The sequence below is a fragment of the Eleginops maclovinus genome, chromosome 12, assembly GCF_036324505.1.
Source record: "Eleginops maclovinus isolate JMC-PN-2008 ecotype Puerto Natales chromosome 12, JC_Emac_rtc_rv5, whole genome shotgun sequence".
In the NCBI taxonomy this organism is placed as follows: Eukaryota; Metazoa; Chordata; class Actinopteri; order Perciformes; family Eleginopidae; genus Eleginops; species Eleginops maclovinus.
Window position 1 is genome coordinate 27,441,413 of NC_086360.1, and position 52,374 is coordinate 27,493,786.

At 42.6% G+C, this 52,374-nt stretch overlaps 4 protein-coding genes across 7 annotated transcripts; 3 read left to right on the forward strand and 1 right to left on the reverse strand.

The window, feature by feature from the left end:
- Positions 1–5,517: 5,517 nt before the first annotated feature.
- LOC134873697 (uncharacterized) lies at positions 5,518–10,429 on the forward strand. The gene is made up of 8 exons (XM_063897498.1): positions 5,518–5,621; positions 6,809–7,157; positions 7,275–7,377; positions 7,892–7,988; positions 9,007–9,355; positions 9,474–9,576; positions 9,748–9,844; positions 10,411–10,429. The coding sequence occupies exons 2-8, from the start codon at positions 6,813–6,815 to the stop codon at positions 10,427–10,429; spliced, it is 1,113 nt and encodes a 370-aa protein (XP_063753568.1). The 5' UTR covers positions 5,518–5,621; positions 6,809–6,812.
- A 397-nt stretch (positions 10,430–10,826) lies between these two features.
- Positions 10,827–32,095, forward strand: piwil2 (piwi-like RNA-mediated gene silencing 2). The gene is made up of 23 exons (XM_063896456.1): positions 10,827–11,171; positions 11,290–11,392; positions 11,564–11,660; positions 12,617–12,792; positions 12,862–12,967; positions 14,206–14,316; positions 24,136–24,253; positions 24,400–24,524; positions 24,614–24,694; positions 24,786–24,899; positions 25,915–26,103; positions 26,665–26,749; positions 27,649–27,741; positions 28,233–28,373; positions 28,584–28,697; positions 28,836–29,024; positions 29,307–29,408; positions 29,492–29,608; positions 29,807–29,895; positions 30,032–30,137; positions 30,475–30,728; positions 31,098–31,205; positions 31,477–32,095. The coding sequence occupies exons 1-23, from the start codon at positions 10,827–10,829 to the stop codon at positions 31,631–31,633; spliced, it is 3,120 nt and encodes a 1,039-aa protein (XP_063752526.1). The 3' UTR covers positions 31,634–32,095.
- A 1,086-nt stretch (positions 32,096–33,181) lies between these two features.
- Positions 33,182–38,138, forward strand: LOC134873047 (solute carrier family 22 member 7-like). The gene is made up of 10 exons (XM_063896432.1): positions 33,182–33,651; positions 33,963–34,066; positions 34,595–34,749; positions 34,827–34,995; positions 35,080–35,203; positions 35,500–35,609; positions 35,679–35,893; positions 36,369–36,477; positions 37,381–37,587; positions 37,800–38,138. The coding sequence occupies exons 1-10, from the start codon at positions 33,277–33,279 to the stop codon at positions 37,867–37,869; spliced, it is 1,638 nt and encodes a 545-aa protein (XP_063752502.1). The 5' UTR covers positions 33,182–33,276; the 3' UTR covers positions 37,870–38,138.
- Positions 38,139–41,149: 3,011 nt separating this feature from the next.
- On the reverse strand, positions 41,150–51,551 carry LOC134874049 (structural maintenance of chromosomes protein 4-like). 4 transcript variants are annotated; one of them, XM_063898035.1, is made up of 12 exons: positions 51,419–51,551; positions 51,159–51,241; positions 47,534–47,731; positions 47,141–47,332; positions 46,823–46,877; positions 44,446–44,639; positions 44,100–44,270; positions 43,111–43,197; positions 42,747–42,944; positions 42,514–42,579; positions 42,203–42,329; positions 41,150–41,850 (listed from the first exon to the last, which is right to left on the reverse strand). In XM_063898035.1, the coding sequence occupies exons 1-12, from the start codon at positions 51,459–51,461 to the stop codon at positions 41,831–41,833; spliced, it is 1,434 nt and encodes a 477-aa protein (XP_063754105.1). In that variant the 5' UTR covers positions 51,462–51,551; the 3' UTR covers positions 41,150–41,830. The 4 variants fall into 4 exon arrangements, with proteins under 4 accessions (XP_063754105.1, XP_063754108.1, XP_063754106.1 ...); XM_063898038.1 differs by lacking the exons at positions 51,159–51,241; positions 51,419–51,551 and adding an exon at positions 50,541–50,704; XM_063898036.1 differs by lacking the exons at positions 51,159–51,241; positions 51,419–51,551 and adding an exon at positions 50,477–50,704.
- Positions 51,552–52,374: the final 823 nt, after the last annotated feature.

Consider the following 52,374-nt stretch of genomic DNA (forward strand, 5'->3'; position numbering starts at 1 on the left):
CACAGTTTCTATTTTTTCCAATTTCTTTTAGTTTTATTCTCTTTTTTTTTCAATTATTTCTCATTTTAAACTTTAAATTGTATTTATTCTGAAACATATATGAGCATCATCCCTTTTCTAAACTAAAAAATGCTGTCATCAGCGTTAGACATATTAAAGTAATAATGCAGTCAATAAAATAAATAAACAGAAAACAAAATAGATAAATACAGTTTCATATTTCAGATGGAACATTTGTTCAATTCTACTAGTTTCGATTGCCTTCTAATCCATAATGTTTTTAATAGTGCGACTATATTCTTTTGATTCTTGGTCAAAAATGATTTATGAATATGAATTTTCCTCCAAAAATAAGATATACTGTTCAGAAAATACAGAATCTGCATCCATTCTATCTCGTTGAAGTCTGAAATTGTCTTTATCCTGGAGTTGTATGTTTGTTTGGTTAAATGGCGCACAGTTTCCTCAAAATGTACAGTGACATTCAATATCAAGTCTGAATCTTTCCAGGGTACTGTGTGTCCAATCCTCCTAACATTTATTTTTGAGCAAACATTTGTTTCCAATTAATCAAATTTCTGTCCAATTGATTTGTCCATGCAGAGTCGTCCTCTGGGGAGAGCTACACTGTGTATGCAATGATGTTACCCTGGCTCTGTGCTGTTTCCCACCATGCCCTTAAAGCCTGTCATCACTGCTCCTCCCCCACCCTCTGAAATGCTAGGCTGGCCTTTTAGTCACCACTACCTACTGCTCAGTCAGACAGACAGGTCAGTAATGATTGTCACATCGCATTAACGCCAGTGACCCTTCCGCTGTCCTACTTCCGCTGACGATGTTACCTCAGATTTCAGAGGAGATTTGAAGCAACTTCTCAGGGCTTATGCAAAGAGACCCATAAACGTGTGCGCGTCTCTCGGCCCCCCTGAGGGCTTTGTAATGAGAGGAGTTAAATAGGTATAAATTACACCTGCGTTTGGAGCAAGAGAGAGGTGCAGGGATGATGATTATTGGATCGTGACTGTTAAACAGAGGTGGAAGAAGTACTTCTTTTAAATTAGACCGTATAAGACAGACACAATACAGAATGAATATGATAATAAAGCCTTTGAGTCTCAAATCTTTGAATCTTGAATCATGCAGTTTTACATTTAACCCGTATTTGCATCTGCATGTCAATGACTTCTTGATGTTTAAATGTCAGAACACACCGCTTAGGTGTTATCTAAACATGCATTTGACTTGACAGGTAAAGCTGTTGACTTGGAGCCAATCTGCCCCCGTGACATGAGCTGGCATAATCGGAAGTGAAATGTCTTTAGATGTAGATTTAGCTGAAGGCAGACAGGTGGAAGGTGTCCCTGCTGAATGGCCAAGGGAGAAATAAACATTGTTTATTTCATTTTCCTGGCAGTAAATTGAGGATTTGCGAAATTAACCTTAATAAAGTGTCACCATCAGGCGTGCAGAAGCAAGCAGCTAATTTAATCAAAATGTAAGAGAGCAGCAGAATAGGAAAACACATTTATTTCAGAAGGACCAAATGACACTGGGAGTGTTTGTGGGTGTGTGGTTTGACTTCCAAATGACAGACCAACACGATTATAAAACAAAGAAGCCATAATCCTATAATTAATATGACCTAAATAGGTTTATAAAACATGTTTACTAAAGAATCCAAGCTGTCTCGTATCCATTTTAGTCCGTGTGCCAGGGGGTCAGTGGTGCTAGTTTGGAGGCAAAGTGCCTGATATGGTTTTTGTCCTGTGGTTCCTATTGGGTTGGTGGAGGTACACTTACAGGGGAAACTCTGCTTGAATCATTGTGGTTAAGTCAAGGTGGTAACAGACATGTTAGCTAGCTACTGTATCCGGATCTGCCCAGTAATTCATGCTTAATAAAGTTTAACAATAGTCAAATGCAGAGACTAGAATCTTCCTTAGAGTGCGAGTCGATCACCTTGAATGTCAATTATTTATTTTTTAATCGCTCAGGATTATAGCTGGCCTACAGCTCTCTTCCCGCCCTCAGTCGTGCTGGTCTAATCAATATAGCCTCTGAGAGGGCATCAAAGCCGGTCTGAATGGCCTCTGTTGAGTTATCCCAATAATATCTCAAAAACTTCATCTATCAAGTGTCTTTGACCAGCTGAGGGCTTTTATTTTGAAATTGCTTCCGAGAGATCTTTTGGCCATTTAGTCCTTTTTTCCCGCCACAGAAAACGGAATTCTAAAAGACAATTAGTAGGAATAACCCATCAAAGAACGAGGTCATATCTTTTGTATTTAAAAAAAATCCTAATGAACCCATTAGCAAAATGTTAGGTAATACAGTACATATTCATGTGGACGAACAAAAGTAAGAATCCCATTTGCTAATTCATAACGACAAAGGGCCTTATCAATAATTGTTTCAGGCTTTTCTTCTCAGGCTTTATACTCGCAGCTGTTATTCTATTGTGATTCATTTCCAAATCATAGTTAAAGGATAATTGAAGAAAGGGTCGTGAACTGTTGTTCATTCTTAGGATAAAAACCAGTCACATGTTTCTGTTCACTGATGCAAAACAGCTAATGTTGTTTTGCATCCTCTGGACAGACTCATACTGTTTTGCTGGCAGCTGACACTACAATGTTATCACCTCTTCACCGTGGTGCATTCTGGAGCGGTGCAGCCTTCTTTCACCCGTCATCTTTTAGCTGTTTTGCATCCAAAATGAATAAGGTCAGCGTCCTTACTGAGAGAAGCTTTTATCAGAGCCGGCCAGCTAAGAGCAGACTGGGCTCTGGTTTCAGACAGAGGGTGAAAAGAGGAGCTGCATCACAGGCAGTTTGAAAAAAAATAAAGAGCTTTTTGAACATTAAAGCATGGAGACCCAGTAGAGGCACAAAAAACCTGAAAATGGGCATGATAGGGACCCTATAACATCATATATATTTAGAAGCATGTGTCGATCATACAACAGTTCACCTTTGACTTCAATTTGAAACAAGCAATTCCTTAAATGCTTAACGATCACCGGATACATGATGCAGAAAAATACAAATACAGCGACCCGTTGGCATGCAGAACATTCCAGCTGCAGGGAGTCTTGAAACAAGCACTTCCCAGTACTCTGAGTTTATTCGCAACACGTTTGAATGCTCTACTTCTAATTCAAAAGACAGTTGGCTTCACTTTTTTACATGTGCATTGTCCCAGGGCATTATTCAGAGCCACATACATACATTCATTGATATATATATATTGACATCACACAAAATGTCAAGCTTTTATAGATTCTATGCTGTTTAGGATTATAAGTCATTTTGACATCATGTCGGTCTGCAGGGTATTGTTGGAGTTTGCAGCAAGGTGTACGGCAAAACCCAGAATGAAGATAAGATGACATCAGATATCCTTTAGTCGTCCATGAAACACACGACTAATCAAATTTCAAAGAACATTTACATGAGACTTGTGTCATTTAATGTGCATATGCGACAGGATGTTGCACAGGAAAGGACATTGCAAATAATATTGATTTTGCACAAGAGTGAATCGATAAACTGTGAGTTTTTTTGGAGGTTTACTAAGGAAGCAGCTGTAGGAACAACATGCAGGACCAGTAGCGTTATCTTTAATCTTTGTATTGTATGTGTTGTTAATTGTTTGTATGATGCGATTGTGGTTACTACTTGTTGAAAACCTAATTGCCCCGCGGGTATAATGGACATATATCCTTATTGTTAATATGTGGCAGTTACCTCCATGTGTCAATAGATGGCATTACATCCTTTAAGATTAAGATTAAGATTCAACTTTATTGTCATTGCACAAGTACTAGGACAACGAAATGCGGTCTCTGCATTTGACCCATCCTAGTGTTAGGAGCAGTGGGCTGCCATTATGTACGGCGCCCGGGGAGCAGTGTAGGGAACCAGTGTCTTGCTCAGGGACACCACGGTGGCACTTGGTCTTTCGGGGACTTGAACTGGTGACCTTCCAGTTCCTAGGCCAAGCCCCTATGGACTTTGCCACCACCGCTTTAAACCCAAAACCAGTTCTTACTAATGATGCTGTCCTCAGTCACTCCATGTTATGTAACCAGGTGAAAAAGCATGTGTATTCATCTAAAAAGGAACAATATAAATATTGAAATGTCATTTAAAAAACAATAGGACAAAAGAAGTGGTTATTTTCTGGAACAATGATTAATTTATTTCCTGCAGAAACCAGGTAAAGGCACAAAGTCACCTTAATCACCTTAATACACCCCTGGGAGCATTTCTGTGATTATTTCCTAAGAGTCTAAGGCTAATTGCCAATGTGCCTGACCGGTGACCTGAAAAACCAAAGCTCTGAGGGCGTTTGGGACTTTTAAGAGGTCTTCAGCATTATCATTTCGACTTTTCCTCGTCTAGGTGCATGCCAGCAGCTGACTTGAGTGTAGAAGGAACACTTTTTATTTGAATTCCTCTTTTAGGTTGTGTCTTTCCGTATCCAAAATGACTGCTATATTTGCGAAAGCCAATATTTGTAGGACTTGCCATTATAACTAATTCCTCTTGAATGCCATATATGTGACGCATGCAATTACAGAGTTTTGTGTAATTGCCCAAAAGACAATAATTACTTAGAATGACTCACCATCACCAAGCTGCACCAAGATAATTAGGCCCCAGTGACTTTAGTTGGGTTAAATTGGCCACCAGTAGGAAGTTGTGTATCTCCCGTGTGTATTAAATGTGTGACGAATTTCGTGCTGAATCACAGCCCAGGAAAACTCTTAAACTTTAGAAGATCCAAATGCAATTCAAGAGTTTGAAATTCCACCATCTAGCAGATTTGATTTTGTAAATGTCTTTATTCTAATTGCATTACTGGGTTTATATTCAAATATTATGGTCATTATTATAACATATGAGCCTAACTGTAATAAGTCTGCATTAAAAGTGCAAAACATGAAGATCACTGATTTGAAGACTTAAGAGATAGCTTCAAGGTTGCTGAGTGAACACATTCATTCTTGCACTACTGCATTAATTGTGTCCTATTGTACTTCACTGTAGTACTTGATGAAGTAATGCATTCATCCTTTTAGACCTCTATTTGTTGTACCCTGTGCAGGGACTGTAAATGGAAGTAGCTCTTCCATATAACTCTGGAAACGGAAACAGACAACAGGATGGACAAAGTGGATTTATTCATCCTAAATTGGGAAATTGTTGCTAACATTAGCAGCATGTTATGAAGGCATTGATGTGCACATTGCAAATATGTGCACATCAAAGCTAGAAAGATATATCTATAGAGTATACGAAGCAAAAACTTAGTACACATGAATAAGTTAGAATACACTAAAATATGCCAATCTACTTCTGTATGTATTTATTGTGCACTGCCCTTGGAGGGACACTAGTGTGCCTGTACACCTGAGATGACAGCTGGTCACCACCAGAGGACAACACAGCTCTCCAGTGTAATTTGAATGTAGAATAAAAGATTGACAGTTGTTGCCTTGGGAGGAGTTGCTACTGATCATCCAATTATCGAAAATTATGGGCGGCAACGAAACCATCAGCGGACCAGATGAATCTACCGAAAGTTTGATGAAGTGCAGACTTGAGACCTTGCGGCGGGTAAGAGTTATACACCTCTGTAGTTATAGTTTTTAACATTATTATAACTCGACAGTGTTTTCTTGTCTGCTGTATGTATTGTTGTGGCGTTTTATTTGAAGCCGTTGTCACGTCCCCAGTGCGATTTACTTCCACTTCAGTTAGCTAAGCATGCTAATGGTAGTTGAAGCTGACGTTAGCTTCTACTGCATTAAGCTAACCGTGGTGCTATGCTAAGACTTTGCGTTTCTATAACGTTAATAAAAGTTAAATTTGGATAACTGAGACATTGTGTATATGTAACGCTGGTGTACGACTGCTAAATGATCTGACTTTGGTAATGCATGAAAATAAAATGACTTTATGCCGCTTAATCTTGCTAGCTAACTGGCTAATATTAGCATTAGCTCCACGTGTTGAAGTCATGATGCCTCGATGAGTTCACTTCATTTTACAGCTAACCATATTTAATTAAAACAATAACTTAGAACTATTAAAAACGATTATGAATAAATGAAATCAAAGCTAATTGTTTCTTTGTTTATTTTAATATTTGCAATGTTTAATGTTATATTTTAAAGTCGAGAGAAGTGACATCATTTTACATTTACTACTTAAGGAAGCTAACGGTAGCTAATTTGCCACGTGGACCAGAAGTAGTAGAAGTACTCAGATAGTGTAGTTGAGTTAAAGTAGAAGTACTCAGATGTTGTTCTTGAGTAGAAGTACTCAGATCTTGTACTTGAGTAAAAGTATAAATACTCAGATCTTGAGTAAAAGTAGAAGTACTCAGATCTTGTTCTTGAGTAAACGTAGAAGTACTCAGATCGTGTACTTGAGTAAAAGTAGAAGTACTCAGATCTTGTACTTGAGTTAAAGTAGAAGTATCCAGACCTTGTACTTGAGTAAAAGTAGAAGTACTCAGATGTTGTACTTGAGTAAAAGTAGAAGTACTCAGATCTTGTTCTTGAGTAAAAGTAGAAGTACTCAGATCGTGTACTTGAGTAAAATTAGAAGTACTCAGATCTTGTTCTTGAGTAAAAGTAGAAGTACTCAGGTCTTGTACTTGATTAAAGTAGAAGTACACAGATCGTGTTCTTGAGTACAAGTACCAGAGTGTAGGAATACTGTCAGAGTAAAAGTGGTGCATTCAAAATGTTCCTCAGGTTTTGCTTTAACAGGTTTTTATGTTATTCTTAATATTTAAGTGAAATGGATCCAAAGAGACCTCCAGATGTCAGCAGTAGTGCAAGTGTCCCCGGGATGGGCCGCAGAGGAGGGCTGCAGCCTCAGGAGCAGGCTGTAGGAGGAAGTAGAGGGCTGCTGCTCTCCTTAGAAGGGTTTGGTATAGGACGAGCCAGAGGTTTCCCCACTCTCGGCGATCATCACAGACAAAGAATAACTCCCCCCGCTGTGAATCCTGCATTCGGCAGATGCCTGCCCTTCCCAGCAGCTGAGCCAAAAGTTGGGTTTGCAAGAGGCGATATCCGGCCTCCTCTGGAGCACAAACCTCCAGGGGGACCCAAGATGCAAGACCTGGCTTTGACAACAAAAGAGGTTAGAAAGGTTTAGTGTTCCTTCATGTTGAATAAACTTATTGTGAGCTAAATTAAATGTAGTGTACAATCTTATTCCTAACCGTAAAAAGCTGCTCAGTTATTCATCTGCTTGCAGGATGATGTGGCTGCCTTCGGTCAAAGATCCTCCCTGGTCTCAATGTTTAGAGGAATGGGCATCAATCACTCCATTGCCTCATTGGGGAGAGCTCCACCTCCGGGTCTGTATTAAAAAAGCTCTTTCATTGTGTTGATATTAAATTAAGACATCTGTATTTCATAAAGTACAACAAACTAGGGCACTAAAGTAAATATATTACCCCATAATATCATCACAGTCACTTTGTGTAGTCCACAGGCTCAAATGTGTGGCTTCAATAGTTTTGCGCGTTGTGTTCAAAAGGGTGGTCCAGTCTTCTAGAAATCATGTGTGCATGTGATGGAGGAATGCACAGTGCCTGTAGGGGGTGTGGTGTCAATAGCCATGCAGTGTGCTCTGTGATTGAGGAATGGCATCTGTTCGTTTTAGTCAAGATGATGCTAAAATATACTTTCCCCAACTATATTGAAGTTCCCTATGAAGAGCCAACCTTCGATTTAGAAAATTCCCAGTTTATTCCCTTGGAAAGTTTCCATCTTTGAGAATTCCCAGAATTTTGCAACGCTAGTCATAATATGTCTTGTATGTTTATTTTTCACTTCAATAAAGACGGTATTGTTTGTACTGAGTTGCAGGAAAAGGAGCAGGTGGAGATATGGGTGAGCCGTGCCCAGTGGGTGTCATCAGCAGCCCAGAAGGCCAACCTGAATGGGTGATGGGCGGAGTCGTCAGGTAGGAAACTAGGGGGTGGGCATTCCATTCCATTTCCTTAATCGACGGTCGGTAGAATTAACGATCAATTCTCGATTATTAATCACTACTTTTATATTAAAATTCATTCTTTATTAAACTTTTTATATATTCAAAATGCAATGAAAATACAGCGTGTTTTTCCTCTGAGATCTTGATTACAAGAAGAACAGCTCCAGTTAAACTGGACGTTCAATGGTTAAACTTGAAGATATGCGCTGCGGTGCTGTCAAGCAGCGGAGCCTGCAGCTGCGAGCCGGTGCTCTTACACACAATGTCTTTATCCTAATTGCATTACTGGGTTTATATTCAAATGTTATGGTCATTTATTTATAACATATGAGCCTAACTGTAATGAGTCTGCATTAAAAGTGCAAAACATGAAGATCACTGATTTGAAGACTTAAGTGATAGATTCAAGGTTGCTGAGTGAACACATTCATTCTTGCACTACTGCATTAATTGTGTCCTATTGTACTTCACTGTAGTACTTGATGAAGTAATGCATTCATCCTTTTAGACCTCTATTTGTTGTACCCTGTGCAGGGACTGTAAATGGAAGTAGCCCTTCCATATAACTCTGGAAACGGAAACAGACAACAGGATGGACAAAGTGGATTTATTCATCCTAAATTGGGAAATTGTTGCTAACATTAGCAGCATGTTATGAAGGCATTGCATGGTAAAAAAATAAATACACAGCAAATATGTGCACATCAAAGCTAGAAAGATATACCTATAGAGTATACGAAGCAAAAACCTAGTACACATGAATAAGTTAGAATACACTAAAATATGCCAATCTACTTTTGTATGTATTTATTCTGCACTGCCCTTGAAGTAACTTCAGTAAACTTGAGTAAAAGTAGAAGTACTCAGATCTTGTTCTTGAGTACAAGTACCAGAGTGTAGGAATACTCGGTCAGAGTAAAAGTCGTGCATTCAAAATGTTCCTCAGGTTTTGCTTTAACGGGTTTTTATGTTATTCTTAATATTTAAGTGAAATGGATCCAAAGAGACCTCCAGATGTCAGCAGTAGTGCAAGTGTCCCCGGGATGGGCCGCAGAGGAGGGCTGCAGCCTCAGGAGCAGGCTATAGGAGGAAGTAGAGGGCTGCTGCTCTCTTCAGAAGGGTTTGGTATAGGACGAGCCAGAGGTTTCCCCACTCTCGGCGATCATCACAGACAAAGAATAACTCCCCCCGCTGTGAATCCTGCATTCGGCAGATGCCTGCCCTTCCCAGCAGCTGAGCCAAAAGTTGGGTTTGCAAGAGGCGATATCCGGCCTCCTCTGGAGCACAAACCTCCAGGGGGACCCAAGATGCAAGACCTGGCTTTGACAACAAAAGAGGTTAGAAAGGTTTAGTGTTCCTTCATGGTTGAATAAACTTATTGTGAGCTAAATTAAATGTAGTGTACCATCGTATTCCTAACCGTAAAAAGCTGCTCAGTTATTCATCTGCTTGCAGGATGATGTGGCTGCCCTTGGTCAAAGATCCTCCCTGGTCTCAATGTTTAGAGGAATGGGCATCAGTCACTCCATTACCTCATTGGGGAGAGCTCCACCTCCGGGTCTGTATTAAAAAAGCTCTTTCATTTTGTTGATATTAAATTAAGACATCTGTATTTCATAAAGTACAACAAACTAGGGCTCGGCGATATGGCCTATAAAAAAAAAACATGGTGTCTTGTGTGTTTATTTTTCACTTCAATAAAGACGGTATTGTTTGTACTGAGTTGCAGGAAAAGGAGCAGGTGGAGATATGGGTGAGCCGTGCCCAGTGGGTGTCATCAGCAGCCCAGAAGGCCAACTTGAACCGGTGATGGACGGAGTCGTCAGGTAGGAAACTAGGGGGTGGGCATTCCATTCCATTTCCTTAATCGATGGTCGGTAGAATTAACGATCAATTCTCGATGATTAATCAATACTTTTATATTAAAATTCATTCTTTATTAAACTTTTTATATATTCAAAATGCAATGAAAATACAGCGTGTTTTTCCTCTGAGATCTTGATTACAAGAAGATCAGCTCCAGTTAAACTGGACGTTCAATGGTTAAACTTCAAGATATGCGCTGCGGTGCTGTAAAGCAGCGGAGCCTGCAGCTGCGAGCCGGTGCTCTTAAACACAATGTCTTTATCCTAATTGCATTACTGGGTTTATATTCAAATGTTATGGTCATTTATTTATAACATATGAGCCTAACTGTAATGAGTCTGCATTAAAAGTGAAATACATGAAGATCACTGATTTGAAGAGACTTAAGAGATAGCTTCAAGGTTGCTGAGTGAACACATTCATTCTTGCACTACTGCATTAATTGTGTCCTATTGTACTTCACTGTAGTACTTGATGAAGTAATGCATTCATCCTTTTAGACCTCTATTTGTTGTACCCTGTGCAGGGACTGTAAATGGAAGTAGCCCTTCCATATAACTCTGGAAACGGTTGTTGCTAACATTGCTAACATTAGCAGCATGTTATGAAGGCATTGCATGGTAAAAAAATAAATACACAGCAAATATGTGCACATCAAAGCTAGATAGATATACCTATAGAGTATACGAAGCAAAAACCTAATACACATGAATAAGTTAGAATACACTAAAATATGCCAATCTACTTCTGTATGTATTTATTCTGCACTGCCCTTGAAGTAACTTCAGTAAACTTGAGTAAAAGTAGAAGTACTCAGATCTTGTTCTTGAGTACAAGTACCAGAGTGTAGGAATACTCGGTCAGAGTAAAAGTGGTGCATTCAAAAGGTTCCTCAGGTGTTGCTTTAACAGGTTTTTATGTTATTCTTAATATTTAAGTGAAATGGATCCAAAGAGACCTCCAGATGTCAGCAGTAGTGCAAGTGTCCCCGGGATGGGCCGCAGAGGAGGGCTGCAGCCTCAGGAGCAGGCTATAGGAGGAAGTAGAGGGCTGCTGCTCTCTTCAGAAGGGTTTGGTATAGGACGAGCCAGAGGTTTCCCCACTCTCGGCGATCATCACAGACAAAGAATAACTCCCCCCGCTGTGAATCCTGCATTCGGCAGATGCCTGCCCTTCCCAGCAGCTGAGCCAAAAGTTGGGTTTGCAAGAGGCGATATCCGGCCTCCTCTGGAGCACAAACCTCCAGGGGGACCCAAGATGCAAGACCTGGCTTTGACAACAAAAGAGGTTAGAAAGGTTTAGTGTTCCTTCATGGTTGAATAAACTTATTGTGAGCTAAATTAAATGTAGTGTACAATCTTATTCCTAACCGTAAAAAGCTGCTCAGTTATTCATCTGCTTGCAGGATGATGTGGCTGCCTTCGGTCAAAGATCCTCCCTGGTCTCAATGTTTAGAGGAATGGGCATCAGTCACTCCATTACCTCATTGGGGAGAGCTCCACCTCCGGGTCTGTATTAAAAAAGCTCTTTCATTTTGTTGTTATTAAATTAAGACATCTGTATTTCATAAAGTACAACAAACTAGGGCTCGGCGATATGGCCTATAAAAAAAAAACATGGTGTCTTGTGTGTTTATTTTTCACTTCAATAAAGACGGTATTGTTTGTACTGAGTTGCAGGAAAAGGAGCAGGTGGAGATATGGGTGAGCCGTGCCCAGTGGGTGTCATCAGCAGCCCAGAAGGCCAACTTGAACCGGTGATGGACGGAGTCGTCAGGTAGGAAACTAGGGGGTGGGCATTCCATTCCATTTCCTTAATCGACGGTCGGTAGAATTAACGATCAATTCTCGATTATTAATCAATACTTTTATATTAAAATTCATTGTTTATTAAACTTTTTATATATTCAAAATGCAATGAAAATACAGCGTGTTTTTCCTCGATGAGATCTTGATTACAAGAAGAACAGCTCCAGTTAAACTGGACGTTCAATGGTTAAACTTGAAGATATGCGCTGCGGTGCTGTAAAGCAGCGGAGCCTGCAGCTGCGAGCCGGTGCTCTTAAACACAATTGACCCAAAACAATCATGTTAAACAATAACTTAACCAGAAACATAAGAATACTTAGGTCTGACAGGTTTGTCAAAATGTAACTCAAAACTATCCAAACGGCACCGAGTCGAGAAAGAGGGTGAGAGAGATTAGCCTACCTAACAGTTAATTAGGCTACTTAACAAAGCCTCGTTAAAAATACCCAGTAACTCGCATACAATTTCAGCAGCACTTTTTTGTCGATAAAGATGAGCATGTTCACAAGCTCTGGGGTCAGGAGCGACCGCAGCCTGGCGACCGTCAGTCCAGCCACTGAAAACCCCCGCTCTGAGAAGACTGACGTTGCCGGGATGCACCGGTACCTCGGCGCTAACTTGGCCAGCCTGGGGAACCTTATTCCATTCACTATCCGTCAGTCTGTAGCGGTGCAATCCAGGGGTGGGGGGAGTCTCCCTCAGAAAGTTCTGCTTCGGTGTAGTTTTATCGCTAAAAAATGAACGTGATCGACGAAATTCTTAACGATCAATTATCGATCGTCGATTAGTCATGCCCATCCCCATAAGAAACCCAGCAGTGTTAACTAACATACACTGAAAGAAGACAAGAAAACAACAGCACCACAAACTGCATCCTCCAAAGAAATGACCGTGAAGCAACATTATTAGTTTGATGTCTTCCAGTTTCCATGGCCGAGGTCAGCCCCCTCAGACGGTGGTCGGGCTTGGTAGAGCAGCGGTGCCTTTCCTCGGAGCTGGAAGAAGACAAGCTCTTCCTCCTGTGACTCCAGGTCACATCGAGCCATTTCCTCCGGCCTTTAAGGCACAAGCAGCCCCACACTGTCACACTCCACCCACAGGTAGGGAAGGATCAAATGTTTCCTGGAAAAAGTACAAAATATACTTCAAAATGTCATTGTTTTGTGCAGGAGCCGCGCCCCCGATGCCCACTACTCGAGAGGAGCTGGTGCCGGGAAAGTCGGGGTTTTCTTCTGCTGCAGCACCCAAGGAGTTGATGAAAATAGAGGCAGTCCGGTGAGTACCTCTCCTTGCATATCAGAAGTGTATTGTTGCTAATCATTACATTACTCACTTGTTCTTTTAAACCCTGGACTGTGTGTGTTGGGCTTAGAATAGCTTAAGTGGGAGCAGCACGGACTGAGCCTTCTGTATTTGCGTCACCAATGCAACCTTTATTGATTTTAAACACAGAGCGCTCAGTATGTGCATGTTGGACGTCAGCAGGCTGCGGTGTGTTCAAGTGCAAGGTGACATGATGCACTTGATGAGTCAGACCTAATCAATGGTAGCTCTTAGAGAGTTGCCTACAGTAGAGGAACTACGGCCTTAACATACCGCTACCTGATGTAGAAAAAAAGCACAACCTAGTTTTTGGAATAGATTTTATACCAAATATTCTCCTGGAAATGAGTGAAAATGAAGGCTACTCCTTCAAAGGGGTTTGTGTTAACGCTTGTATCTCTGGAAATAACTTTCAGAACGTCATCCAATTTCGACTCCATTCTCACAGAAAGGCAAACCATACAACAAACCAAATAATATATCAATACCGTTTACCATCCTTTTAATATATACACCTAAACACACGTGGATTTTAGGCGGGAATGTACTAGGAAATTCCAAATCCAAAAGAGGTGTTTATACTTTTCTAGTCCAATCATCCAAAAATGTAATCTTTATGAACCAGATACTGGTATCCCTGTTAGGGCATGTTGTCAGGGCCACTATGCACCCAGTCTTCACATGTACACAATATAAGAACTCACAATGACTGTGTGTTGTGCTGAAATCATGTGAGCGTTGCATGTTAGAAGTTATTTATTTAGGTCCTCATGGCAGTACTCCTTCACCTGTTCTTCCAAACCAAAGGCGTAAGAGTGCAACCTTTTATTGATGATTAATAAAAATGCATACAGTTTGATCAAGTGCAACATTTTACAGAACAGGCAACACACATTAGTGTTGCATAATGTGGAAAAGAATAGCTTATCAAGGTTATTTTGTACTTCTGTTGCAGATATGACCCAACAGAGGTCAGCTTGTTGGGTCACACACACAGCTTTACAGAATCAGAGTAGCGTTATTAGCCCTACAGAGGGGGGGGGGGTTACATTGTTACAGCACAAGTATAGAGTAAAAAATAGCTAAGAGGTATGCACAAAATACTAGTGATAGGAATTGGACAAATAACAAACGTACACATCCAGGTGGACAACAGTATGACTGCATTGTGCGTCTTGTCTCCGGCTCAGTGAGGCTCCATATAAGGCTGGAACAAAAGGAACTCCGATCAAGATCGGCTCCAACCACATCATGATCCGGTGCAAAAACGAGGCCGTGTATCAGTACCATGTGACCTTCATGTAAGTACTGCCTTTTTATATTTAGGAACTATCCACTTTTCAGATGTAATGACTGAAGGAAATGTATGTTTTCTTTAAATGTGCGTGACCTTTTTGCAACATTTCCAAGTGTAAGCATCCAAAGCCAGACTCACCCTGAAGTAGGGCTGGGCGATATGGACCAAAAGTCATATCCCGATATACTTCGGTTGAATATCGATACACGATATATATCCCGATATTTTTCCCGCAAAGTGAGAGCTGTGAAATGAAATGCTCAGTCAAAGTCAAATACGAGTGGTTTCATTGAAAACTCACTATAAAATGTAAACATACACACTGTATAACAACGCTCCGTAAGGTGCACATTTTTAAAGTACCTTAAATAAAATATCTTGTTTGGAGACCAGCTGTTTTCATCTCCCAGTCTTGCATGAAGTGAACTGTCCCGCTCATATAAGGCTCACACGTCCTGCTTGACCACATATCGCTGGTCAACGCAAAATGGGTGACGTTAGCAAGCCGGCCTGCAGCGTTCTGTCTGACTTCACTATGCGTTTGCGGCAGTGCTTCTCGTGCAAAATAGTTTCGACTGGGAAGCTCGTATCCCGGGTCCAGCTTTTTAATTAGCTCTTTGACCCCGACCTGTTCCACTGTTGCAACGGGGACCATGTCTTTGGCAATGTGAAAGGACACCGCCTTTGTTATTGCACGCCACTTGTCGCTGTTCTTCTCATACGGCACACAGCGGGGAAATGGAGCTTGCAGTGAGCTTTGTTTTGGGGCTGGAGCTTTGTCGGGTTGGGGACGGCTTGTGCCTGTGGCTTCTGCAGCGCGCAGTTTCACACACTCTTCATATTGCACTTTGTGCCACGTTTTTAGGTGATGAAAAAGATTCGTAGTGCTTCCACCACTGGCTGCAATGTGCTTATGGCACTCCCTACATATAGCTTGGTTTTGTTGCTCGTCTGACAATTTGTATCCGAACCATCTCCAAATGATTGAGCTACTGCTTTTTCTTTGACCAACCGAGGGGCTCTCCACCGTACGCTCCGCAGACGTTGTTGCCTTCTCCATGTTTGTTGAAGAGTGCCGGAGTGTCCCTCCCCCTCCCCCCTCTGTGCATGAAAGAGGAGGGGCGGAGCCGGGGCGCGGGAAGCAGTGCAGAGAGTTCCGATCAACGGCTTGCCTGAAGCAAGTATTACAGCGCAATGTTGAACTATATCGATGTATGCGATATGGTCTAATTCCATATCTTAGTTAAAAATATATGGCCCAGCCCTACCCTGAAGCAATACTGGTAATTAAATAATTAGTTGATACTTAAATTTAGGATTAATTTAGTGCTTTCACTATGACCAGAGGAGTACAACACAGCTCTCAGATCTCTGCACTGGCCACCAACAACTCACAGAGTCGGTTCTAAGATGTTGTTACTGACTTACAAAGCACTCAACGCTTTGGGACCCTGATGTACGTCGGACGTGCTGCTCCGTTACAAGTGTAACCGGTGTCGACTAGCCAAGACCCGAGTCTGCATGTCATTGGAGCTAATAGTCTAGATGGATTTCAGAAAAAAGGCCTTTTATAAGAAGTAAGGAGCATTTATGGGTACAAGTCGGGAACCGGCCTACCTTACATATTTCAAGGGTGCTGAGTCCAAAAAAACCGGTACCCGGGTGAAATTTTGAGGTTTTGACCTTCTAATTTGCATATTAAAATGGCCGCCAAATTGCCCATCTTGCACAGTTATTGGACCATTTCCTCCTAGTTTTTTTTGTAAGTAGGCAATCAAGATGAGGAAATTAAGTTTCTAGATCGATAGTCAAGGGTCAAACAAGGATATAGTGGAGGCTCAGTGCCTTTTTTATGTATATATATATGCAAAATACCAACTTTTAAGGTGAAATTAAGCATTATTTGTGTCATTTTTTAAGGCCGACATAAATATTAAATAAAAGTTACTCTGAAATTTTCCCTGTTGATATGACATATGATGTACACCATATTATATGATAACAAAGAAAAAAATCCATTGCAAGTTGTCTGAGATTTCATGTTTTTTTTTTTGTTTTTTTTTGCAAATTAAGCATTTGTTCTCTAAATTCTAAGACGGGAAAAACCCAGGTGAATAGGGAAAAATATTCAAAAAGAGACCACCATGAAACGTACCAAGTTGAATATTTAGATACAGTGAGTGTGTGAAACAAGCACAAGCAACAGACATGGCTTTCTTCCTGCGACGTCAGGATTCTGAACCCAAACCTTCTTGGACCGTTTTCAATCAGTCAGTCTCGTCAAAGGAACCAGAGCAGACAGCAGTAGGATATTTGCCAATAGTCCTTGCTCCAGCTCATGAGTATGATACGCTCAATACAGTTGTGAAGAGGTGCATGGCAATATCATCACATTTTGGCCAGGAGCATACAGTCATAACAGTGGACCAAGCTCTTTACTGCAAGCTCATGGAACTGAAGTGGTGTGTTGAGGAATATCAGGGCAAGTTAATCCCTCGGCTTGGTGGACTTCATATTGCAATGAACTTCCTAAAGACTATCGGAGATCACATGGCTGGGTCTGGTCTAGCTGAAGTGTGGCTGGAGAGTGGATTGCTGGGGGAGGGTGCTGTCATGCTTGTCATGTCAGGGAAAGCATACAACAAGGGTATGAGAGCTCACAAACTGACCTTGCAGGCCCTATGGCAGCTTTTGTTGCCAACATTCCTCGCGTTTGCTGCAGAATCAAACAAGGAATGCCATGATGAGATCTCTGCTATGGCTGCTGATGAAAATCCTGAAATGATTCCTCAGTTGATAACATATCTGAAGCAGGAACAGTTTGACAGTCTCCTCAAAGATTTCATCGCAAGTAAATCTGAAGATGTCAACTTTGTCTTCTGGTGGAACTACATGGATATGGTCTCAACACTGTTGCAGTTTACACGAGCTCAGCGTGATGGACTCTGGGAGCTTCATCTTCACTCCTTCAGCTGGATGTTGCCGTACTTCATGCGATATGACCACCTGAACTATGCAAGATGGGGGCCAGTGTATATTGCTGAGATGCACCAACTCCCAGAACCTGTACTATCTGAGTTCCAAAGAGGCAACTTTGTTGTGAAGCGGTCCGATCAACGATTCAACCAGGTCGATCCAGACCAAGCAATGGAGTGGATCAACGGAACAGGGAAAAAAGGAGGGGGGATCATTGGCATTACTAAGACACCTTCAGCCCTTTCCAGATCAAGGTTTCAAGGTTTCAAGGTTTTATTTGTCATATGCACAGCAGATACAGCGTATATGTTGGCAATGAAAATCTTATGTCGCGTGCTCCTCCAACAACTCAACATACAAGGTGCAAAAGATAAATAAAATAGTGAAAAAGAGAGAAGAATATTTACAATAACAACAATACAGATTTGAGGATGTGAAATATATACATATGTGGAATACATTGAAAGTATTTAAATACTTTACACTGTTGAATGAGGAGGTATGGACAGATGCATATATTATGTATAACAGATGTGTATGGCAGATATGTATAATATATAGATATGTGTACTATAAACAGATATGTATGGCAGATGTGTATAATATATATGTATGTGTGTACTATAAACAGATGTGAGTAGACATTCACACAGCTCAGGAGTTCAGTAGTCTTATAGCCTGTGGTATAAAACTGTCTCTAAGTCTGGTGGTCTTGGTCCGGATGCTGCGGTACCGTCTGCCAGACGGCAGCAGACAGAACAGATTGTTGCTGGGGTGATGGGGGTCCTTTAATATCCTACCGGCCTTCTTCCTACACCGCTGGGTGTAGAGGTCCTCCATGGATGGCAACTCCGTCCTGGTGATGTGCTGAGCAGTTTTCACCACCCTCTGTAGAGTCTTACGGTTGAGGGCGGTGCAACTGCCATACCAGGCGGTGATGCAGCCAGTCAGGATACTCTCGATGGTGCACCTGTAGAAGTTGCAGAGTATCCTGGAGTCCATGTTGAACTTCCGCAGCCTGCGGAGGAAGAAGAGCCGCTGTCGAGCCGTCTTGGATATGACCCTGGTGTGATGTGTCCATGTCAGGTCCTCACTGATGTTAACCCCGAGGAACCTGAAGCTGCTGACTCTCTCCACAGGAGTCCCGTCGATGGTGATGGGTGTGTGTGCTTCTCTCTGCCTCTTCCTGTAGTCCACAATCAGCTCCTTTGTTTTGCTGACGTTGAGATGGAGGTTGTTGTCCTGGCACCAAGATGTCAGGGCTCTGACCTCCTCTCTGTACGCCGTCTCGTCGCCGTCTGTGATCAGGCCGATGACGGTCGTGTCGTCAGCAAACTTGATGATGGTGTTGGAGCTGTGTGTGGCCACGCAGTCGTGCGTGAACAGGGAGTAGAGGAGAGGGCTGAGCACACAACCCTGAGGGGCTCCGGTGTTGAGGGTCAAGGTGGAGGATGTGATGTTCCCCATCCGCACTGCCTGGGATCTGCCCGTCAGGAAGCTCATGATCCAGTCACAGAGGGCGCTGTTGAGCCCAAGGTCCCTGAGCTTAATGATGAGCTTGGAGGGCACAATGGTGTTGAATGCTGAACTGTAGTCAATGAACAGCATTCTCACATAAGTGTTCCTCTGGTCCAGGTGGGAGAGGGCAGTGTGGAGGGTGAGGGAGATGGCATCATCCGTGGACCTGTTTGCTCTGTAGGCAAACTGCAGGGGGTCCAGTGAGTCAGGGAGGGAGGAGGTGATAAAAGTTTTGACTAACCGCTCAAAGCACTTCATGATGATGGAGGTGAGTGCAACTGGGCGGTAGTCATTGAGGCAGATGGGTTTTGTCTTTTTGGGGACAGGGACAATGATGGACTCTTTAAAGCATGTGGGGACTACAGACTGGAGCAGTGACCTATTGAAAATGTCTGTGAACACATCTGCCAGCTGAACTGCACACACCTTGAGAGCACGGCCAGGGATGCCATCAGGTCCTGGAGCCCTGTGTGCGTTGATCCTTTTCAGAGATCTACACACATCTGCACTGGTTAAAACCAGTGAGCAGGGATCCTGGGCCTTTGGTGCCTCCACAGCCGGGGGCTTCTCAAAGCGTGCATAAAATGTGTTCAGTTCATCTGGGAGAGATGCAGACACTTCCTCAGCACCACTCGTTGTCCTTTTGTAGTCTGTTATTGTTTTTAGTCCAGACCACAGATGGACACTCTCCTACAACATGAGGTCCCATGTAGCAGAAGAGACACATTTGATGTTCAGCAACACACCTGAGAAAACCTACGTCCACAATGAAGCTACCAAATCCCGTGAAAAGAGAGACAACAGAGACGAAATGGCATTGGTTTTAGTCTTCAAAGGGTTCAAGGTGTTTGATTCAGTCTCCTCAGGCTCATTGCAAAATCTCGCCACGAAAGACGTTGCCACAGAGGCTATCCAAAGCTCATTACTTTCTGCCAAAGACCTAGGACAAGAAAAAGTGAATTCATTCATTGAGAAAAGGATGATTGTTCCTGAGGACAAAGATAAACCAGAGGTCCCAATCCATGCAACCCTACATAAGAGCAAAGCTAAAACATTTGCATCTCTGTATGAAGTGGCCAAAAATCCTAAAATCAAAGACAACAGAACTGTCATAAAGGCTGACCGAAACATTCTCAAACGCCTTGTTACGGCCTATGAGGCAGGTCGTCCAGTTGACTTACCAGCTGTCCTAAAACACGAGCTTCTGCCAGTTCCCATATCCCTTGCTGAAATGAATGGGACACTTCGCACTGGAAACAAGTCTGTATTAGTAAATAAGTTAACTGAAGACATAGTCTGTCCTGAGGCTATTGAACTTCCCGACATGTCATCTTGTCTCATCATAGATGGACAGGCACTTGTGGTTGCCCTTGGAAAGCCAGACAAAGCAGTAACATTTGGGGATCTGGCCGACACATTTGTCAGAGCAGTGTTGAAAGCAGGATGTTACTATAAAAGGATAGACGTTGTGTTTGACAGATACAGAGAAGAGACCATCAAGGGTGCTACCAGGACACGACGCACAAAAGCAGCTCAACCAATCAGACGACTTGTTGAGGGTCGTGATGTGCCTCTTCCAAAAAACTGGACCAATTTCCTGTCCCTCCCTGACAACAAAGCTGATCTTGCCAATCTACTCTCTGAAGAACTATGTGCTCAGGCACCGGATGATAAAGAGATAGTAGTTGCTGGTGGGTTCAGAGACGAAGAGACGGAGGTTAGGTCATCAAAAGCAACAACCAACCTGACTCATCTGAGAGCCACACACGAAGAGGCAGATACCCGATTGGTATTACATGCAGTGCACTGCCAGTCAGACACAGTAGTCGTGTCATCTAGAGACACTGATGTACTTGTGATTCTCGTTTCCCATTTCCCACACGTAGCATGTAAAAAACTCTGGCTGTTGTCTGGTACCACAAGGAAGCCACAATATATACCAATTGATGCTGTTTTTAACAAACTGCCAAAGGATTCAGCACCAAGCCTTGTAGCATTTCATGCACTAACTGGTTGTGATACCACATCATACATTGCAAGTCACACCAAAAGTACATCATGGAAAGTCTGGAAAATGCACCATCAATTGCTCAGCAACCTCGGAATTGGTGATCTCACGGAGGAGACTCAAAGATCTTCAGAGGCTTTTGTCTGCAGAATATATGATGTGCATAAAACAGACTCTGTTGATGCAGCAAGGCATATACTTTTCTCCAGGACAGGTAAACCAGAAGCAATGCCGCCTACAAGCGATGCGCTCCACTTCCATCTGCTGAGAGTACACTACCAGGCAATGGTTTGGAGAAATGCTCACTATGCCACACCTGAGCTTCCTTCACCCTTGGACATGGGATGGAAAGATGGTGATTCAGGACTACAGCCCATTCTTATGTCACAGAACCCAATACCTGAAAGTTGCCTGGAAATGATCAGGTGTGCCTGTAAAAAACAATGCACAACACGCCAGTGCAAATGCCGAAAATCGGGGCTGTTATGCACTGCAATGTGTACATGTCAGAGTGATGACCAATGTCCTTGTTTAAATGTGGAGTTGTAGTCCTCAAGCATACCAAGGCAATGGGTAACCAAAGAACTTGGAAAAGGACTGCAGAAAGAAATACTAATCAAAATGAAATTCCAAAGACAAATGGCACACAAGCAAACTAGAAAGGTATAAAAACAATTTACCAAGTGTTCCAAGTGACCTATGGAACTTACAGAAGACAGATGAAAGCAAAGCAATTCAGCTAGAAACATGAAAGAAAATATACAGAAACAAGATGTGATCTGTAGAACTGTTCAAGGGAAGTTTCATGTTTTTTTTTTCCCTATTCACTTGGGTTTTTCGATGTTTGAATTAAGAGCATTATGCTTTGTTTGCATAAAAAAATGAATTCTCAGACAACTTGCAATGGTGTTTTTCTTAGTTATTATGTAATATGGAATACATCACATATCATATATACACTGGGAACATTTAAGAGTGATATTGACTGAATATTTATGTCGGCCTTAAAAAATGACACAAATAATGCTTAATTTCACCTTAAAAGTTGGTATTTTGCATATATATATACATAAAAAAGGCACTGAGCCTCCACTATATCCTTGCTCTGACCCCAGACTATAGATCTAGACACTTAATTCATCATCTTTGATTGCCTACTTACAAAAAAACTTGGGGAAAATGGTCCAACGACTGAGCAAGATAGGGAGTTTGGCGGCCATTTTGATATGCAAATTAGAAGGTCAAAAACTCAAAATTTCGCTCGGGTACCGGTTTTTTTGGATTCAGCACCCTTGAAATATGTAAAGTAGGCCGGTTCCCAACTTGTACCCATAAATGCTCCTTACATTCACTTTTTGGGTACATCCCGTCTAGTCTATAATGCTGATCTCCGTTTATTCTGACAACAGATGAACAACAAATCAGTCGTTACTTCAGTCTGTAATACGCCCTCACACTCCGTCTCCTGCACGGATTAAATGAGAGATAATTCCGCACACATGTTCATATCTGAGTGCAGAAACGTCTGAAAACAGTGGAGTTTACATCTCCCGTGAAACACATTTACAAAAAGGGAAGAGGAGAACACGAGGGACTGAAATTCAGATGTTCTGCCCCCTACCGGTCTGCCTACTTCAACCTACGAAACACCAACCGCCTCCGCCCCTCCCTTACCACCCGCACTGCCGCCGTCCTTGTCCACAGCCTCGTCACCTCCCGTCTGGATTACTGCAACTCTCTCCTCTTCGGCCTCCCTCAAAAAACTCTCCATAAACTTCAATTGGTCCAGAATTCAGCTGCCCGCATCATAACTCGGACCGCCTCCATCCACCACATCACTCCTGCCCTCCAACAGCTCCACTGGCTCCCGCTTCAGTTCCATATTCAACTCATAGTCCTCCTGTGTTGTCATTCAAAGCCATCCACAACCTCGCCCCCCCCATATCTGTTCGACCTCCTCCATGTTCCCACTCCCTCCCGCTCCCTCAGATCTTCTTCCTCCATACACCTGTCTGTCCCCTCCGCCCGTCTCATCACCACGGGGAGCAGAGCGTTCAGCCACTCTGCTCCCCGTCTCTGGAACTCATTCCCACTCCAACTCAGAAACATGGATTCATTCCCCCATTTCAAAACACATCTGTTCAAAACTGCTTATTCCACTTGAAGCCAATTCCTCCGTCACCGTCTGTTGTTTTTATTTTATTTGCATTGTTGATTCCTTTTATTGTCTTTGTGTGTGTATCATGTACGGTGTCCTTGAGTGCCGAGAAAGGCGCCTTCAAATAAAATGTATTATTATTTTGAGGCCTAACAAGTCAGGTATTCACTTTTGGTAGATACAGAACACAGAATGTGTGTGATTATAGTAGAATAAATTACAAAGAAATATTAGACTCTGTAACACCAGACACTACTGCAGGTTTACAATTGTTACACAAGCCACACGGAGCTCTCAGATCTGGGTGAGGTCCTCGTCAAGGTTAAACACACTTTACTGCTGCTTCCCCAGAAGTCCTTTAACTTTGAATATCATTTCACTTCTTGCAGCATCATCTGTATTGACTAGGGTTGCAAAATTCCAGGAATTTTCAAAGGTGGAAACTTTCCAAGGGAATGAACTGGGAATGTTCTAAATTGAAGGTTGGCTCTTCATAGGGAACTTCAATATAGTTGGGGAAAGTATATTTTAGCATCATCTTGACTAAAACAAACACGCCATTCAAGTATATCCATGCCATTCCTCCATCACATGCACATAGCACACTGCTTACTACATGGCTATTGAGACCACACCCCCTACAAGGCACTGTGCATTCCTCCATCACATGCACACATGATTTCTAGAAGACTGGACCACACTTTTGAGCCCAAAGCACAAGAGTTTTGAAGCCACACATTGTAACCTGTGGACTACACAAAGTGAAGAAAGGTTTGATGGTAATTTGGGGTTATATATTTATGTGATGTTTAAATTGCAAATATCACAGACAGAGGCATTCATCTAGCAGATAGATCGCTGATCACTTGCTAAATAAGCCATAGCTAGCATCACTTGTGTTCATCACATCTGTTCATGCCATTGAATCAATTCCCAGTTAGTTCCCATTATTCCCATGGAAAGTTTCCAATATGGAATATTTCCAAAGTTCCCCAGCTTATCTTCCCATGAAAATCTACCGGAAATGTTCCACCCCTTTGCAACACTAGTATTTACAATGTTGATTTTAAACTACTTTGCGTCCCTTGTTTTCTCTCCTGATGTTGATGTAAAGCACTTGCCGTGTGTCATGTGACCTTAACCGTTTCAATATTACATTTCAGTCCAAATGTGGAATCGATGGCGATGCGTTTCAGCATGATGAAAGACCACCGCTCCGTCACGGGAGAAGTCCTCGCTTTCGATGGCTCCATTCTCTTTCTGCCTGTCAAAATGGAAGACGTAAGTATCCCAGCTGCTGTACGAGTCGTGTGGACAATGGGATTTTATATTGAATGCACTGAAATGAAACTACACTGTGCAAAACCTGTGACGTTGCTGAACACGACACTGGACTTCTTTCTTGCACCGCGTGTGGCGACGTGCAGGTGGTTCATCTGAAGAGTGTGAGGCGAACGGATAACGAGGACATACAAATCAAAGTCCTGATGACGAAGATCTTGCCTCCAAACTCTACAATGTGCCTCCCGTTCTACAATGTGGTGCTCAGGAGGTATTTCCATAACAATCCTACACTGTTCTTGTCGGAGAATGACCACTTTAGACAGCTCATGACTCAGCGATGTTTCTTTGTTTTCCAAGGTCAATGAAAATCATCGGGATGAAGCTGGTGGGTCGAAATCATTACAAACCAGAGGGCGCCATCATCCTTGGAAAACACCGGTTAGTATGGAGATGAACATTAAAGGGTACACTCACTATTTCAAATCAGGTCCATTCATTACCCTAAACGTGTGTGTCTGTGTGTGTCTAGGCTGCAAATTTGGCCCGGTTATTCAACCAGTGTGAAGCACTCGGACGGAGGCCTGTACCTGAACGTGGACGTGTCGCACAAAGTCCTGAGGACCGACTCGGTGCTGAACATCATGTGAGTTTATATGCAGCTTAAAATCTACGGAATCAGAAATCTTTTATCTGTCCTGCAGCAGGAAAGGGTGCGGCTTTACAGCAGCAGCCGAGGTCCCGTGCAGATCAAAGGGAAAAGAGTAGCATTGCATATTGAAAACAATTAAGTCACAATTAAGGTCGACATTAAGCCCCGCCCACTTTCCGGTGAAAACCCTGCATCAGAGCGAAGCAGAAAGTAACAGTGTCTTCATGTCTTGAAGCTGCTGAGTCATATATCGCACCTCAAATAACAAATAAATCCAGAGCTCCGGTTCCTTTACTTCCTCTCCAGAAAAAAGGAGAGTGAAAGAAAGGATCAGAAATCTCAGTCTCAGTGTCAGCCTGCTGCCTGCCACTCGTCCCCCGGCAGACCCACCGGACATCCATCCCTTATTTATCCTCCGTAAGCTGTCTCTGCCGTCTGACCAGACACCTGACCCCACCTCCAATGTGTTTTTACTGTAGACTGATTGGAGCGGTTTTGATTTTCACGCGGTGGACAAACACTTGACGTGTAATCACAGATGTTTGAAAGCTACAGCACAATAAGTCTCCTCCCCGTTAAGGAGCCAAGGCGACGGAGGGAACGGTCGTATGCTACACTTGCTTTGTCTTGAATAAATAAAATATGAGTACGTCTTTTATTATATTTTCTTTGTATGACCTCTAGACTGTTCATACAAATGTAAACATTGGATAGGCCGGGCCGCGCAGAGCTATATACATGTCATATTCTGGGGTGTAGTCGTGCATATTTCAACACCAGGTTTTAAGATGAGACGTTCTTAGTGCATCTGTCCTCCGAGACCAAACCGTAAACCCTCCCGACCGCTATAACCCCCTTCCCGTGGGACCGTGGGTGGGAATGAAAGGTGAGCTGGAGGGCAGTGATTTTTACATCTGTGGATTATTTATAAAAGATCTGCCCTTTCCTGCAGAAGACAGTATGTCGCTGTTTCTATTTGAAGTAAAACAAAAATGCTGCTGTGTTCCAGGAACATGCTGTACCAACAGAGCAAGGAGAACTTCCAGGACGAGTGCACCAAAGAGTTCGTCGGCAAAATCGTCATCACGCGCTACAACAACCGCACGTACCGCGTCGACCGCATCGAGTGGGACAAGTCGCCCAAAGACACCTTCACCCTGATGGACGGCACTGAGACCACCTTTGTGGAATACTACAGGTGAGGCTCGGCTAGTGTTTGAAGCGGCGGAAATACAACCCTAAAATAGATCTGCAGCTGAGGCACCCGGTAGTGGATCTTACCCAGGGACTGATGTCTAAGCAAGAACGTTGTTTGGTACATTTATTCCCAATAAGCCCTGGTTTCCCATAGGTTCTTCCCCTGTGCCTTTCCTATAGCATGCATGTTCACCCTGGTAAAAAACATATGCCTATACTGGTTTGCTACTCCCACCACCACCGCCTGTCTCCAATTAATACCCAGTGCCCAAAGCTGCCTTCAAAATAAAAGCATAAACAATTACTTCTCCAAGCCTCCCGAATAAAGTCCCGGATCCAGTACAACACTCCATGCATGAAAGGCGCTATACAAATGAGATCTACTATTATTCATATACAAAAATAAGAGCCTTAAGAAATGAAAATGACTAAATGTCTCCACCGGTGTTGAGGCGGTATCTGTGCATTGAACATGTGGACGTTTATTTAATTAATAGCAGCAATCAAAGCCTCAACTGTTACTAAAACACGTATTTATTGCAACTTCTTGGGCTTTTTACAGCAAGAACTACGGGATCACGATCAAAGAGATGGACCAACCTCTGCTCCTCAATCGGCCGAAGGAGAGGGCCAAGCCGGGAGGAAAGGTAGGACTTCACCAGGGCGTCTTCACCATGTCTGCATGCCTAAATGCATTGACTTGCTGCCATGTGATTGGCTGATTAGATACGTGCGTTAACGAGCAGTTGAACAGCTGTACCGAATAACCAGTGAGTGTATATTTACATGAGATGTGTTAAAAATAATGAGACCTTTGTTGGTCCTCATAGGGAAGGTCAGAAATACAGGACAGAGGAGATTCAACAATAAATAGAACAGTAAACATGAAAGCAGCAGTATGAAACCATGGGTCACATGGTCCCACGGTGCTTTGTGATTTAAACATTGTACTAAATGCTGAAGAAATGCAGTCATGTGTAACTTTTCTAAACAGTGAGTCTCTACAGGAGATCTCTCGGCTGACATGAGAGGAATTCTTGCAACAGAACGCCATCTTGTGGCTCCAATAAGTCATAACATTGAAGATGTTTTAAGACATACCATTGCTTTACAACAGCTTCATTATGTTGGTCCTATCCAGCTGTTATGTTTTCCGGTGTGAGAAGCACTCTGCTTTGGTTTCATCCCTCAGAGGTTAAACCTTCATTCATGTTTGGCTTTTTTGGGTTTAGAACAGATTACAAATCGCCTGAAAATGGTACAAACAAGCAGCGACATGTGTGATGGAGGTGTGGCGCTGGGCTATGTTGTGCATTTGAAAGTGCATTTTAACCTTGCCCCGTGCCGGAGATATTCCCAGAGTCGAACTCGAGAGAGTTAACAACCTATTCGGGCGTCAGTTAGACTTCCTTCTTGATGTTCTTTGTCCAAATGTAAACTGTAGGTAGTCTATCAGAAGCACAGTGGTACAAAGGGCAATGCATTTAAACATTAACGCTATCAGAAGAACACTTAACTGTCAGTCATCGTATAATGTTTATCGCAGCAAATCATCACCGGAGAGGTTCTGCTCGTGCCGGAGCTTTGCTTCATGACAGGAATCCCTGAGAAAATGAAGAAGGACTTCAGAGCCATGAAGGTACATTTGATGCGTCAGCAAAATGTTCTTTTATAATATATTATGTTAGACAGGACGTAAAGCTCTCATAAGTATTTGTTTTATTGTATTTAAAAGAAGCAGCCAAAATCCGGAGATGTATGACAGGAAAAAAGTGGTGCGTTTCCCCCGTAAAATGTTGGAGACGCCAGGAAACAATATCTCTGTGGGTCAGAAAGGGTAGAATGAGTCCAGAAATATGGAGATGGGGTCAGATGTCTGGTCAGACGGCAGAGACAGCTTACGGAGGATAAATAGGGGATGGGTGTCCGGTGGGTCTGCCGGGGGACGAGTGGCAGGCAGCAGGCTGACACTGAGACTGAGATTTCTGATCCTTTCTTTCACTCTCCTTTTTTCTGGAGAGGAAGTAAAGAAACCGGAGCTCTGGATCTATTTGTTGTTGGAGGTGCAATATATGACTCGGCAGCTTTAAAATAATGTAATGTATGGTCATATTTGTTCTCGTTTCTCAGGACCTGACCATGCACATCAATGTGAGCGCAGAGCAGCACACACACGCCATCAAACAGCTCCTGAAGAGCCTCACCAGCAACCCCGAGAGTGAGAAGGAGCTGAGCCGCTGGGGCCTGAACCTCGACTCCAACATCTTCATGGTCTGTTTACATCAACCTTTCATAGCAATGCAGCTCGACTCCATGACTGGGAGCTTATTCTGACTGAATTTAAGCTTCAGTTCGCCTTTTCTAAGATAAAATACTCATCACTCACTTCAGTCAGACAACTCGCTCGTCCTTTGCCACTTTGATCTTTCACTTTTTATTATTTAATGACATTAACTTGAGCATTTGTTCTCTCTCTTTCAGGCTCAAGGAAGAGTCCTTCCTATGGAAACCATCTGTCTGCAGTCTTCCTCCTTCACCTGTGGCTCTGATGTTTCCTGGTCCAGAGAGATAGGCAGGGATCCTTCCATCAGCTCAGTGAGTGGAAACAAATATCCCGTGTTGTCTAGTTTGTGATTAATATGATTTAGTGTAAAAACTGGGGGAAATGGATTCATAAAGGGGTGTTTTCCTCCAATTAAGAGCTCCCATATGTCTGTGTTGCTTCCCTCTCAGATCCCGATGAACATCTGGGGCATCTTCTACCCTTGCCGCTGTGCAGAGAAGGCAGAGGAGCTCGTCTCTACCTTCAACAAGGTGGCCGGGCCCATCGGGCTGAGGCTGGCGCGACCCATCCACGTGGCGCTGAGGGACGACCGCACCGAGTCTTACGTCAAGGCCATCCACTCTCAGATCACCAGCGAGGTATGACGTGCAAGAAAGGATTAGCAGCTTAAAAACGTATCATGTCTCTTGTCCTCTTAGAGTGCCATTGTGTTTATTTTAACCAATCATCTCTCAGAGGGGCGCGGCCAGCAGCTACAGACAGAATCAGCCCTTCTGAACCTTTGCAAATATTTTTCCATAAAAATGAAAAAAGGCTTCGTTGTCTTCGGATGTAAACCTGAAATAAGAATAAATATAATAAACTCATGCAAGGGAAATCCAGTTGATTGATTGGTTCTTTTCCCCATTTCCTGTCCACAGCCCAACATGCAGCTGGTCGTGTGCATCATAGTGGGAAACAGAGAGGATCTGTACAGCGCCATCAAGAAGCTCTGCTGTGTCAGAAGCCCCATCCCATCCCAGGTTTGTGATATGTTTACCTAGTATATCTGCGAAGCGGGTCTCGATTTAAAGAAAAACAAAACATGTTCTCCGTTTTGTCGCAGGCCATCAACGTACGGACCATTTCCCAGCCGCTGAGGTTGAAGAGTGTGGCCCAAAAGATTCTCCTGCAGATGAACAGCAAGTTAGGAGGAGAGCTGTGGACGGTCAATATCCCTCTGGTGAGTATTTAAGTATAAAATATCTACGGAGAGCAGGAAGAGAACACCTTGGACTCGATAGTTTGGGGAAAACAGCTTAATTGTGATCAAGAGAAGAGAAGGAACCTTGAGTACCGTTGGAACAGCATCCTCTAGATGTCGCTCGTCACCGTGAGCATTAAATGGGGAAATCATGAACCTTTTCTTTCACTTTTATAGAAAAACCTGATGGTGGTCGGTGTGGACGTCCACCATGACACCTGCAGAGCCCGTCAGTCAGTCATGGGCTTTGTCGCAAGTGTGAACAGGTAAAGCGTCTAAAGTTGTATCTGCAGAAAATCTTTACCAACATGCACTCTATATCTGCAGGTTAGTGATTAAAAGCTATGATTGATAATTAACATCTATTTGACTCATTTTGTCATTTTGCTGCATTTTTTCCAGCTCATTCACCCGCTGGTACTCCAGAGTCACTTTCCAGAGCCCGACTGAAGAACTGATCAGTGGCTTTAGGGTTTGCTTACTGGCTGCATTACAGAAGTACTACGAAGTATGTATTGCAATCATACATATTACATAAACCCTTTAGCTTAGCGGTGGTGAGGTGAAGTCATGTGACCGTGCTGTAGTTCTTCTATAGCCCATCGTTTGCTTTTTCGTGGTGTTAATATGTGGAGATTATCCTGCTGAACAAAACTTGTAAGAATGATAAACATTGAGAATGTTTTCTGCAATAATCCAAAAATCACATGGAGAAATCCCACTGGCTTTTTGTGGAGCGATCCAGGGAAATGCTGCCTTCAGGGTCCACTCATTGTACCACTGGGATTTGTGTGTTAAATCACCACCCGTTACACATAGCACCTGTCCATGTTCTTTTGATACAGGTGAACCACAACCTGCCGGAGAAGATCGTGGTGTATCGGGACGGCGTGTCGGACAGTCAGCTGAAGATGGTGGAGCAGTACGAGATCCCGCAGCTGATCAAATGCTTTGCGACTTTCCCCCACTACGAGCCCAAGCTGGTCTTCATTGTGGTCCAGAAGCGCATCAGCACCACCCTCTACTCCTTGTCTGGGAGCAGCGTGGGCACCCCTCCACCTGGAACCGTCCTGGATCACACCCTCACTCAGAAAGACTGGTCAGTGTTTTACAGGAAGCGAAAACTCTAGAAACACGATATGGACAAAGTAATAGTGTCTTCAGGTCTTAAAGCTGCTGAGTCATATATCACACCTCAAATAGATCCAGAGCTCCAGTTTCTTTACTTCCTCTCCAGAAAAAAGGAGAGTAAAAGAAAGGATCAGAAATCTCAGTGTCAGCCTGCTGCCTCGTCCCCCGCAGACCCACCGGACACCCATCCCCTATTTACTCTCCATAAGCTGTCTCTGCCGGCCTTGTTTTCTGGCATCCCTTTAACATCTTATGGGGGAAATCTGCAGTTTGGTTTGTGGCCGCACGCCGACAGTATGTTTAATAATACTTACACCCCTCATTTGTTTTTACTCAGGATGGATTTCTTTCTGATGGCACATTCCATCCGTCAAGGCTGTGCAATCCCGACTCGCTACATCACTCTGCACAACACGGCAAACCTCTCATCGGATCATCTGCAAAGGTGCTGATAACTTTCATTTTCTGTACACTTAATATTCTGGTACGGAGGGATGTAAAATATGTTTTTAACTGCTTCATATTTATATGTAGTGTCTCTGCTGGGACATGTCTCCATGCTTTGATGTTCAGAAAGCTCTTTATGTTTCTCATACTGCCTGTGCTGCAGCACCTCTTTTCACCCTCTGTCTGAAACCAGAGCCCAGTCTGCTCTGATTGTGATTGGTCCACTCTTGGTCCGCGTCTTTTAACATGTTTCTGTGTTACCGTGCCAGGTTGACTTTCAAGATGTGCCATATGTACTGGAACTGGCCCGGCACCGTCCGAGTTCCCGCTCCCTGCATGTACGCTCACAAGCTGGCCTTCCTGTCGGGCGACGTCCTGCACTCAGAGCCGGCCATCCAGCTCTCTGACAAGCTCTTCTTCCTTTGAGTTCCACCTCCTCACAGAAAGACCACAATCATTAGAGCGATTCATATACAATTTAAAAGCCCGTGTTTTGAGTTTTAAAATATCTTTTAAGACATTGTTCCTGTAGCTAATTGCAAGAAATTCACTTCACTATTGCAGACAGTGTTATTGCATAAAAGTGGTGTCTTAGTGTTCACGTCATTGCATAGCAGGGGGGTCCTAGTCACTATTGTGATGTGTGTACCAGTGGCTGTAAAGTCTGACCGCTGCAGGAAGGAAGGACCTGTGGTATCTGTCCGTTGAGACGGGGTGTCCTGGAGGCGGGACACGTCCAGCAAAAGATGACGGCCTGTTTGCCATTCTCCTGTCCCACACCCCGCCCCTGGTCTCCCCAGGACAGAGCTGGCCTTAACCCTTCTCTTGCAGTTCGGGTCAAATCTGACTTTGTTTATTATAAATATAATAAAAACATTTTTCATCCAATTGCCTCAAGACCTCATGTATTCCTACACAAACACACACGGGTGCATTTCTAGTGCTTATGTCCCCCCCCACACCTTCCAGACAAAACAATTGACTCTTAGGTTACGGGACTGTGATCAGGATCGCTCAGGTTGAAGGCAAGAGACGGAAGGGTTCGGGGTTGGGCAAAAATAATAGCGTTTATTTCGTGAGAAACGAGCAAACCAAAGACAGCTTCCAGGACGGGGTGTGTCGGCTTCCCAGGACCCAGCCTACTGCAAGACAGACCAGAACCCGGGTACCAACATGCTTTATATTAACTGCCTGGTTACCTGATTCTGATCAGCTGTCTGGTCCCCTCACCCCAGCAGCCGGCGCTCTAACCACACCCGGCCGCCACAGGGACCCTCTCACTTTCTCGCGCTGTAGGACACTAAGCATCCCCCGAGGGGTCACGGAGGCGAAGAGAAGAGCACGACTCCAAAAGGTATTCAAGATAGAGATATTTGTTATTGTTGCTTCCCCACGACACGGTTGCATCCACCACACACCCCACAACAACACGGAATGACTGCCTTTTATAGAAAGCTTCGACCTTAATTGACTGGGTCGTACCATCCCAGGGTTACCCTTACAACATTACATATTTACCCCACCATTGAATATATAAATACCCAGTAGATACATCCCCACAATAAACACATAATTATTAATAAACATTAAATATATAATATGTGCAAAGTCTGCGTTGTGTTGTATGCATGTTGGTGACAGTACAAGGAAAAAAGTGACTCACTGAAAAATGAAGACAAATGCAAAAGGTAAGATACTTTATTTTGAACTGTATGAAAATATGCAGCATCACCCAAGGAAAACAACGTTGAGTCACTAAATGTAAGGATAAGAGGCCCAAGGAGATAATGATTAACTGAACAGCAGCTAACGTGTGTTTGAATGAAACTGGGGGTTATATTTGGGACGCTGCTTAACTTGTGCATGTTATTCAGTCTTGCAGATTATTGTCATTCCACCATCCCAGAGAGACGGAGTGACTGCATTTTGGTTATTTTGTGCAATGAAATGCTAAAGATTACTGATTAACGTGCAGCTGGTGACCGTCTCTTCCAGCAGGCGTCTTCTTTCACCTCTCTTCGGGAACATTGAGCTTCATGTCGGAAGGTTGAATCCACTGCAGCAGCAAAATGAAGTTTGACAGCCTACTCTCAGAAATCAATGGGTTTGGAAAATTTCAAATCCAGCTGATGTTCATTCAGGCGCTGTCTCGAGTATCGCTGCCCTGTCACTTTCTGCTGAATAACTTCATGGCAGCGGTTCCCGATCACCACTGCGACGTCCTGCACGATGGAGGCTTCTTCGGGAATTTAACGCAGGAGCAGAAGCTGGCTGTGGGGGTTCCAGTGGGGCAGGACGGGGCCCCCAGCTCCTGCCTGATGTTCACAGAACCCCAATACCAACATCTGGAGGGCTTCAACAGCAGCGAGGAGGCGTTCACTGTCCCGTGTCAGAACGGATGGGTGTACGATAACAGCACATTTAGATCCACTTTGGCCACTGAGGTAAGTGTAATGACAGTGCTCCTTCATGTCGTGCATATTGTCTTAAAATACCCCAAACACAAAGAAGCTGGAACAATAATCCAATAGGACATGTTCAAGTGAGTCATTGATTCATGTAACATATCACATTTCACTTACTTAACCAAGGAACCAGAAACACATCAAGAGACGAGACGAGGGAAGCAGTCGAAGAAAACACAAAACAAATAGTTAAATGAAAAGAATTAAAGGGGAAAACATAAAAGCACTTTTACTGCCTGCTACACAAACACCAGAAGACCTTACTGATGCTCTTCATGGTGTCGTTGCAGTGGGATCTGGTGTGCAGCAGCAAGGGGATGAATAAGGCTACAGCCACCATGTTCTTCATCGGTGTGATGCTCGGAGCCCCTTTGTTTGGGTTCCTGAGTGACAGGTAGGCAGGGGTGGGAAGTACATTTACCCGAGTACAATTTAGAGGTACTTGTACTTAAGTATTTCCATTTCTTGCTACTTTGTACTTTTACTCCTCTACATGTATTGAATACCTTCTGTTGCTAGGCAGATTTGGATTAATGATGTGAAATATAGTCACCCCTTAAATCAGACTTGAGTTTAGGCAAAGAAGATCCCTTTAAGTCTTATTTTTCTCAAATGATTTATACACAGCTATCGCTCCTGATTCCAAGAGAAAAATCTGCATTGTCACTTTCTGCTGGAAGGCCAAAGGGGGGGGACGGGGCTCTTTGGCTGTTTTTGCTGGAACAAATGAAAATGTCCCGTCTGTGGGACGAATAAAGGGATTCTGATTCTGAAAAAGCCCTAAAACAATTGAAAGGGGTCTCACAATGTCTTAGTAACCGGGGGTTGCTCCCACTCAGGCCCTAATGAGATGCAATTCTCCTTAGGGCTGAAGAAAATCAACAGATGTATCTCATTTTGAACACAATTATTTGATGAGCAGGTTTGGCCGCCGCCCGCTGCTGCTGGTCTCTTATTTGGGGACCATGATGTTTGCCGTCCTGAGTGCGTTCTCCTCATCCTATGTGATGTTTACCATCATGAGGTTCTTTACTGGGATGGCCATCTCAGGAATAAGTATCATCTCCATCGCGTTGAGTAAGTAGGCTCAAACTACGCAAACAAGCAATCAAAACATCTCAATTTGACTTTCCCTTACCTTGTCCTTCCTGCAGATGTTGAATGGTTTGGCATTGAACACAGGACTTTCTCTGGAGTAATGATAAGCTTGGATTGGACGATTGGAAATTTTATTCTGGTTGGCATCGCCTACTTTGTAAATGGGTGGAGGCTGCTCATTGTGGCAGTGACCTCACCCTTGATATTCGCCGTGATTGCTTGGAGGTATCAGAGCTTCATATCTTACTGACACTGGATCCTATCGGCAGTCCTTTGAGACATTGAACGCACCACGTTTGTCGTCTACAGGTGGCTTCCAGAGTCTGCGAGGTGGCTGCTGGCAAACGGGAAGGCGGACGCCGCTCATTATTACTTGACGCAATGTGCCAAGACAAACAACAGAACCAAGGTCATGGCCAACGTCACCCCTGAGGTACATTGTTTTTCTTTATGGTGAATGCATGTGTGTTTGTTGTCGTGTTGTCTCTTTAGCGTCATTTTGAGTCAACTTGGATCATTTTGTTTCTCTTTGTGGTCTCTTTTTGTCATTTTGTCTGTCTTTATATCATATTTTGGTCCTTTTGTGTCTCTTCGGAGTAATTATACAGACATTATGTGTGTCTTCGTATCATTTTGTGTCTCTGTGTCCGTCTGGAATCTTGAAAATGAAAATATCAGACAGAGAAAGCACTGTAAATGAACAGCTTGTGTTTGTTTGCTTCCTCATAGGATTTATTGCAGTCTGCAAAAGTTGAAACCAGAGAAAATAAATACACTGTTTTGGATCTTTTCAAGACCCCAAATATCAGGAGGCTCTCCATATGCTTGGGAGTAGTTTGGTAAGTTTCAAGATTCATGAGATGGATGAAGCCATTTGGGAAATATGATTATTTGCTTTTGTCCTGTAGGTATGGAGTTGCATTCACATACTATGGGATAAGTCTGAATATCACGGGGTTCGGACTCAACACGTACCTCACACAATTCATATTTGCATCCATCGAAATGCCGATGAAGATTGGTGTCTATTTCTACCTGGACAGAATTGGCCGAAGGTCCGGTGAGGTGGGAGCCTTGCTGTCAACGGGTCTCTGCCTCCTCATCAACTTGTTTCTTTCTAAAGGTGGTCCTTCTTCAATTTAAGAATTCTTTGTCAAAGCATCGGAGGATTATCTTGGTCAGATGTCTGAACTAGGGCTGTTAAAGCATTAGAAAAAAGGAGTGCTTCGCGTTACCAAGTTTAACCAAAAGCGGCTTCTGTAATTCCAGTGTGGAGAAGTTCAGCATGAATTGTTTGGTAGTGAAATGGAAAGGAAAGCAGAGGAATTAGCTAAAGCTACATGTGTTGCATTGACCGTTGACCAATCACTTCCTCGGTTAACGGCGCAACCGATCCGGGATGAACGTCCTGCACTGTTGAAGCTGCTAATGCTGGGTTTTACTGTCTGAAGCCACAGGAGGTTAGGTGACGGTGTCCGACACAGATTTCCACAAAGCACGCACAGAATCATGACCTAGTGAAGAATAACCTCCAGTTGACTTCCCAGATTTGTGATTAACCGTATTCACGTTTTTTATCGCCTGACTTTTCCCCTCAGATAAGTGGGTCGTTCGTACGGTCGTGGCCGTCCTTGGAAAATCCTTGTCAGAAGCCTCGTTCACCATCGTGTTCCTCTACACAACTGAGCTCTTTCCTACAGTCGTCCGGTTAGTACAAACCTCTATTTATTCTACTAATTCAATATTAATTCAGACGATTAATGAAACAGACAAACTAGACGTGACGAAGCGGGACGGCAGAACGCTTAGAAAGATAATAGCGACCCAAATATCACGACATTTCAACTGCAAACTTAGGAGGTATGTTTCCATGCGTGTATATAAATACAGTCATTAATAAAGAAAATGCTATATATATATATATAGACACATGTACAAATATATGGAACCAATAACCAACCAAGGTAACACACGCCCACCTCCTCACCTGGATCTCCTCCTAGAGCACCATTGTGGGTTTTTTTTTTTTAACCAATCCTCTCTCAGAGGGGCGTGGCCAGCAGCAGCTCATTAGCATTTAAAGCTACAGACACAGAATCAGCTTTTAGAAACGGGGCCGAAACAGAGGGGTTCATGGGATGCTACAATGATCTGTTTCAGCCAATCAGAGACAGGTTCTGTATACATCTGAGACCTGTACAGGGGACCTTTAATGTGTTACTGATGTCCCTCTTTTTTATTTCTGCTATTCACTTTTAGTGGTTGTGTAAATATGTTCAAACTAGTGTGTGATGGCAGTCGTATAGCTCAGTGGGTAGAGCAGGTGGCCATGTACTGGGGTTTGATCCCCATGCGGTGGACCCAGGTTCGAATCCGGCCTGAGTCCCATCGCCGCGCATCTTCTCCTCTGTCTCCCCGTCTCTGACCTGCACTGTCACTGTATTAAAGGCACTGGTTGCCCAAAAATTCTTTAAAAAAAAACAACTAACGTGGGATTTCTTCTCTGTGATAAATAAGCTTACTGTTTATTATTGCATGCCTTTTGTTTTGTATCTGTAAACATTGTACATTTCCCCGGGACTGATAAAGAATTTCTGATTCTGATTCCAGACAGAACGGTTTAGGCTTCACCTCCTTTATAGCACGTCTGGGCGTTTCCGTATCTCCGCTCTTCATGCTGTTGGAGGATGTGTGGCATCTCCTCCCTGCGGTCATTTATTGTGCGGTGGCGGTCGGATCTGGTTTAGTGGCGTCTCTCCTTCCTGAAACACTGAACACACGTCTGCCAGAGTGCATCGAGGACATTGAGAGACCGGGGTAAAGTGAATGAGAAGATAATAATTAATATGTAAGCTACTGTAAAACATTTGAAACCTCACTGAACTTCAGCGCTAAAGGGTAATCCAGTCTAGGCAGCTGTTCTGCAAAGTGAAGGGGGTTTCATTTCAAAATGTTGTTATTCATGTCACTCATGAAATCTGTAATCCATTATCAAGGTGTAACTTATTTAAGTGTTATATATATTGCAGTAAACGATCAAGAGACAAGCCTGCAGGAACCTGCACGTCTGAAGGTGAAGCAAACACGGATCTGCTTTAAACCTGCATTCCTTCAAACAGCTCTAAAGAAGTCATTATGTAAGAGTCTCTGAGAAAACAGGCCAGGCTTCTCACTTGATTAATTGACTCAATTAGGTTATGGTGCCAAGTGCTAGGTTGTAGTCTTCTTTTTTAATACAATGTCAATTCTGTAAATCAAGCTTCAATTTAGCGTTTAATAGAGAATAAAACAGTATGTGCTTTAAGTGATGAGAAAAAAAGAAGTGTAAATGTACTTGGCAATAAAATTGTACCGAATGAGAACACGAATATTGGTGTATTGGTGTGTGTGTGATGATTGTGTACAAGATCCAGCTTCTTCCTTGAAAACGATATAGTACTGCAGTGATTAGTACAGAGATAAAAGGTCCTCAACAACCTTAAAGTGTTCCTACCTTTTTCCACTGATAAGAATAGCAATTATTAAACAAATGACCAGGAATTGGCTCAAAGATTGTAACTTAATCAAATGGTAATGGAACCTATAGTATGGAGAAAATAACCACGAGATATCTTAAAATCTTCATTCATTTATACTTTATTTCAACAGATTCAGAGATTATGGCAAACAGGGTTAAGTGACAGCTGTGCCAAAGACTTGAAAAGCATATATAGGGAGAATAGTCATATCAATGACACGTGTGAATATTATACTGATGATCAATTTAATGACAATGTTGAACTGGATAATACATTTTCGTGAATGCATGTCAATTGTAGAAGTCTCTATGCAAACTTTACTAAGATCAATGAATATTTGAACACATTTTAAAGTAAATTCAAACTGATAGCCTTATCTGAGACGAGGTTCAATCAAGAGAAAGGTATTGATTTTCATATTGAGGGTTATGAGTTACATTATATCAACAGAACCAACAACAAGGGAGAGGGTGTGGCCCTTTTTGTGGACAGCGACTTGAAATGTAAACCTGTTGAACACATGACAATAGTAATTGAAGATTTAATGGAATGCATAACTGTGTATTAATGAACAGGCTAAATGAAAGTAAAGCATTTATAATCTGTGGTGATTTTAATAGTGACCTCTTAAATGTGTCTCAACATAAAACAACTTCAGACTTCATGGATGCATTATACAGCAGAGGGCTATACCCATTGATCACCAAGCCCAGTAGAATGACCTCCACTTGTTCAACATTAAATGACAATATTTGTATAAGTGTCATGGATCAAAGTGGGCTGTTAATAAATGACATCAGCGACCATTTAATTGTATTTGTAATCTATGATTGTGAAATAACGACAAAGAAGGAGGAAAATTGCAATTGATATGTAAGAGTAAGAAACTGATGAAACAATAAACAAGTTCAGGAATGACCTCTGAAAAGAAGAGTGGAAAGGAGTTTATGTAAATCCTGCTTATGAGGCACTTAAGCGTGTTTGAGTACCATAAAAAGCGCTATATAAATGTGATGTATCATTATTGTTGTTAATATTATTATTGTGTTTAGTTTTGTTATATCATTATTATTAGTTTTATTATTATTATTGTTATTATTATTATTATTATTATTATTAGTTTTGTTGTTATTATTGTTGTTATTGTTGTTATTATTAGTATTTCTAAAGACCTACCTTTCACTGTATGACAAACACTGTCCATTAATGCGATGTAACATCAAAAAATCTAGTTTCAATAAAAAGCCTTGGATGACAAAAGGCTTGCAAACAGAAAAATAAACTTTATAGAGACTTCATTACATTTAAAAGAAAGACTGCTGAAAAACTATACAAGGTTGATATGTATATTGAGACAAGCCAAAAAAAGAGTATTATAACAAGAAGTTAAAAGAAATGACAAATGATATCAAAGGAACTTTCTAAACAGTGTAATAGGGAATAAACCCGTGCACAGGGCTGCCCAATTATTTCATTAACGACAATAATAAGGAAGGAAGTGAAGGAATTAGGAAGTGGCAAATGAATTCAACTCTTTTTTTGTAAATGTTGGGCCTAATCTCGCAGATTCTAAAAAAACCATGAGGATAAGCAAACAGAGAGCGGCCTGACTGTGAGACATAAAGTGTTGAAGTCCATGTTTCTCGGAGAAGAACAACAGGCGTATTTATTGATTTAAAAAAAGCATTTGGTATTATAAATCCAACCCTCTTAATTTCTAAATGACATTCATATGGTGTGCGAGGAATAGTTCTAAACTGGTGAAGTAGCTATTCAGATAACAGACAGCAATGCAGAGGAGCGGTCAAACATGACTTCAAACCAGAAGTAGTGAAGGAGTAGATGATGTTCCTCTTTAGTAAATTAAAGTATGAAACAAATCACCGTTTCAATTGTATTCTACTTTCTACTTCCACTATATTTATTAAACCCCTTTAGTGACTTTACAGATCTGGATTAATGAAGGTAAATATAATCTCCCTTAAATCAGACTGTAGTTCACCTGCAGTAAATCCAGCAGCTACCCTGCAGTATACAAAGCCATTAGAACTAGCTGCACCTTTACCAGCTCTGAGAACACTTTAATGATCAATCATTATAAAACATATCAGAGATATTATTCTGAAATGGACCAATCAGACAATGACTACTTTTACTGTCGCTACTTTAAGTACATTTAGAGGAGAGTACTTTCTACTTTCACTGGAGGAACATTTAGAATACTTTTACTGTGACAGAGTATTCCTACACTCTGGTACTTCTACTTTACTCAAGTACAAGACCTGAGTACTTCTACTTTACTCAAGTACAAGACCTGAGTACTTCTACTTTACTCAAGAACAAGATCTGAGTACTTCTACTTTACTCAAGTACAACACCTGAGTACTTCTACTTTACTCAAGAACAAGATCTGAGTACTTCTACTTTACTCAAGTACAACACCTGAGTACTTCTACTTTACTCAAGTACAAGATCTGAGTACTTCTACTTTACTCAAGTACAACATCTGAGTACTTCTACTTTACTCAAGTACAAGAACTGAGTACTTCTACTTTACTCAAGTACAAGACCTGAGTACTTCTACTTTACTCAAGTACAAGACCTGAGTACTTCTACTTTACTCAAGAACAAGATCTGAGTACTTCTACTTTACTCATGTGGTCAGGGGGGGTATGCCGGTGTGCAGAGACCTGTTTTGAACGGGGAGAGTGTGGGGGGGTGTTGATGTGCAGGAGGTAGAGCAGTACAGAGGAGTGAGGGTGTGGATATGACTTCTTACCTACTGTACAAAACCCTCAACAACCTCGCCCCCCCTTACCTCTCATACCCCCCTGACCTCATCCACCTCTACCCTACCCTCAGGTCTGCTGATGCTAGCCCACTACAGTCCATCAGAACCAAGCTCCGGACCCGGGGTTACAGGGCCATGGCTGCAGCCCCCTCCCATTTGGAAAAGCGCTATATAAATAGTATGTCCTACTAAGGGCAGGACTTTGATTCATTAACACCGACAATAGTTTTATGGAGAATTCAAGTTTTCTTTAATGAATGATATTATTCTGAAAGTCCGTTGCTCACTGGCTCTGAACACACATACAAACAAACCATGGGTCACATTATACATCCATGGGTCACAGGAGGGGTGGGATTTTGATCAGTATTGGCTTTGGATGGGCGACATCACGCTTTTCAACCAATGAGAGCATTTGGGGCGGGACTAAGACTGCTGCAGAGTAATGAGTAACCACTGCAGAGTTGAACTTTCTGCTTCTTCTATAAGGAGATCAAACATCAATGTCCTGCCTGAGGCAAACAGCTTTGGTTTTAAATTTGATTTGATTACGTAATTAATGTCTAAGTTGAGATGTCAGTGTGCACAAAACATTGACCGGGTACAGATCTACATGAATTCAATCTAAATATTTCTCTGCGTTTCTCAGCTCTATCTGATTACTGTTCTGATTCAAAAATATGTGGTCAAATACACCTTTTTTAAGAATGTGCAAAAGGGAAGGACAAGTCTCATGCAGCACATCTACCCTCTAAGGCCACGCAGTCGCTCCTGGAAAACACAGACATGGAAACATGTGTTCATGATCAGTTTGAGCTCCAAATACAGGGGTTAATATAATCTACATTTTGCTTTAATGAAACAATTTCGCTGTGCTCCCTCATCTCAACAGCTGCTAAAGATGGCATTAGACCACTTTATTGTTCGTTACATTACATGAAACAGAAGTGTGTGTGTGTGTGTGTGTGTGTGTGTGTGTGTGTGTGTGTGTGTGTGTGTGTGTGTGTGTGTGTGTGTGTGTGTGTGTGTGTGTGTGTAAAATGTGCTTGTTTTCAAATGATCAGGAATTGAATGAGAGAGAGTTGGGAAATCAAGCAGATAATTCAGATGAGTTTGGGCGAACCTGAAAGCCTCAGGAGTTCATCAAGTGGCCCGGCGCTGACAGAGTTCTGTCTGACGGCGTCTCTTTGGACCGGGTTGTTGCCAGAGATGGACAAAGTCCCCAGATTCTGCCTCAAGCTCTCAACGCCCTGCCGTTCACAGTAACACATATTTCATCAAAACAGCAGCAACTGAGCGGGAAAATAAAGAGCTGTTTGAACATTGAAGCACGTAAACTTGTCACAGTAGAGACACAAAATGAGCTGAAAATGAGCAGAATTTGTCCTCTTTACAGAAATGCATGGAAAACCGTTGGGATGACCGATATCTGACCTTTGACTCTACAAGAATCTCTTCTTTCAAGGATGCAATGGTGGCCTCCTTGGACTGAAATAGTTCCTACAGGTGAAAACAAACTGGCGTGTTACATTACTCTCAGTATTATTTTTGTGAACACATAGGTAATCGGAGTGTAAAAGTAAAACCACCTTCTAAAGATGCACATAGTGTTTGAAATGTACAGATTACACACAGCTTATTATCTAGGTGCAGACACAACAGCGTACCTTAATGTTTTTCAGAGCCGTTTGGTCTTTCTGCACCACAGATTGCGCCACCATCAGTCGAAGCTCCATCCTCTCCTGGGTCTCGGTCAGGGCCTGGATCTTCCTCTCCTGCAGCATGTGCTTCATCTGACCTTTCTTCTGCATGTCCAGAAGGGCGTAGGTGTGACTCCTCTGCAGCTGGTCGTTCTCATTCTCAGCCTGCGGGACACAAGTTATGTATTAAAGAGGCCCTGTCATGCTTTTTGGAGTTTTCCCTTTCCTGTAGTGTGCTCTTTAGGTTTTCTGTGCAGGTAAATGGTCTGCAAAGGCTAAAATCCCTGAGTTTCGAATGAAGACAAACTTGTGACAGGACAGATCTGATTACCTGTTCGACTTTCAGCTCCAACTGGATTGCCTTCACATTCAGCTCGCGGGTCTCACTGATTATGCGTTTCCCTCTTGCTTTGCTTCTCTGTTGGAGAAACATCATCAGAAGATAAAATTACTTTCATAGGTTGAGCAACATCTACGTCAGTTTTTAACTCGTGACTCGTAGAATCAATGCAATGACTTTTAATGAGCGAAGATGCATGAATGGGTTCCCGGGAATAAGTTACTATTTTACCAGTCCCTCGTCTCAAAGTACACGTCTTCTGAATGTGCTTCTGGGTTTTGGGCCTGAAATAAGGGCTGTGGTTGACACAAGCTGAACAGATTTTTGTTCTACAACATAAAACACAGAGTAACTACCCCACAGGTGAGTTAAAAAAACAGGCCGTTGTTAACAAGTATCTGAATAAGATGAAAAAAACATCATTGCGCCCAACATTGGTCGCCTTTAGCTTAGCGGTGGTGACGTGAAGTCATGTGACCGTGCTGTAGTTCCTTTATAGCCCAACATTAGCCACCTTTAGCTTAGCGGTGGTGACGTGAAGTCATGTGACCGTGCTTTAGTTCCTTTATAGCCCAACATGAGCCGCCTTTAGCTTAGCGGTGGTGACGTGAAGTCATGTGACCGTGCTTTAGTTCCTTTATAGCCCAACATTAGCCGCCTTTAGCTTAGCGGTGGTGACGTGAAGTCATGTGACCGTGCTGTAGTTCCTTTATAGCCCAACATGAGCCGCCTTTAGCTTAGCGGTGGTGACGTGAAGTCATGTGACCGTGCTTTAGTTCCTTTATACCTATAACATTATAAAGTGGTGTTAATATGTGGAGATTATCTTGCTGAACCAAATGTGTAAGTATTAAACTATTGTTTGACATGGAAGTTATTTTCCGAAATCCAATTGAAAAATCCCATAGCTTTGTGGGAGGGAGCCCTTGCAATGGATGCTAACTTATGTATGTTTAGAAAAGAGAAGATGATGAACAAGCCTTAAATCTCTCAGCCATGGCTTTTCTCTCCTGGTTCTCGACTTTGCAGGTCTCTGACAATTTGAGCTCCTGCTCCTGCAGACTCTCTTCCAACACTTTTTTCTTCCTCGATGCTTTCTCTATCGCCTTGTCCAATGCCATCTCCTTTTCCTTCAAGTCGTAAAGTTGACGCTGACAACATAAAGCAAACATTTGCATATCAAGCAATCACAACACGCAGCTCATTTAGTTCTAGAGTTTATCTCTTTCAGTAACCATGAACATTGTGGATTTTTGCATGAAATCGACCTCTTTCGATTTAAACTGTGTTTGCTTTTGCAGGACTGTGGTGAGCAGTCTCTCTTACCCTCAAAAGGAGATCCACTTCGGCTCTATCATCAACCTCTTTGTTGAGTCTTGCCAAGTCGGAACGTTGCTGTTTCAGGACACGGTCACGTTTCACAGTCATTGTTTTGTCGATCACATCCAGCTCCTTTTGAATTTCCACTCTGTTGTCCTCTCTCTTGATTCTGGCCCAACTTTCATAGCCTTCCTCCACAGCTTCAATTTAAACGGAGGAAAAATAAAACGTTTTAAAATTGACTTTAAAGAGATTCTATCATGCTTTTTTTGACACACTCCAACACATTGTACAACATAGACCAATCAGAGCAGACTGGGCTCTGGTTTCAGACGGAGGGTGAAAAGAGGTTCTGGAGCACAGGCAGTCTGAGAAAAATAAAGAGCCTTTTGAACATCAAAGCATGGAGACATGTCCCAGGAGAGACACTACATACTGATATACACCTGAACATCAGCAGGAGAGGACTCTTTAAAGTAGAGACACTACATACTGATACACACCTGAACATCAGCAGGAGAGGACTCTTTAAAGTAGAGACACTACATACTGATACACACCTGAACATCAGCAGGAGAGGACTCTTTAAAGTAGAAACACTACATACTGATATACACCTGAACATCAGCAGGAGAGGACTCTTTAAAGTAGAGACAGTACATACTGATACACACCTGAACATCAGCAGGAGAGGACTCTTTAAAGTAGAAACACTACATACTGATATACACCTGAACATCAGCAGGAGAGGACTCTTTAAAGTAGAGACAGTACATACTGATACACACCTGAACATCAGCAGGAGAGGACTCTTTAAAGTAGAGACACTACATACTGATACACACCTGAACATCAGCAGGAGAGGACTCTTTAAAGTAGAGACACTACATACTGATACACACCTGAACATCAGCAGGAGAGGACTCTTTAAAGTAGAGACACTACATACTGATATACACCTGAACATCAGCAGGAGAGGACTCTTTAAAGTAGAGACTCTACATACTGATATACACCTGAACATCAGCAGGAGAGGACTCTTTAAAGTAGAGACGCTACATACTGATACACACCTGAACATCAGCAGGAGAGGACTCTTTAAAGTAGAGACTCTACATACTGATACACACCTGAACATCAGCAGGAGAGGACTCTTTAAAGTAGAAACACTACATACTGATATACACCTGAACATCAGCAGGAGAGGACTCTTTAAAGTAGAGACACTACATACTGATACACACCTGAACATCAGCAGGAGAGGACTCTTTAAAGTAGAAACACTACATACTGATATACACCTGAACATCAGCAGGAGAGGACTCTTTAAAGTAGAGACAGTACATACTGATACACACCTGAACATCAGCAGGAGAGGACTCTTTAAAGTAGAGACACTACATACTGATACACACCTGAACATCAGCAGGAGAGGACTCTTTAAAGTAGAGACACTACATACTGATACACACCTGAACATCAGCAGGAGAGGACTCTTTAAAGTAGAGACACTACATACTGATATACACCTGAACATCAGCAGGAGAGGACTCTTTAAAGTAGAGACTCTACATACTGATATACACCTGAACATCAGCAGGAGAGGACTCTTTAAAGTAGAGACGCTACATACTGATACACACCTGAACATCAGCAGGAGAGGACTCTTTAAAGTAGAGACTCTACATACTGATATACACCTGAACATCAGCAGGAGAGGACTCTTTAAAGTAGAGACACTACATACTGATATACACCTGAACATCAGCAGGAGAGGACTCTTTAAAGTAGAGACACTACATACTGATACACACCTGAACATCAGCAGGAGAGGACTCTTTAAAGTAGAGACACTACATACTGATACACACCTGAACATCAGCAGGAGAGGACTCTTTAAAGTAGAGACACTACATACTGATACACACCTGAACATCAGCAGGAGAGGACTCTTTAAAGTAGAGACACTACATACTGATACACACCTGAACATCAGCAGGAGAGGACTCTTTAAAGTAGAGACACTACATACTGATATACACCTGAACGTCAGCAGGAGAGGACTCTTTAAAGTAGAGACACTACATACTGATACACACCTGAACATCAGCAGGAGAGGACTCTTTAAAGTAGAGACACTACATACTGATATACACCTGAACGTCAGCAGGAGAGGACTCTTTAAAGTAGAGACACTACATACTGATATACACCTGAACGTCAGCAGGAGAGGACTCTTTAAAGTAGAGACACTACATACTGATACACACCTGAACATCAGCAGGAGAGGACTCTTTAAAGTAGAGACACTACATACTGATACACACCTGAACATCAGCAGAATTAGTTGTCGTTTATAAAAAAAGAACACATGTTTATTTACCTCTCACTTGCTCACGCTGTGTGTCATGTAGTTCCTTTATTTTATCCAGATGTTCCTGTTGGGAATAAAATATATAAAACAGTGTTTAAAAATGTTCTTTTGAAAACGCCTACTGCCTGAATCTGCTTTATGATATCTTCATTTTTTTTTCATGTGGCCAAAATCATCCTGTTTAATTTGCTGAGGGCCAATTCAATATGGCCTGCAGGCCGCATTTGGACCCCGGGCCGTAGTTTGGACACCCCTGTTCTACAGGTAACCAGTAGTTTAAAGTGTGAAAATCAAAGAGTACTCCTGCTGGAGGGTGTGATTTCTTACCTGCTTTTTCTTCTCTATCAAGCTGCTGATGCTGACAGCCTGCTCTGCTTGCTCCACCTGCAGGGAGCCTTTTTTCTCCTGAAGCTCCATCTCTGACCGCCTGTTCTGTCTCTGAGTCGTTGTGGCCATCTTCAGCTCACAGACCTCTTCTTGATGTGCGATCTTTATGTGTTCCATGTTCTGCTGTAGCTCCTGGAATCAATAATCAAATGTTGTGATTGGGGGTTGAAAAAAGGCTTACACCTATTAGATAGGATTAACTGCAAACACATTACAAGCACCTCATTTGCTTCTGTTTGAAAGGCCCTTTTGTGCTCTATGAACCTGAAAGTGGGCAAAATAAGGCCCCTTAGAAGTGACTTCCTGTGGCCCCAGGGTGTGTGTGACGCTTACTTCAACTTGTCCCTGGCGCTGCTTCTTGGCCTCTTGATTTACCAGGAGCTTTGCCCTCATCCTCTCCTTGGTGGCCTCCAGTCTTTCCTTGCTGGTGTTCCAGGACTTTGTGAGGCTGCTACACTCCATCTTAAAGCCCCTTTTCACTTTGGCCACTCGGTTCACTTGCTCTTGGAGTCTCACACATGTCTCCCACAACTGCAGGGAGAAGGTGGTTGTTTCAATGCAGATCAAACACATGTTTCTTTTAATAATCACTGGAAACTACACCCTGATGCTGTTGTGTCACATCTTGTCAAAGACTTGCCCTGCTTGTGCCTGTTTGATTTATTCTAAAATGCAGCAGGATCAGGAGATTTGGATAAGTAATCCATCATAATACTGCAATTACAACCTTTGTCCCAGTGAAAAACATATATGCTCGCCTTCAATGGGTTTTAAATCACACATATTCTGATGACATGTACATGATCATGATGAAAACAACTGTTGACCAATACCAGTGCTTTAGCAATGTTGTCGATGTTATTACTAGCTCCTGCAATACTTAAACATGTCCTTTTTAACCACAAGATGTATTTTGGCAATGAATTGTTCACAGTGGAGGTAATCATTTCCATATTGTGCTCTCTACATCCAATGGTTGCAACACTGGCCATGCAGTCCAAATCCTCCCACTGAGAGTACAAACATGGACAAAATATATGACGTTTTTATCCTGAAAGTGCAGACTCAGCATGCTCAATATCCCCAAAAGCACTCTACTACCATTCACACAAACAGGCCAAGCCATTTTGTAACATAGGCTATAATCCCATACATTTAACAAGTTATGATAATTGTGCAAATTGCCCAACATAGGCAAATTAGCATCCGGCAGTTTCTATGTGCTGGGCATTCGTACTATACATTTCTATCATAACACTTTGGGGTACTGTGACGGGGTCAGTTTTTAAGGGATCTTATGTGTGTTTTTATTATGTATTGCTGTGTTTTTATCGTGGTAGTAGCACATGTCTTTTAAATTCCCTACTGCCCCTGAACTACCCACCACTAAATGGCAGCAATTGGCGGAATGCGCAACAGGTGTGAGGAGCGCACCACATCCAGTGCCGGCGCTAAGGGGGGGCATTCGAGGGCCCTGCCCCCCCTAGCGGTCATTGATGCCCCTCCTACCAGCTGTGAAGCATATTCTCGATCTGTCACAATCGACTATAATTGACGCTGAGTTCGAAGTTGCTAAAGAGTTTTTAATGTCACAAAAGCAAGCAAGGAAGCCCCCCCCCCCCCAACCCCCCCCCCACCCCCCCCCAATGACCCAATGCCCCTCCAGTAGATCTGCTCTGGCGCCGACTCTGACCACATCAAGAAGCAGTGTGCAGCTGCATGGACTGTTGTGTGGGGTGGCTTTTTAACCCAGTGTGTCTCACAGGCACGGCGCAAGGATTTCAATTTTGGATGGGCCACAATAACTTTGGCTGGGCCTTTTAATCACAAAAGTGAACACTGTTTCCAACTGGTAGTCTCACTTTAACAGAAATGATATATATCTATCTGTGGAGGGCGACTAGCACATCTAGTTGATGATGACACTTTTAAAATCGGGTTTAAAAACACGTTCAGTGCCGTGATAGGTTATTATTTCACCGCGGCAGTTTGTATGTATTAAGTGGCACACGCGGGTATATATCCTGATCTATATTCTCGCTTTGGATCGAGTAGATCAATACATTAATTCATTGGGAAAACCGACATTTTAATTCTCTTGAATGCGTTTTCGGTTGATCTGGCTGGATTATACTTGAAATGAATTGCAGGGAGAGCAGTGCCGCTGCTAGCCATTTTGGTGCCCTAAGCATAATTCCTTCATGATGCCCTCCCCCCCCCCCCCCCCCAATAAAAAAACATTCGCGGAAAAGTTTAACTTTTTTATTACCAAACATTATGTTTGGTAATAAATTTGTTAGCAAACTCAAATATGTGTTACACATATTTGAGTTTGCTAACATTAGCAATAACGTCAGCTAGTTCAAGGTGTATGCATAGGCTAAGCTTTACACTAGCTGCACATATTTCCCGTATTTAAGAAAGATTAAACGTGGACACTTACCTGCAAGTGATGCACGGGCATCATCTCGCTGTTTCCTCTTTTTTCTTTTTTCTGCTCCTGACTCCTGTTGCCTTTTCATTTCCAAAAATGTCGAGTAATCCAAAAGACCACTGACAGCAAGGGCACCCACAGGGCGCTTGGGACGCAGATTGTGTTTTCGTTTGTGTTTGTGTGAGTGGGGAGGGGAGGGGAGAGGGGGGCACCATCAGTACCTTTGAGTAGTATGCCTAAAAAGTGCCTCATATTTCTATAGTCTACTGAAATAATTTCGGCCTTATAATTATTATGACGATTTTTCATTAGGCTATTTTTGGTGGTGCCCCCTCGACACTTGGTGCCCTACGCACAGCGCGTAATGCGCGTTATGGGAGCGGCGGCACTGAGGGAGAGGGAGAAACGGAGCGATCATAATACTGGGTGAGCTACAATGACTTTGAACAGGAGAGCGCGCGGTGTGCTGTTCATTCACAAACTGAACTGTCTGTGCTTTCAAGGTCATCTGGAGACCATCAAGTCAGGCAGGAATATTGAGCTCTACCTCCCTTCTTGTCTACATTTTCTAGACGTTCTAGTCTCGATGAGAAATGCATTTCCAGATAGGAAATGAGACAATGATCTGCTGGAAACTGACGTGTTTCTTATTCAACATAGAACAGAGGGCAAAAGCCTGAATGAAAACGCACGAAAAGTCCTTTAACTACAGGTAATGTATTTATGTACAATTCTCACATTTACTCATTGTTTTCTCTTGATACTCATAGTAAAGTGCATCACAAACAACACGAGGAAACCGGGCTCGAACATACATCCTTGAAAACTCCACTGACTTTCACCTGGGTGAAACTGGAGACTTTGTCCTTCAGTAATAATCCCTTCTGTCCCGCCAACAGAACTCACGTCCCCCGTGGAGCCGACACTAGCGTTAGCTTGTTTTTAGCTAGCATGTGGAGACCTGTTGTGATGAAGCGCAGGCAGTCGAAGACTCTGGCGACTCCGTTCTTACTCTTTAAACATATTTAAAAATCAATACCTGTTGTGCCATAGCAACGAATTCATCTAGCTGTATAAATATCGTAACCTGGGGCGACGTATAATAGCCCGTTGTGATTGGTCCAGACCTCCCATGTGATAACAGCCGAATAAATGTTGTCTTTTATTTAGTTTTTCAAATGAAAACGTTTTTTAGTCTTAACGGTGTATTTAAATTCTAATTTTAATCATTTTAAATAAAAGTTAAGCAAATATATGTTCTCCCAGTCATTTAGGGTGGGCCAGTTGTACAAGTGGGCGGGCCCAGGCCCGTTAGGCCCACCCACAACGCAGCGCCTGGTGTCTCACCCAGTGACAGTGTTGAGGTGACTTTTGAAATCCTCTTGGCGACTATTTTTTTTTTCAAAAGCAATTATTTGAACTTTAGTTCATTTCTAACCTCGCCACAGTACTCAATATTTCGGGTTCACTTTGCTTGCAACTAGACTAAGTCACTAAATGATCTTAATGAATCTCAGCTCTGACCTCGTCCTTGCTTTTCCCTGCCGTTGGAGGGGAGATCTTCTCAACCGCTTCACTTGGCGTCTCTGCTTCTCCTTTAGCATTGCCTGGTTGGACAGAAAACCAATCAAAAACATAATTAAAACCTTCAACTAAAGTAGATTTCTGGTTTGAAACTACACAGTGCTTAAATGTGCCATCCTGTATAATGAGTACTTTTGGTACTTAAGGCATATTTCTTTGCATAAACGTTTGTACTTTTACTTCTAACTGTATTTTCTTACCTTCAGTATTGCTACTGCTCTTTGGCCCGAGTCCTTTGTCCATCACTGCACCTCAAAATAAAGCCGATTTCTGTCGTAATTCTGATCAACACTGACGAACAGACACTTGTTCTCACCACCAATTCAATGTTGTTCAGACACGGAGAAATATTAGCAGTTCAAATTCAAAATGAACTCAACCAACGTACAGATTCACAAGATGCACTGCCATGGCAATCGTTTCGAGACCTTCCGTTATGAGTCCCCCACAAATATGATTTGTGGGGGACACGTCCCCCTCACCTTAAAAAAAAGGACCCCCCCACATTTGCCATCAAACATATTAGTGCATGAATGCATTTTAGTCCACCGTTCTTTCCATTGCTTCACAGTAAAACATAGGGGGACTACCCATATCAATAGAAATCCACTCAGCCGCATCACGCATGCAACAAGCCTATGTTGAGAGTTGGACCAACGACAGACAGACTTCAGCAACAGTCAGTCAAAATGTCCAGCTTTTGCTAGCTTTCTTCCTAGGTACACATTTGATGTTTCTTCATAACTTGTATGAGATATTTTGTTGCATGACATTAATGTAGGGCTATATGTTGCCTCAAAGTTACCTCATTCTTTTCTAATTCACCCTGTTTTTTTAAATCCTCATCTTTTAAATAAGAATAAAGTGCCAAAAAGGTTGTCAGTGTCAATCCTCTGTGTATTACACCAGTACATAATAGTCAGTCATTGCAGACCATGCCAGCTCCAAGGAAAAACAATGAAAGATGGAGATCATTTTCAATCTAAAAACATGGTCAAATGCACCACAATGCAGGAAATTGCATATTCTTCTTTCAAAACTTTCTGAGGGAGGACCCCCCAAGCCCCCGCTAAAATGTGTCCCTCCCACACTCACAATGCTGCTGAAAGCCCTTGCTACCATCTACGTCATTTCCTTGGAGAAAACAAAGGAGATT

What these genes read in the sequence shown, in the direction of transcription:
- LOC134873697 (XM_063897498.1), top strand. Translation starts at nt 6,813, where the DNA reads ATGGATCCAAAGAGACCTCCAGATGTCAGCAGTAGTGCAAGTGTCCCC. An exon ending in TGGCTTTGACAACAAAAGAG is followed by an intron (nt 7,158 to 7,274) that starts GTTAGAAAGGTT and finishes ATCTGCTTGCAG; the next exon opens with GATGATGTGGCTGCCTTCGG. An exon ending in GTGATGGGCGGAGTCGTCAG is followed by an intron (nt 7,989 to 9,006) that starts GTAGGAAACTAG and finishes TTAATATTTAAG; the next exon opens with TGAAATGGATCCAAAGAGAC.
- piwil2 (XM_063896456.1), top strand. Translation starts at nt 10,827, where the DNA reads ATGGATCCAAAGAGACCTCCAGATGTCAGCAGTAGTGCAAGTGTCCCC. An exon ending in TACAATGTGGTGCTCAGGAG is followed by an intron (nt 24,525 to 24,613) that starts GTATTTCCATAA and finishes TTGTTTTCCAAG; the next exon opens with GTCAATGAAAATCATCGGGA. An exon ending in GGGCCAAGCCGGGAGGAAAG is followed by an intron (nt 26,750 to 27,648) that starts GTAGGACTTCAC and finishes TGTTTATCGCAG; the next exon opens with CAAATCATCACCGGAGAGGT.
- LOC134873047 (XM_063896432.1), top strand. Translation starts at nt 33,277, where the DNA reads ATGAAGTTTGACAGCCTACTCTCAGAAATCAATGGGTTTGGAAAATTT. An exon ending in GATCCACTTTGGCCACTGAG is followed by an intron (nt 33,652 to 33,962) that starts GTAAGTGTAATG and finishes GTGTCGTTGCAG; the next exon opens with TGGGATCTGGTGTGCAGCAG. An exon ending in CAACTTGTTTCTTTCTAAAG is followed by an intron (nt 35,894 to 36,368) that starts GTGGTCCTTCTT and finishes TTTTCCCCTCAG; the next exon opens with ATAAGTGGGTCGTTCGTACG.
- LOC134874049 (XM_063898035.1), bottom strand. Translation starts at nt 51,461, where the DNA reads ATGGACAAAGGACTCGGGCCAAAGAGCAGTAGCAATACTGAAG. An exon ending in TGATAGAGAAGAAAAAGCAG is followed by an intron (nt 46,878 to 47,140) that starts GTAAGAAATCAC and finishes TATTCCCAACAG; the next exon opens with GAACATCTGGATAAAATAAA. An exon ending in ACAGCGTGAGCAAGTGAGAG is followed by an intron (nt 44,640 to 46,822) that starts GTAAATAAACAT and finishes TTTAAATTGAAG; the next exon opens with CTGTGGAGGAAGGCTATGAA.